We start from the raw sequence: 72089 nt of genomic DNA on the forward strand, positions 1-72089 counted from the left end.
CATGCAGTCTTTGGTTTTCTGTTCCTGCATTAGTTTGCTTAGGCTAATGGCCTCCAGCTCATCCAAGTTGCTGCAAAATACATTATCTCATTTGTTTTATGGCTATGCAGTGTTCCTTGGTGTATATGTACCACATTTTCTTTATCTAGTCTGCCATTGATGGGCATTTACCTTGATTCCATGTTCTTTGCTATTGTGAATATTGCTGTTTGGCCACTGTAGAAAGCAGTTTGGTGATTTCTCAAGGAAATTAGAGCTACCATTTGGCCCAGCAGTCTTGTTATTGGGTATATACCAAAGGAATATAAATCATTATATTATTTTAAAATACCAATTAGAATTTGTAATTACAAGATTTTGGTCAGTCTTTTGGAAAAGAAACTTATGGTTTAACACCATTCAAATATTATAATTTATTGTGTCCAAACTCCTGTGTAGCTACGCTATACTCTATTACAGGCTTAAAGAGAGATTTTAATCTCAGCCATAGCAGAGAATGTGTTTTCTTGTTTCAGCTATAAATTGGACCCAAGCACAATGTTTAAGGGCCAATGTATGTTTTTATAACAACTCCACAAATATAAATTCTGCATGCTAGTGTGTCACACTGGCTTCAAGGGAAATAGTAGCATTCAATAACTTTGGGATATGTTCTTTATAAAAATTGCTCTTCATTGTGAACATTTCTATTAATTTGGCCTCATGTTCATTACATCCAGGGTATTTTTCTCAGACGCTGGCTGCCTAGATGAATTTTGTTAGGCAGATACAGAATCAAAACAGGCTAAACAATACTGCAGGAACTTATGCTACAGGAGATGTTTCTGTACATAGTTACCCAGACTTCAGTCATGGCTCATGTGGGCTCTAGTAATAAAAGTAAGAGTTTTACAAGTGAGCATCTGCTACATACCTCCTGGGTGGGAGTAACTCACACTGTCACAAGGAGTCACATTCGTGACCGTCACTGGCTGGATCTCATGGCATCCTTTGATATTATTGTAGTCTACATTGAGGAAATATTTAAGAACATATTTTGTCTGAATATTAAAACCATTTTGAAACTGGAGGTTTTGTATTAAAGAACCATCCAATATTTTGTTTCATTAGATAGAAAATTATCATCAATGAAATATTCACTAAACTGGAGCTCGAATTCCTACTTGAAACCTGGGACAATTATTATCTAATCTATTATCCTAAGTAATTTCAATTGCAACGTAAATACTAAAAAATAATGATCAACCAGCAACTACCACTAATCAGCACCCATAACTGTACAAGGCAGCCACACCCAGAGAATCTTCACGCAATAACCCTGCCCCCTCACCCTCAAAAATCATCCAACTCTCTATGCTATTAAAAGCAATCGTGATCCCCACTCCATCGTGCTCAATTAATCACAGAACCAGCATCAACTCCATTAACAGTCCTAATAAGAAATCTCCTCAGATGTCAATATTTAACCCTTATGTTTCAGAATACTCCTCAGTTTCCATCGTCATAGTATAGCCAAAAACAACCATCATACCACCCAAATAAACCACACAGACTATCAACCCCATGAAAGCCCCACCAAAATTCAACACAATACCACAACCCACAGCACCACTAGTAATAAGCCCTTGACCTCCATAAATAGGAGAAGGTTTCGAAGAGAAACCTACAAACCCTATAGTCAAAAAGACACTTAATAAAAATATAGTATATGCCATTATTCCCACACGGACTATAACCATGACTAATGACATGAAAAGTCATTTCTGTATTTCAACTATAAGAACCCTAATGGCCAATATCTGCAAAACATACCCGCTAATAAAAATTATTAATTACTCATTTATTGATCTTCCCACACCATTTAACATTTCTATATGATGAAACTTCGGCTCACTTCTTGGTGCTTGCCTAACCCTCCAGATCATCACTGGACTGTTTTTGGCCATGCACTACACATCAGACACCTCAACTTCCTTCTCTTCAGTTGCTCATATTAGCCGAGATGTAAACTACGGCTGAATGGTCTGCTATTTTCATGCTAATGGCGCTTCCATATTTTTCATCTGCCTCTTCTTACACATTGGCTGAGGTTTATACTATGGATCATTTACATTTCTAGAAACCTGAAATATCGGCATTATCCTCCTACTCACAACTATGGCAACAGCATTCATAGGCTACGTGCTCCCATAAGGCCAGATATCTTTCTGAGGCACTACAGTAGTTACAAATCTACTATCAGTGATTTCATATATTGGAACTGACCTTGGGCATTGAATCTGAGGTGGATTCTCAGTTGGCAAAGCCACCCTTACATGATTCTTTGCTTTCCATTTCATCTTACCCTTCATCATTACAGCCCTAGCAGCTGTTCACCTTTTACTCCTACATGAAACAGGATCTAATAACCCTTTAGGGGTTTCATCAGACCCAGGCAAAATTACCTTCCACCCCTACCACACAATCAAAGATATTTTAGGTTTAATTTTTCTCCTCCTCCTTCGAATAACTCTAGTACTATTTTCGCCTGACCTCCTGGGTGACCCAGATAACTACGCTTTAGCCAACCCCCTCAGTACCCAACCCCACATTAAACCAGAGTGGTACTTTTTGTTTGCACAGGCAATCTTACCATCCATCCCTCACAAACTAGGAGGCATACTGGCCCTTGTATTCTCCATTCTCATTCTAACAGTTATTCCCATGCTTCACACGTCTAAACAACAAAGCATAATATTCCGACTGTTGAGTAAATGGCTATTCTGAATCTTAGTGGCCAACCTATTTACACTCACATGAATTGGAGGGCAGCCAGTCAAACACCCTTTTATTGTCGTCGGACAGATGGCATCTATTATGTACTTCTCTACCATTCTCACCCCTATACTACTCACCGGCCTAATTGAAAATAAGCTACTTAAATGAAGGTGCCCTTGTAGTATAATTTAATACTCTGGTCTTATAAACCAGAAGTGGAGACTCCCCTCCCCAGGAAATCTCAGGGAAAATGCGTCCCGCTTCACTGTCAACACTCAAAGCTGAAATTCTAATTAAGCTATTCACTGAATTCTTTCTTGCACATACTTTGACTACCACGTCACTACTAATCAATTAGCACTATTACATTAGTGCTTGTATGTACTTCCTGCATTACTGCTAGTCCCCATAAATAATATATAGTACTATAATTGCTTGATTGTACATAGTACATTCATACATAACAATACATTATAAATCTAGCTCACATACATATAAGCACGTATTAGGAATTTCTTAATCAACTGTCATAAATCTAGTATTACCGACTGTACACCTAAATATAATCCACATGGATATTGACCCGTACTATAAATACTTAATATTACATAGTACATACATTCGTTCATCAGACACAGAACATTTTAGTCAAGACGTCCCTCGTCAACATGGATATCCACTGTCAATTTTTGGTCTCTTAATCTACTAAACTCCAAGAAATCATCATCCCACTCGGGAGTACTACTCTCCTCGCTCCGGGCCCATGACACTTGGGGGTGACTATACTGAAACTATACCTGGCATCTGGTTCTTACTTCAGGGCCATAGAACTAAGATCGCCCACACGTTCCCCTTAAATAAGACATGTCGATGGGCTAATGACTACCACACTATTAACCAGTCACAGGAGCACCATCATGCAGTTGGTATTTATAACTTCGGGGGATGCTATCACAGCATCGCGGACGGCCTGGTCCCTGACCAATCCTCTGTGGACGAATTCGGATTTGATTCCTGCCAAATCAATTGTAGAAGCTGAGCTTGTATTGAATATTCCAGGCTGGCATAATAACCATAAGGTGTTAATTAATTCATGCTTGAAAGACATAAGAATTAATCAATAGATGCTCACACATACAGGCATGCTCAATTTCAAGAACTATTTCCAATTAAATCCGCAAATTCCCCTTTCCCCAATCTGTGACTTTACCGTCAACCTAGGTAAACGTACCCTTGCCAAACCCCAAAAACAAGAGACTAAACAGTAATCCAGTCAGAGCTCAAAAATTATATTTTAACCACAAATACCCCAATAGCTACCCCTCGATTTAGGTAATTTTCTAAAAAATTCTAAGACCCTCCTACCAAATAAATCCTCCTTTGTGTAATAAATATAACTAAATATCTGCCCTAATACTAATATAATATCTTGAGCATATTCCTCTGAAAGCACTGCCCCAATATATCATACCCTAAATAAACCATATTCTAATTATAAGAAATCCTCTCAGCCAAACCTCTGCCAATTCGACTTCAAAGACCCTGAATTCCCAGAACTGTTAATAACTATACTTATTTCTTTCTTTCTTATATTTTAATTTTCCACTTAAGAATTCTATGCAGTTCTTTGGGAGACCGAGGCGGGCAGATCACGAGGTCAGGAGAGCGAGACCATCCTGGCTAACATGGTGAAACCCTGTCTCTACTAAAAATACAAAAAATTAGCTGGGCATGGTGACAGGCGCCTGTAGTCCCAGCTACTCGGGAGGCTGAGGCAGGAGAATGGCGTGAACCCAGGAGGCGGAGGTTGCAGTGAGCCGAGATCGCGCCACAGCACTCCAGCCTGGGCGACAGAGCGAGACTCCGATTAAAAAACAAAACAACAACAACAAAAAACAGACAAACAAAAAAAGAATTCTATGCAGTTAATACAGTTATTCATTCAGAGCAAGGCACTGAAAATGTCTAGATGGGTCCACACAACCCTATAAACAAATAGGTTTGGTCGTGGCCTTTTTATTAACTCGTAGGATTACACATGCATGCATCCCCACCCCAGTGAAAATGTCCTCTAGATCACCCGGATCAAAAGGAGCAGGTATCAAGCACGCACAAATGCAACTCAAAACGCTTTGCTCAACCACACCCCCACAGCAAACAGCAGTGATAAATCTTTAGCAATAAAAGAAAGTTTGACTAAGTCATACTAATATTTAGGGTTGGTTAATTTCATGCCAGCCACCGCAGCCATACAGTTAACACGAGCTAATAAAACTCAGTGTAAAGAGTGTTTAAGGTCTACCCTCAATAAAGCTAAGTTCCATCTAAGTTGTAAAAAACTCCAGCTGAAGTAAAATGTACTACGAAAGTGGCTTTAATATCCTGAAGACACAATAGCTAAGACCCAAACTGGGATTAGATACCCCAGGCTGAGATTCTTTGTACAGATGCAACGAATTAAGTGAGATAAGCTCAAGGGTTAACTTTAAATTAAAATGTGAAATTAGCTAAATTTTTCCAAGCTGACTTTTTAGTGTTGAACTATCACTGGCCCTATGATAATCAGAATGAGTTACTCACAAAGAATTGTCATAAATTATGCAGAAGAAAAATAACCATAATTTTGATTAAAAACAGATGTTTAAACCTTTATAAACAAAGCATATATTTTGTGGTACAGAAAGTCATAATATCTATTCAATATCTTGCTAATAGCTGAACTTAAAAAGAATAATGGCTCAGGCTATTTAATTTTTCCCTATGAAATTCTAACAGTGTCTCTGTAGATATAAAGCCTATTTTGGTTTCTTTTACGTTATAAAAATATTATATGGCATTTTCTTTTTTTCCAGAATTCAGATATTTTGCAACAATTTTGACAAAATGCTTTCCCAGCTAAGGAGAAAAGAAAGCAGGCATAGAAAAAAACAATTACCGAGAGTTTTATCCTGCGGGAGAGAACTGAAGAAAAATATTGAGCTGTATGTTTTTCAGATTTTCAAAGTTTTTCAAAGGTGATAGCACCTCTGTAAACACAGGCCACGAACATTTCACCTGCCGTTGTTCAAAAGGTGAATGTAATGTACAATCATACAGAAAATGATCTCTTTTACTCTTCATCTGAGATCCATAAGGGAGATTGTATTAAAATTACTGAATGTATCTCACATTGAAAAAACAGCTAGTAAGAACCAGTTCTGTCATGGCAAAGTAATGACCTTCCAATATCTACTCCTTCACATAAGCAATAAGAAAACTAGCAAAGATGATTGTAATTGATATGTTCAAATTACTAAAATCAGGAATGAAAGAGGAAACATTACTACTGACTTTCAAATCTTTTTAAAGAAGATTTAAGGCAATATTTTGAATAGTTGTAGGCCAAGAAACTTGATAATAGAGATGAAATGAACAAATTCCTAGAAAGACACTATGGTACACAGATAATTACGCCCAAAGATATGTCCACGTTTTAATATCACCTTATATGGTAAAGTTTATGCAGATATAATTAAGAACTTTAAGATGAGGAGATCATCCTTAATTATCCCAATGCGTACTAAATGCCATGGAAAACGTCTTTATGAGAGGCGGAAAGGGGTCACACACACATAGATTACCAAAGTAGGAGATGTGAAGACAGAAGCAGTGACTGGAGTGATGTGGCCATAAGCCAATGGATGCCAACAGCCACCAATAATTTGGCAAACACTCTGGTAATGCCACAAAAAGTTATACATACAGTTACAGTATAACAGATCAATTCCACTCTCAGTTCTATATACGAGATCATTGAAAACAGCCCATACACAATCTTGTACACAAATTTTCATAGCATTATTCACAATAGTCTAAAAATGGAAACAATCCAAATTATAAACTGATAAACAGATAAGCGAAATATGGTACATACATGCAATAAAACGTTATTCACCCACAAAAAGCAATGAAGTACCTATATATGCGACTACAGGGGTATACCTTTAAAACATTCTGCTAAATAAAAGAAGTCAGACACAGTAGGTCACAGTTTGTATGATTCCCGTTATATAGAATGTCTAGAAAAGGCAATTCTATACAGAAAAAAGCAATTAGTGTTAAGGAGTGGGAGGGAGGGGCAAAGGAAGACTGCCAATGGGTAAGCAGTTTCTTTAAGTGGTAATAAAAATATTCTGAAATTAATGGTGATGGGTGCAAAACCTTGTGAATACATAAACCAGTGATACCCCATATAAACCAGTGATACCAGTGTACCCAATAAGTAATTTTTCAACCCTCATCCTCCCCCAATTTTTCCTTTCTTTTTGGACTTCCCAATGTCTATTATTTCTATCTTTACATCCATGTGTATCCACTGTTTAGCTCCCACTTATACATGGGGACATGCCATATTTGATTTTCTGCTTCTCAATTAGTCCACTTAGGATAATGGCCTCCAGTTCCATCCATGTTGCTGAAAAATATATGATTTCATTCTTTTTTATGAATAGTATATATGGCATAGTGTATATATACCATATTTTCTTTATTCGATTGACCATTAATGGACATATAGGTTGGGTCCATGACTTTGCTATTGTGAATAGTGCTGCAATAAACATAAAAATGTATATTCATTTTTATAGAATGATATTTTCCCTTGTATAGATACCCAGTAGTGCAACTGTTGGGTCCAATGGTAGTTCTATTTTTAATTATTTGAGATATCTCCATACTGCTGTCTATAGAGGTTGGACTGATTTACATTCCTACCAAGAGAGTATAAGTGTTTTCTCTGCACTTATGCCAACATCTGTTGTTTTTTGACATTTTAGTAATAGCCATTCCGACTGATCTAAGATGATATTTCAGTGTTGTTTTAATTTGTATTTCTTTGATGATTATTGATACTGAGCATTTTTTTCACATTTATTGACCACTTGCATTTCTTCTTTTGTATTTCTGTTCATGTCCTTTGACCAGTTTTTAATGGTGTTGTTTTTTATCTTGTTGAGTCATTTGAATTACTTGTAGATTCTGGATTTTAGTCCTTTGTCAGGGGCACAACTTGCAAATATTTTCTCCCATTCTGTAGATTGCCTGTTTATTCTGTTTATTATTTATTTTTCTGTGCAGAAGATTTTATGTTTAATCAAATCTCACTTGCCTATTTTTGTTTTCATAGCATTTGCTTTAGAGGTCTTTTATTATAAATTATGTGTTTAGGCTGATGTTCAGAATAATTTTTCCTAGGTTTTCTTCTAGGATTTTTATAGTTTCAGGTCTTATGTCTAGGTTGTTAATTCATCTCGAGTTCATTTTTGTAGATTGTGAAAGATAGGAATTTAGTCCAGAGGCATCACATTGCCTGACTTCAAATTATACTATAAGGCAATGATAACTGAAACAACATGGTACTCCTACAAAGACAGATAGGTTAATGGAACAGAATAGAGAACTCCAAAATAAAGCCACATACCCACAATCAACCGATCTTCTGTAAAGTAAAAAATAAACAATGGGGAAAGGACACCCTGTTCAATAAAATGTGCTGGGGATATCGGCTGGCTATATGCAGAAGGTTGACACTTCTTTAATTGAAGAAAACCTGTATTCTAGCCATGCTTCACAGTATAGAGTGAGCTGCCAGCTGCTACTGAGAAATTGTTGGAGTAAGAATTTCTTTTAACTTTATACATGTTCATAAAGTAGCTCACATTTTATTTTTGGGGTTTAACATTAAGTGTTGCTTTTTAAATGTTTCCTTTGGCATTTGAAATTTAATTTCCAAAGACAGAAATAAGGAAATTCACCTATACACAATGTGTAACTACAGACTAGGTTAGTGCAGTGTCTGAATGGGTAGTATCTGTGGAGATCTTTCTGGCTAAGTCCAGCTCAGGCACTTCCCAGCTGTGTAACCTTGGGAAAAATCATTTAACCTTTTAGGGATGGTTAATTATATGTGTCAATTTGACTAGGCCAGGTGGCACAGTTGTTTGGTCAAATACCATTCTAGATGTTACTGTGAAGTTATTTTCAGATGTGATTCCTAGACTTTGAGAAAGCGGATTACCCTCTGCAATATGGGTGGGCCTCATCCAATCAGCTGAAGGCCTTAAGAACAAAGGTTGCTGGAAGAAGAAGAAATTCTACCTCAAGACTGCAACATAGAAACTCTGCCTAATTTTCCAGACTGCTGCTCTGCAGATATTAGTCTCAAGACTGGAACATCAACCCTTTTCTGAATTTTCAGGCTGGGAGTGTGCCCTACAAATTTCAGACTTGCCAGCCCCCATAAACATATAAGCCAATTACTTTAATTCTCTCTCTCTCTCTCCCTCTGTGTGTGTGTGTGTGTGTGTGTGTGTGCACGCACATATAATTACTTGGAATAATACCTAGGATATAGTTAACACTAAAAATAAATTAGGATGTAAGCATATCTTTTGGGAGGCCACTATTCAACCTACTATACTCTGAAATTCAATTCGTTGTTTTTGTGTGTGTGCATATGAATGAGTTGAGTTCTCAGTAAAAATATTTGGATTTTTGTCATCTGAAGAGCATGTTTCTAACTTTAGCTTTTATCTACATGTATTTTTTGTTGTTATTCACATTGTCTTAATTTCCCAGATTTAAAAACAATCTGTCTTCTTGGGTAAAAATAGATGAATATCTATAGATTTCATACTCATTCGTTAACACAAGGGCAAATTTTTTCTCATTTAGAAACCCATCCCCTTGACTCCTATTCTGTTCTATAATAAATATATTTCTGAGACTGGCAATTCTCCAGTTCTCTTCCAAAGCTATTTAATTTTTTGGCTAAGGCATACAAAAGAGTTACAATAATTTGTTTATAAATTAGGGAATAAATTGGAAAGACAATAGTATGAGTATCAACTGCTGTGTTCAAGGACACCGGGATAGGGGCTCTATTTTTTCTTGTTAATGAGGATAAACTTTGGGGATCCCAAAAGATACCAATGTTAGCAAACCTTCTTCTAAATGAAGTGCAGGAGTGGTTTCTGGAAGTTCTTCTTCAGTGAAGACTGAAAACCTGAGTCAAAAACCCCCATGCTGCAGTGAGCTTGGAGATTCCCAGATATCCTCAAACCTTCCCCTGCTCCAAGAGTTTCATTGCTGAGTGCATCCCTCAGGGCCTCCAAGACCAGGCATAGCTGCCCTGCAATGTGGCATCTGCTTCTCCTCTCTGTGGCCACCTGATTTGAGACGACATTCTGTAATGCTTGACAATAAATCCATATGTGATCTGGGAAGAGGGAATCTCACTCACCCACTTTGCTTGTTTTAGTGTGATAGTCTCAAGTTAAATACAAGCAGCATGCATATACTTTTATAAAAACACTTGTCACAAAAACAATAGCAGAACAAGCTCAAATTGTTTCATTTTAATACATTGATGATGTTTTAGTCCATTGTACACTGCTACAAAGAAATACCTGAGACTGGGAAATTTATAAAGGAAAGATGTTTCATTGATTCACAGTTCCTCATTGCAGGGGAGGCCTCAGGAAACCTACAATCATGGTGACAGGCAAGGGAGAAGCAGGCACCTTTTTCACAGGGTGGTAGGATGGAGTGAGCGCAGAGTGAAGGGGGAAGCCCCTTATAAAACCATCAGATCTTGGGCCGGGAGCTGTGTCTCACACCTGTAATCCCAGGACTGTGGGAGGTCAAGGTGGGTGGATCACTGGAGGTCAGGAGTTCGAGACCAGACTGACCAACATGGTGAAACCCCATCTCTAGTAAAAATACAAAATTAGCTCAGCATGATGGTGCATGCCTGTAATCCCAGCTACTTGGGAGGCTGAGGCAGGAGAATCGCTTGAACCTGGGAGGCAGAGATTGCAGTGAGCCAAGATCGCGCCATTGCACTCCAGCCTGGGTGACAAGAGTGAAACTCCATTTCAAAACAAAAACAAACAAACAGTAAAACACAAAAAAAACCCATCAGATCTTGTAAGAACTCACTATCATAAGAACAGCATGGGAAAAGCTGCCTCCATAATTCAATTATCTCCACCTGTTCTCTCCCTTGACATGTGGAGATTATGGGGATTACAATTCAAGAGACATTTTGGGTGAGGATACAACAAAACCACATCAGACAAATATAATATTTTAGCAAAAATAAAGAATATCTTCTATAGCTGTGAAAATAATAGCAGTTATTATTGCAGAAATGGTGCATCATATGAAAGCTTTGAAAATTAAAGTGTATTCAAACAGTATCTTTCAAAAAGTGTGGACCATGCCATGCAAGCCAAGAACTTTATTAGAGCATGATTTTTTTGGGTAGATTCCTCAAAGATATTAATAATATTAGGCAATATGTTTCAAATGTTTTCTATTAAATTCCATTGGCTGTTTTCAGGTTAAGTGTGAGCACAAATATAATTTTCTCACAGAACCTGTAAGGTACATGGATGTGCTTTGGTCAAAGAATAGACTGAGGCAGGTATCCAGGTCTGCAGGGCTCAGCGAGTTTAGCGCACAGGCGCATGCTTCCACTTGTTATATAACCTGTTTGTGTAAGTTCATACTTGGCTCTGAGCCATTACTGTCTGTAAAAGGTATAATTGCCCTGCTAACACTGTATAGGGCCTCTTGGGGCTCAGCTTGACTCAACGTGGCTGGACATGTCTCTTGTGCAGGTGCTCTTGCATCCAGAGAAAGAGAGAAAGCCAAATTTGTCCGTCTTTGCAGACAGACAGAGGGGAGCCAGGACACAGCTCAGCTTGCTTGTGCCCAGACAGGTAAAGAGTTAAGCTGCTGACCCTGAAGGCAAGGGGAGCCGGCTGTGCAGCTGTGTGTGGAAGCTGGACTAAGCAGCTGAGACAGGGCAGTGCGAGAAAGCTGTTGATGAGAGCTGCTGCTGCTGAATAAAATCACCTTTCACCTGCCCACGGCTCCCTGGCTGTTCTTTCTGCTCATCCACCCACTCCCTTCGGACCTCAGCATGACATTTGGCATAGTCCTGAAACTGACAGAACCAAAACACATTTAAAAAAAAAATCAAATGTAACATTTTATGTTGACGTTTTCAAAGGGTGAATGTCATCAATGAAACAAATTCAAAATCTCTGTTAACGTGTTTAAAATTTGATTTTAAATAGTGATGAAATTGAAACATGAAGTTTCTACTGTAGGTTCAAAACAGTAAAGAATACTGTGGAACTTAGACTGACTGTTTAAAATATTGAGCACTTAAGCACTGAACATCTAATATTTTTAGAAGGATTCTGTTAAATATTCTGTTAAATTATGAAGCATACAAATCTCAAATCTTAGGCATAATTTGCATTCATGTGATCTCTTATGGATAGCTGATATGAATATAATTCGGCATAAATATATTTAAAGGGTATTTGCAATACACTGGCAATTCCCTGGATTTTCTATATAAAAGTTGAAAATTTATACACTCTATGACCCAGCAATTATATTCATGGAAGTGTAGCTCATCTTTCTAGGAGTTGAGAATATTCAAGTGGCTGTTCATAAGAGCAAACTTGGGACAATTCAGATATCGACAGGATAATGGATTCACACTGTAGAATATTAAACAGTCCTGAAAAGAAATTTGCTACAGCTATAAGCAATGGTGTGAATTAAATGTTGTACCAATATTGAGGAAAGAAAACAGAAATATAGAAAGACTACACATAATAGTCTTGTAATAAAATTAATGATACTGAAACTAAATGATATTCTTTGAGGCATACACCAGGTGACCAAACACAGATTTATCTTATTTTACGTTTAGATTGAGGGGTTGGTGTATTGGTGTGTTCTCACACTGCTATACTAATAAAGAAGACAGAAGAATCAAATAGACGCAATAAAAAATGATAAAGGGGATATCAACACCGATCCCACAGAAATACAAACTACCATCAGAGAATACTATAAACACCACTACGCAAATAAACTGGAAAATCCAGAAGAAATGGATAAATACACACTCCCAAGACTAAACCAGGAAGAAGTTGAATCACTGAATAGATCAATAACAGACTCTGATATTGAGGCAATAATTAATAGCCTAAAAAACAAAAAATGTCCAGGATCAGATGGATTCACAATCGAATTCTACCAGGGGTAAAAAGGGAAGCTGGTACCATTCCTTCTGAAACCATTCCAATAAATAGAAAAAGAGGGAATCCTCCCTAACTCATTTTATGAGGCCAGCATCATCCTCTTACCAAAACCTGGCAGAGACACAACAAAAAAAGAGAATTTTACACCAATATCCCTGATGAACATCGATGCGAAAATCCTCAATAAAATACTGGCAAACCAAATCCAGCAGCACATCAAAAAGCTTATCCACGAAGATCAAGTTGGCTTCATCCCTGGGATGCAAGGCTGGTTCAACACAAGCAAATCAATAAGCGTAATCCATCACATAAACAGAACCAAAGACAAAAACCACATGATTATCTCAATAGATGCAGGAAAGGCTTTGACAAAATTCAACAATCCTTCACACTAAAAACTCTCAATAAACTAGGTATTGATGGAACATATCTCAAAATAATATGAGCTATTTATGATAAACCCACAGCCAGTATCATACTGAACAGGCAAAAACTGGAAGCATTCCCGCTGAAAACTGGCACAAGACAGGGATGCCCTCTCTCACCACTCCTATTCAACATAGTGTTGGAAGTTCTGGCCAGGGCAATCATGCAAGAGAAAGAAATAAAGGGTATTCAGTTAGGAAAACAGGAAGTCAAATTGTCCCTGTTTGCAGAGGACATTATTATATATTTAGAAAACCCCATCGTCTCAGCCCAAAATTTCCTTAAGCTGATAGGCAACTTCAGCAAAGTCTCAGGATACAAAATCAATATGCAAAAATCACAAGCATTCCCATACACCAATAACAGACAAACAGGCAAATCATGAGTGAACTCCAATTCACAATTGCTAAAAAGAGAATAAAATACCTAGGAATCCAACTTACAAGGGATGTGAAGGACCTCTTCAAGGAGAACTACAAACCACTGCTCAATGAAATAAAAGAGGACACAAACAAATGGAAGAAAATTTCATGCTCATCAATAGGATGAATCAATACCATGAAAATGGTCATACTGCCCAAGGTAATTTACAGATTCAATGTCATCCCCATCAAGCTACCAATGACTTTCTTCACAGAATTGGAAAAAACTACTTGAAAGTTCACATAGAACCAAAAAACAGCCCACATTGCCAAGACAATCCTAATCAAAAAGAACAAAGCTGGAGGCATCATGCTACCTGACTTCAAACTATACTACAAGGCAACAGTAACCAACACAGCATGGTACTGGTACCAAAATAGAGATATAGACCAATGGAACAGAACAGAGGCCTCAGAAATAACACCACACATCTACAACCATCTGATCTTTGACAAACCTGACAAAAACAAGAAGTGGGGAAAGGATTCCCTATTTAGTAAATGGTGCTGGGAAAACTGGCTAGTCATATGTAGAAAGCTGAAACTGGATCCCTTCCTTACACCTTATACAAACATTAATTCAGGAGGGATTAAAGACTTAAATGTTAGACCTAAAATCATAAAAACTCTAGAGGAAAACCTAGGCAATACCATTCAGGACATAGGCATGGGCAAGGACTTCATGACTAAAACACCAAAAGCAATGGCAACAGAAGCCAAAATTGACAAATGGGATCTAATTAAACTAAAGAGCTTCTCCACAGCAAAAGAAACTACCATCAGAGTGAAGAGGCAACCTACAGAATGGGAGAAAATTTTTTCGATCTACACATCTGACAAAGGGCTAATATCCAAAATCTACAAAGAATTTAAACAAATTTACAAGAAAAAATCAAACAATCCCATCAAAAAGTGGGCAAAGGATATGAACAGACACTTCTCAAAAGAAGACAGTTATGCAGCCAACAGACACATGAAAAAATGCTCATCATCACTGGTCATCAGATAAATGCAAATCAAAACCACAATGAGATATCATCTCACACCAGTTAGAATGGCGATCATTAAAAAGTCAGGAAACAACAGGTGCTAGAGAGGATGTGGAGAAGTAGGAACGCTTTTACACTGTTGGTGGGAGTGTAAACTAGTTCAGCCATTGTGGAAGACAGTGTGGCAATTCCTCAAGGATCTAGAACTAGAAATACCATTTGGCCCAGCAATCCCATTACTGGGTATATACCCAATGATTTATAAATCATGCTACTACAAAGACACATGCACACGTGTGTTTATTGCAGCACTATTCACAATAGCAAAGACTTGGAACCAACCCAAATGTCCATCAATAATAGACTGGATTAAGAAAATGTGGCACATATACACCATAGAATACTCTGCAGCTATAAAAAAGGATGAGCCATAAAAAAGGTCCCTTTGTAGGGACATGGATGAAGCTGGAAATGATCGTTCTCAGCAAACTGTCGCAAGGACAGAAAACCAAACACCACATGTTCTCAGTCATAGGTGGGAATTGAACAATGAGAACACTTGGACACAGGAAGGGGAACATCACACACTGGGGCCTGTCATGCAGTAGGGGAATGCGGGAGGGATAGCATTAGGAGAAATACCTAATGTAAATGACGAGTTAATGGGTGCAGCAAACCAATACGTCACATGTACACATATGTAACAAACCTGCACATTGTGCACATGTACCCTAGAACTTAATGTATTAAAAAAAAAAAAGAAATACCTGAGAATGGGTACCTTAAAAGGAACATAGGTTTAATTGGCTCAGCGTTCTCCAGGCTGTACAGAAGGCATGACAGCATCTGCTCAGCTACTGGAGAGGCCTCAGGTAACTTTCAATCATAGTTGAAGGAAAAGGGGAAGCAGGCACATCTTACATGGTTGGAGGAGGAGGATGAAGGGGGGTGGGGGATGCATGACACAGGCTTTTAAACAACCAGATCTCATGAGAACTCACTCACTAAACAGCACCAAGGGAGGATGGTGCTAACCCATTCATGAGAACTCTGTCCCCATCATCCAATCACCTCCCACCAGGCCCCACTTCCAACACTAGGGATTACAATTCGACTTGTGACTTGGGCAGGGACACACACCCAAATAATAAATTAGGGGCTATGTTTGCAGTTTTATTATAGGCATATATTGCATGATGCTGAGAGTTAGGCTTCTGTTGATCACGTCACCCAGATAGTGAACACAGTACTCACTAAGAAGTTTTTCAGCCCTCCCCCACTTCCTTCCCCTTCTTCCTTCTTTTGAAGTCCCCAGTGTCTACTGTTTCCATCTTTGTGTCCCTGTATACTCAAGGTTTAGCTCCCACTGGAACATGCAATATTTTGTTGGCGGTTTCTGTGTTAATTCACTTAGGATAATGGCCTCCAGATGTATCCATGTTGCTGAAAAGGGTAAGGGCATGATTTCATTCTTTCTAATGGCTGTGCAGTATTTCATGGTGTATATGTGCCACATTGTCTTTATCCAATCTACCATTGATGAGCACCTAGCTTGATTCCTTCTCTTTGCTATTGTGAATAGTGCTGCAATAAACATATCAGTCGTATCAGTCCACTGGTCTTTTCGGTAGAACTGTTTTTTTTCTTTGAGCATATCCCCTGTAATAGGATTGCTGAGTGAAATGGTGCTTCTATTTTTCCTTCTTTGAGAAAGCTCCAAACTGCTTTCCACATTGGCTGAACTGATTTACATTCCCACCAACTGTGTATAAGCATTTCCTTTTCTTCACAGCCTTGCCAACATCTGTTATTTTTTAACTTTTAAACAAAAGCCATTCTGACTGGAGTGAGATGGTATCTCATTGTGGTTTTGATTTGCGTTTCTCTGATGATTAATGATACTGAACATTTTTTCATATGCTCTTTGGGAACTTACAGGTCTTCTCAGAAGTGTCAGTTCCTGTTCTTTGCCCACTCTTTAATAGAGTTATTTGTTTTATTCTTGTTAAGTTGTTTTAGTGCCTTATAGATTCTGGAAATTAGACCTTTGTTAGATGCATAGTTTGCAAATATTATCTCCCATTCTGTAAGTTGTCTGTTTATTCTGATGATAATTTCTTTATATACAGAGCGTTTGTAGTTTACTCCTGGAAGAAGTGAAATGCTTCTAGTGCCAAAATAATAACCTTTTCTTTCCCAGTGCATCTTTGGTTTAAACCACATGTATGAACTCAGACTTTTGTCATTTAAGAGCCAATAATAGTAGACCTTCTATATGCTTTCCAATAGGTTCTCGTGTAGTCATGTCCCAGTGCCCTATAGTAGTGACTTTGATTATCTACCCATTAAGACTCTCAGCTGTGGTGGATTAGCAGCTGTGGAAGAGGAAGTGTCCTTTTGTAAAGGAATAGCCATGTAAACATGGTAAGGAGAAGATAACAGTCCTGCAAACAATAGCTACTGAAAAAGCCTGCAAAATATCTAAAAGAAATGTTAGCAGGAAATGTTGAAAGATTTTCACTGAAAAGATATTAAGCTTTATAAAAGTTGCCTGCACCCTGAATACATGAGAGATATATGGTCTTCCCATTCGGGCAGATACAACAGCAAAAAGAGAACAATCCTTCCATAATTATAATATAAAAACAAAATATTAAATTATAATTACAATACAACTTTTTTGCAAACAACTTAAAAGAAATACTTTTATAGATCTTGCTAACTTAATTATAAACTTATCTAAAGAAAATTCTCAAGAATAATTAAAGACATGTAAAACGCAGTACAAAAAATTGTCTTACCAAGTAGCAAGGCATATTATAAACCCAGAATAATTAGAATACTATAGGATTGATATTCTAAATAGGCAAGTCAGTCATTGAAACACAATACATGTATTAATACAGATACATAATTTCATATATATGCAGTTTATCATAAACATTGTATTTCAAGTCAATGATGAATAAAGGAGTCACAAAAATAAATTATAGAAACATCAAAATGATAAAGATAAAACAAGGCAAATCTTTAAACATATTATAAGAAAATAAAAGAAATTCATTTAGAACACTGAGATAGAAAAGACCCTTGTAAACAAATTACAAATGAAAGTTTTTCCCTTTATGGTAAAAATCATAAAGGAAACAAATGTTAATTTGATAACAAGAAAACATGCTTGAATAAGACAAAGTCACTATAAAATTGAAATACGTATTAAAACTTTAAAAATATTTGATATGTGTATAAAATAAAGGATTAATATTTAAAGTTTACTTTAAAACCTACAAATACGCATAACCACAAAAATCCAATAGACCTAGGGGCCAAGTGTGGAGATAGGGAATTCAGAGGACAGGAAATCCAAACACTTCCAACACAGAGTCTGACCCACTCCCTGAGAATTGGATGTTTGGAAACTACAACACTGGGACATAATTTTTTACCCACATCATTTGCAAAATTGAAAAATATAAAAATGCACCATCAAATTTTGTTCACAATATAGGGAAACAGGCACTGTCATTTCTTGCATGACAGATTGGTTCAACCTTCAAAGGACAACTTGGTAATATTTGCTGACATGATCAATGTGCTTCTCTTTTTGTCCATCATCTCCACTTCTCGGTATCAAATCTTAAGACATATTCACATGGGAAAAAAACAAGGTAGTCACACGACTTTCTGTTGTATCTTTGTACTTAGAATTACAGTATGGCAGAAAAGTACCTTGACATTCATCTTCAAGGGAATGGTTACACTAACCGTATACCCCTGTTGTGAAGTACTATGCTGCATACTCCCCAGTGACCAGCCCCTCTTAAATTCCAGACTGCTCAAAGGTAACCATGCTGCATTGTGGTGTATGTCTTTCCAGAATTTTAAGTACAGCATTTCCAGAGTTTTCGTTGGAAATTATATATACATATGCATATATCTATGTTTACTTATATGAAAATTTGTGTATATAATATGTACATATGTGTATACATATTTATATATGGAAATGTGTATATATAATACATAATTTTGTTTACATGGGCTTTTCTGAACATAAAATTTTACTAGATATATATTTTTTTACTTTGTAGTTTTTCGTTTTTAATAGGTTTTAGAGAGATCTGTATAATAACTCACAGAGCTTTTCCGAATTTTTATTAAGCTTGGTTTAAAAAACATGAATTGATTATAAGGTACAGGAGAATGACCTATGCATGTGTATGCACATGTGTGTGTCTGTGCATGCATGCATGTGTGCATGTGTGTATGTGAATCTGTTTATGTGTATAAGTAAAAATGTGTACATGTGCATGTGTGTGCATGAATGTATGTGTGCTTATGTATATGTTGATTATTTTTAAATTATTAAACCAAACTTGAATTCCTCGGGTAAACTCAAATTGTCCATGTGCATTTTTACTTTTTGTTTGTCTGTTTTAACTTGCTATGTTTGTTAATATTTGGTTTAAAATATTTGTATTCACATTCAAGGAAGAAATACTGGCCTGTGGCTTTCTTTTTAGCACTTTCCTTCCTGGTATTAGCAGTAATATTTCAAAAACTGTTTTTTAAAAATATTTTCTATCTGGTATAACAGAGGCTTTGCTATGTTTACTTACTATCTAATATGCTTATTTGATCATGCTGCTCATTTGAAAAATAACATTGGTATACTTTTTCATTACATTTTATTAATGATAACAATGGTCCTAGAACCTTTATTTTGTGGAGACGTTACTTATTCATCTTTAACCCTAAGCACAAGTTCTTTATTCTTGTGAATTCATTCATTCTGTGTGGCTTTAATAATCTCTGTGTTAATGGGGTCTCATTGTTGAAACCACACATGCACTACTTTGAATGGTGAGGGGTAAAGGTGGAAAATAATTAGTATCTATTTTAGGTCTCCAGGTCTTTCAGTGACAATAGGAAAAATGGGGAGCAAAACCAGAGTAATGAGGAGAGAACTTTGTCCAGAAGGGATGCTGACTTAATTAATTTACCCAAGCTCATCTGAAGAGTGGAAAATGGACTCAAGGGGCTTCTATTCCCACGCATGTATTTTAATTGCTAAGTATTGTATTGGACATTTTGCTTTTTCCCTGTTAAGAACTAATCTCATTATTTTAATAAAGATGCTTTATAAACCTGAAGTAAAAAAAGAAACAGAATCATATAGTCAGCTTAATCCATCCATTCTTTTATTTAACTAAATGATAAACATTGACAATAAAGACATAAAACATGACATAAAATGAGAAGAAAAACTCGTAAATAGACATTGTTCCAACAACTAAAATATCACTGTGTTTTCCAGGCTCATAGTGATTTTTAATTAAGCTCGTTTTTCATTAGTATTTTTGTAACTTTTTAAAGTAACAGTATTTTCAACGTCATCATACAGTATCATAACCAGAATATGGGCACTCATACAGCCAAATCCAGAAGAATTCCATAATCACGAGGGTCTTCCACGTTGCCCTTTTACTGACACACTCACTTCCTTCTTGCGACCAGCTCCTTCTTAACCTTGCCCACCATTAATCGGTTCTCCACTTCAATAATCTGGTTCCTTTAAGAATGTTATAGAACTGGAATCATACACTATGCAGTTTTTTGGAAACGGCTTTTTTTTTTTCACATGGCATAATTCTTTAGGGACTCATCCAGGTAGTGGTCTGTATCAGTAGTAAATTACTTTTTATCACTGAGCAGTATCCTAGCCTACGGTTGTGCTATATTTTGTTTAATATTTACCCATCAAAGGACAGTCGGGGGAGAGGAGTAACTATGCCACTTCTATCTGTAAAGATGTCCAGTTTATTTGCCATGGAAAGGTAAGTGCAGTCCAGGATGGTCTGCCAGAGCTATTTCTGCCTTCTTCTCCCCCTGTCCGTCTTTGAAACTTAATTTTTGCTATTTTGTATCCCTGTAACAATGCATAAATATTTCTCTAATTTATCATCTGTAACTGGTTTCAACCATCATACACAGTGACTCTGAAATCTATGACGATTTTGGACAAGAATATTAGCACTCTTGCTTTCCCCACTGCCTTTCCTCTCAAGCCACATTAAAAATTTGCTCACATCTGCCCTGATCAAGATTTCTAAGACTTAAATGTGGCTTGAAACCATAATCAAGTCTTCGCTTTTATTTCCCATAGATTAATTCTAGCATTTGAAAACAAAATTGCTTCTACACACATACTATTATGATGAAACAAGTAATGTTTACTGAATACCATTCTCTTCAGCTATGATATCAAAAACCTCATTTTGACAGAATTTACATGATTTGGTTTATACTCCTTGATGAAAATTAAGTCGAGTTTTGGTTTGTAAAATCTCTGGATGTTGTTCCTCTTGTACTCTGTGTGTGGTGGGGAAGGGTGTTTTCCTGCCCTTCCAAATGCATTTTTTCTTATGAAAAAGTAACATTTTTCTTCTTTACTGTATTCCTAGCACTGCCCACTCTACTCTACCCATTTTATCAACTGCATGCACTCCATTCCATTTTTTCCCTTGGAGATTTCCTTCATGAACTCACTAATGTCTTGTTCTAATTTGGGTCAGTTGTTTTCTTGTCCAATCCAGAGTTGTCAATTTGAAGTTTTCTTTCTGATTGGGCCTCTAGATTCTTACATTCTTCTAGAAGATTAACAAAATAGCCTATTTTTAAATGTCTTGAGTCAGAAGACAAAGATTCAGATCCCAAGACTGAAAGTTACTTGTCCTGAATGTATTCCATTGAAGACAATGCTTCAAAACTACCTTATGAAGATTAGCTAATTCCATCTTTCAGCCAAGTCTTTGGAGTATGCACCATTGTTATCACTATTTGACAAATGAGGAAATGTGAGGACCTGAGGTTTAAGTCTATGCCCCAGGCCCCATCATCATTAAATTTTAGAGCTGCATTTGAATGAGTTAGGCAGTTTAACTTCAAATATTACTCTCTTATTGACTGTACTATAGCAAGTTGTAAATAGTACAGTCTATTTTTGAGTCTCATTTCATTTGTAGAAACTATGATCATCATAATTATTGATATTAATGTAGGGTAAAAAGCCACAGGTCAAGAGTTACCAGGGAGCAGATCCTGAACACAGCAGAAACAGCTGAAAGGTTTGTGTTAACACAAACCATATGTGGGCCCCAAGAGAGCTGCATTGAAATTGCCAGGCACAAGCACACTGGAATGGAAGCTTCTTGAAGGAAGGCAATGATGATGCTTTTCATGCTTGAGTCACCAGCACCGTGAGCACTTGGCTTGATGCTGTGCACACAGTAGGTGCTCAGTGTGTATTAGTCATAGGAGTGAGTCAACAGCAGAGTCTGTTCCATACACTTCTATAGCCCATCTTCCTTGCTCTATTCTGCTACTCTAAGGACAGCACTAGTCATATAATAGTGGTGTATTTAAGTAGGTATTTGATCTTTGTGGCAGGAAAATGGTAGTTCCATTATAACTTAACAGTAGAAGTTCCTATATTAGAATGTGTAACCTAGAGCAGAAACAGTGAAAATAAACATTCCTAGTAAGGCACATGGATATGGTAGAACAAGTATAGACTTTGTTGTCAAAGAGTTGCTCGGTTAATACAATTAGTCGAGTGCCTTCTATGTGCCAGGCTTTGCTCTAGATTCTAAAAACAAGATAGACAATAGCAAGCAAGGCACATTCAGCCTGGCCTATCTTATCTCTCTGATGATTGTTTGCTTGTTTTTTAAATTTTGGCTCTGTTAATAGTTGGGTATTTCCATATAAGGAATATTATTCTAAGCCTCAATTTTTGTGTAAAATAGAGATATAAAAATACTTATCTCAAAGGGTTTTTGTGAGCACTACAGAACTTATATATAGATCTATGAGAGAGAATGAGAGAGCACCTGATGCGTGATAAATGTGATTTCTCTTCTTTTTTTTTTTCCTTCACAGCTCATGGACAGCTCATGCTGATCTCTTTTGCTATCTGAGCCCTAGCTTTCTTTGAAGACGACTCTCTGTTTAATAACTTGTGCTGGGATAACTGGCTAGCCATATGCAGAATAAAATTGGACCCTTACCTTTAACCATGTACACAAATAAGTTCAAGAAGGATTAATGATATAATGTAGGGCCTCAAACTATAAACATCCTAGAGTAAAACTCTTCTCTAGATTGCCCTGGCAAATAATTTTTGGCTAAATCCCCAAAAGCAATTGAAACAAGAACAAAAAATGGCCAGTGGGACCTAATTAAACTAAAAATCATCTGCACAGGAAAAGAAACTATTATAAACAGACAACTTACAGAATGGGAGAAAATATTTGCAAACTAGGCATCTGACAAAGCTATTCAGAATCTATAAGGAACCGAAATCAACAAGAATAAAACAAATAACCCCATTTAAAAATGGGCAAAGGACATGAGCAAACACTTCATAAAAGAAGACATACTTGGCCTGGTGCAGTAGCTCACGGCTGTAATCCCAGCACTTCGGGAGGCCAAGGCGGGCAGATCACTTGAGGTCAGGAGTTCGAAAAGAAGACATACAAGTGGCCCAAAAATATGAAAAAATGTTCATTACTAATCACAGAGAAATGCAAGTCAAAACCATAATGAAACACCATCTCACACCAGTCAGAATGGATATTACTAAAAAGTCAAAAACCAAAGATGCTTGCGAGGCTGCAGAGAAAAAGGAATACTTATATGCTGTTGGCAGGAATGTAAATTAGTTCAGCCAATGTGGAAAGCAGGTTGGAGATTTCTCAAAGAACTTAAAATAGAGCTACCATTTGACCCAGCAATCCCATTAGTGGGTATACACTCAAAGGAAAATAAACCATTATAACAAATTGACACATGTCCTCATCTGTTCACCGTGGCACTGTTCACAATAGCAAAGACATGGAATCAACCTAGGCGCCCATCAACTTTGGACTGAATAAATAAAATGTGGTACATATACACCACAAAATACTATGCAGCCATAAAACAGAATGAAATCATGTCCTTTGCAGCAACATAAATTGAGCTGGAGGCCAAAATTCTAAAGGAACTAATGCAGAAACAGAAAACCAAATACTGCATGTTCTCACTCCTAAGTGGAGCATACATGGACATAAAAATGGGCATAATAGACATCAGGGACTACTAGAGGAGGGAGGAGGGATACTATGTACGGGGGAGTACTAGGCTCATTACTTAGGGAAGTATATCCACGTAAAAAGGCTGCACTTGTACCCCCATATTTAAAATCCAAGTTGAGATAAAAAAAAATAAAGATCACTCAATGTACAGCATCAAATTTTGGACCACGATGTGGCCATCTGTGTTCCTAAAGGCCTGTAAATGACTTCTAAGCTTTCTGATCATCTTCATTGCTAGTGATCTCCTAGCCCTACAGGAAAGTACCTGGTGTCACGTTCAAGGCTCAATGCCCACTGGGCTGACCCAAGAGTGATTTTTGTGTTAGTTTCTCCCTACTTCCCTGTGCCATTCTGGATAGTTTCTTCAGATGGTAATTATTCTCACCTCCAGCTGTGGCCCCATTAAAAACAGAATGCTAGAGATGAAAACTCCTGGATCACACTGGCAGACTCTACTTCAGACATGAACTCTGGAACTTGATGGCTATGATGGGTCTGTTCATGTTGCTTCCACAGGCTTAATGATGTCTTTAACATCTCCTACCTGAAGGCACCACCCATCATGCCACTGAGATGCACGGCCATATTTCAGTTAATTTAGTTAACTTGCTAGTTTGTAAAGAAACACAGTTCATACAATAAGTTGTGCATCTCTTATTTTTTGGCAGGTCAGTTTTGATTGATGTGCCCTAAATAACAAGAGAAAAACAGTTCATGTTGAACCACCCATATGCTGAGGTGATAAACATATGTTCCAATTCGGAACCAAGAGAAAAACAAAAAAACACAGTTTAAGCAAATCTTAGCTCTTGACAAACACTCACAGGGTATTTCAGTGAAGACATATGCACATAGCTCAGGAAATTAAGAAATTGTGTAGCTCAGTGTGGAAATGACACCTTTATACTCAGAGTTTCATGACCATTGTGATCTCATTCCTTCGGTGATCAGGGTTGAGTCTTGAACTTTTCCTGTGGATTTTCCCATCCGTAGACTGATGCTGCTTATCCACATAGGCAAGCACTACGAGGACAGAATGGGCTTCCTTATTACTTTACATCACACTAGAGCCACCATCTGGAGGTGATCACGTGGGAGAATTTGCTTCAGTAAGTGGAGTGTAATGGGACAGGGCTGTTGATTGCCATCTGTCCCGTTAATAGGAAGTGTGGGCTCAAAAAGTAGAAGAGGAAGTTGGCCCCCATGCTGCTTGACTTATTTTACACCCATCATTCTTTAACTGTGGCCACACTATGGGCAATTTATTATTATTATTTTTTATTCCTAATCCTAGGTACACAATACTTACTGTTTCATGAAGATAAGCTTGGCTTTGCACTGCAATTTATAGAAATTACATTTTTGTAAGGATTATCTAATGACTGAGTCAGTCTCTGTGTTTTTAAGGTCCTCAGGTGATTCCTGTGCTCAGTAGAGTTGAGAATCACTGGAGAATGGGGAGGAGCCACATGATCACCACCCCCAATGTCATCTGTTGCCCAGAAGATGAGACCTCCAGAGGCTGCCACTTTGCAGAAGGGCATGGGGACATCCTCTTTTTGTCATGCTCTGCTTCATCCACAGCTGGCCTCTTGCTCAGTAACCCACCCTATGGTGCTGCCTTGACTTGACCAAATAGCCTCAGGTGTGGCCTTGGCACCTGCTGGCCATTCTGGAGTCACCGTTCCTCCACATGCAGCCACCTTCCTGCCATACTGGCTTTCCTCCCCTCTGAGGCCGCCTCTGTACTCCCCACTGTGTGGGCCAGGCACACTCTGCCTCTCTCTTCTAAGGCCTACACCCTCTGAGACTCCAGGGATTTTATGAAGCCTCCTTGTCTTGTCTGCAGCTGCCAGGGGACCCGTGAAAGAGACTTGCCTTCTTGGACCTCTTGCAGGCTGCGTTCTCTACTCCTAGTCCTGGATTTTAAATAACCACTTCCTGGTCCTGGATCTTAAAGAAGCTTCCAGAACGTCTTCCCTGGGGGCTAAGCCATAGCAGACATAGCCCCCCAAGCAAGCATAGATCTAGCTGGCAAACTCCTTTGTTTCCAACCTGTAATTCTGTTCACAGAATTTTTAATGGCTTCCATTAAATGGCTTCCATTTAAAAATCGCAATGACGGGCCAGGTGCAGTGGCTCACACCTGTAATCCCAGAACTTTGGGAGGCCAAGGCAGGCAGATCACAAGGTCAGGAGATCAAGACCATCCTGGCCAACATGGTGAAACCCTGTTGTCTACTAAAAATACAAAAAATTAGCTGGGTGTGGTGGTACGTGCCTGTAATCCCAGCTACGGGGGAGGCTGAGGCAGGAGAATTGCTTGAACCAGGGAGTCAGAGGTTGCAGTGAGCCAAGATCATGCCTGGCTACAGAGTGAGACTCTGTCAAAAAGAAAAAAGAAAAAAACAGCAAAAAAAAGAAAAGAAAAAAAAAATTCACAGTGAGGGCTGGGTACAGTGGCTCATGCCTGTAATCCCAGCATTTTGGGAGGCTGAGGCAGGAGAATCACTTGAACCTGGGAGGCGGAGCTTTCAGTGAGCTGAGATCGTACCCCTGCACTCTAGCCTGGGTGACAGAGTGAGACTTTGTCTCAAAAAACAAAAAAAAATCACAGTGGGGTATGTCAATCATTATTCTAACTAATAATGTAACTAAACTTTTTAACTATACCAGGCATGTGATTTCACCCCCATAACATTCCATAAACATATTTTCTTGCATAACATTCAGCATAGAATCTGACTCCTCATCTTTGGTGACAGGTGGAAAGTTAATGTTTACTCTGAACCACAAGTAGAACTGGATAAACTGATCCTCTGCAGCGGCCCCAGGCAATGTCCTTGAGGACATTCTCTCTGAAGACCCTCCGCTCCCTGCCCTGCCCCCAGTGTGCTTTGTAAGTCTTTCTTCTGTCTTTACATGGCTGCCTTCACTTGTCTCCTGCCTTTGCTGTAAATCTACTTTGTGCAGTACAGCTAAATTATTTATCACTGTCTTCTGAGTAAAGTTTGCATAAACCAAATTTGCTAGAATGACCTTCCAGTCTACCACCTGGCCCTCCAGATCATCCCAGTTTAAAGGCCTGGACAAGCTTCCCAGAAAATCTAACACAATTCTCCAGGTATGCTCCCTGAAAAAAAATGAGTGAAAAAAAAATATCTCTACGGAAAATTGGTATTTAAAGAGAATATGATGCACAGTTGTGTTTCTCATCGAATCCCCAGAAAAAAAACTGACTCTGGTGATCTGTAACCTTTGTTTCATGGGCAGGAGACCTGTTCCCATAGTGGCAAAGTGCTCAGAGGATCATGAGGGCATAAATGCTTGCTGGTCTCTAAATGAGCTACTGCTGAAAAGAATCTGTGCATTTGAAAATAACAAAAGTTGATGGTTAACCAGCAGCCTTGGAGTGTTTATCATTATCCCAGTAAAACCAATCTTTGTGAAATTGAGCCACGAAGATTGCTTTTAAATCATTAAAAAAGCTGTCACCTCTTAGATTACAGCAAGAGCAAAGCTTGTAGAAAAACACTTTTGTTTGTAAAAATGACTGGAAATTCTGCATGTAAAAAATGAACTTCAACTTCTCATGTTGTATTTCAAATATATTCTACCTTGCTTCATGCTATCTGAAGTGTAAAAGAGACTTTGTATATGTATTTCTGTATTTCTTACATTTAATATAGGTGAGGGTTCTAAAAAGGAAATTCTAATAAAGACAGTTTTGTGGAGTCTTTATATGCCAGTTTAGGATAGACAAATCTATATACCTAAACTGCTTTCCTTTAGGGCTGTGTCTTAATTTCAGCTATTTTGTAGGATGTTTTTAAGGCTGCATAATATATTGATATTTTTATTTGATTGTAGTATTATTGTCTCCAAGTTACATTCATAAATTACCTTGATTTCAGAATGGTTCCCTTGTCATGCATTAAAATGGTAATATTAATGGATAGTCTTAATAGAACAATAGTCTTAATAGAAACTGGTAATTGAGAAGTAGAAATGAACTGCAATGCAATCCATCTGGGATTGAAGTTTGTATAGGTGATTATAATAGCAGGTCCATGGATGAAGCTGGAAACCATCATTCTGAGCAAACTATCACAAGGACAGAAAACCAGCACCGCATGTTCTCACTCACAGGTGGGAATTGAACGGTGAGAACACTTGGACACAGGGTGGCGAACATCACACATACCCCTGTTGTGGGGTGGGGGGAGGGGGGAGGGATAGCATTAGGAGATATACCTAATGCAAATGACGAATTAATGGGTACAGCAAACCAACATGGCACATGTATACATACGTAACAAACCTGCACGTTGTGCACATGTACCCTAGAACTTAAAGTATAATTTAAAAAAAAGAAAGAAAAAAATAATAGTAGGTCCTGTGAAAGAAATAAAAGCATCAGGGAAAAATTATTACATACCATTGGCAGTAATAAATCAATGAAATTAATTCATTTAATAAAATGTATTTGGGTTTCAACTCTGCCTTAGCTCCTGTGCCCACTGCTGGGGGTTAAACTTTGGAGGCCACAATCTGCGTTAACAAGGAACACTTAATACAGTACAGAGTTACTCCAACTCAGCACTATTGGTATTTTGGGCTAGAAAAGTATTTGTTATGATGGAGAGCTGCCTGTGCACTGAGGAGTGATTAGCTGCATCCCTGGCCTCTGCCCACTCTATACTGCTGGAATCTCCTCTGTGGTTGTTACAACCAATCATGTCTCCAGAGTTTTCCAAATGTCCCCTGAAACACAAAATCACAGTTGAGAAGTCCTGACCTAACAGGACAGGGAGATTGTTGGAGTCAATGAGGTAAGGTGAGTGCTGAGATGCTCAGGGCATCTGAGAAAAGCTGTGAACAGAGAAATTCTGTGTCACGGCCAGGAGAGGCAGAGAGGCTGAAATGCCTTGTTTCAACATTAGTTCATTCAGTTGAAATAGGCTAAAAATTTTAACTTAATCTAGTAGAAAATAAGATACCTCTAATGCAACCTTCCCAGTGAATAGATAAATAACATTTTCATTATCAACCAATTATTATGTTTTAGAATTTGCAGCTTGTTTATGATTTTAGGATGGGGAAGATTTCTTTAAAATACTGTCCTATATTTTTCCACTAATGTTTCAAAGTTTTGCCTTTTATGTTCCAGAACTATAATCTATCTAGAAGATTTTCTAACAAGTTTAAACTGAGGTACTGATCTAATTGTATTTTTTCTACCTGGTGAGCAAGTTTTTCCAACCTGGTGGTTTAGATTCATAGTCTAGGCTCTAAACAACTGTGCTTTGCAATCTAGACTCCTTCTATTCTTCCATATTGGTCCATTTATCTGTATCTTTAAGAGTGCCTGCCTGTGACTATGTAATATTATCATCTATATGGTAGAATATCTCCACCTGTTCTTTGTCAGAATTGGTTTATAAATCTAGAGAGTTTTGTACTGTCATATAAATTTTGCAAAATTATCAATTGCCCCAAATCTTTTAGTTTTCTATTGGAATCACATTAAATATTTTGTTTAATTTGGGAGGGATGGTTATATTAACAATATTTAGTTTGTGTGCCATTTATTTACTCTTTTATTTGACTTTATTGGCTTTTAAAATTTACTCTCTAAAGAAGTAACATTCCTAAGGTAATTCCTGAATATGTGATAGTCTAATGTTTATGCAAATGGTATTTTATTGCATTTTCTAATGACATTTTCTGAATTACAATAGATTTGTGTTTATATCTTTACAGCCACTTTGTACTCACATTTTATCACTAGTCTTTCTGTTGATTCTTCTGTTTTATATGAATATCTATATGAATATCCCCTGCAGAAAAAGACAATGTTTGTTTTTTTCTCATAATCCTTATGCTGCTTAATTATTTTTTCTTTTTGGAATGATGTTGAGAAAAATGCCTAAAATGGAAATCTTTGTAGATTTAGCTACATTATAATTGAAAAAAAAAAATACTAGACATGAGAGACAAGTGATCAACCAGGAATTTATACTAGGTTGTATATTTTTACCAGTGACTATTATCTAAAATATCCTAGTAACTCCTAAAATCAACATGGATAAAGCAATATGATCCAGTGATAAATTGCCAATGAATCTGAAAAGGCAGCTCATAGTCAAAAAATCTAAATGCCCAATGTGTTTGAGATCCCTTCATATGCTTATTAATAATGAAAAGATAGTATATTGAAAATTGAAATGCCACTCTGTGTTTTCCTATTGCTGAAGATTAGAAAGTTAGATACAAAATTCATTGTCAAGGGAATTTGGAAACAGAAAATTTTGGTGGGAGCTTGGACCAATGTAGTAATTTTGAAGACAAAGTCAAGTCTTTAATAAATTGGACTATATGTTTAACTTCAAACCCAGTGATTCCATTCCTAAGGAATACGTTCAAAAGGAATCTCCATGAGCAATTAATCATAGATAGTAGAATATGAAAGGGTGCTAAAAGTAATATCTGATTTACAGTAGGCATAAGCCATGACTGCCCCCACTCAGACCTGAATATCTTGTCACCATCACATGGAAATCTTATGCAAGTTCAAAATGACATCTAAAGAATACTCATTTCATTATTGTTTGAAATAATGAAAAATCAAAGAGCCTAGATCTATCAATAAAATAATTAGATATCATGGAACAATCCTAAATAGCATATACTATCTACCTATTAACATAGATTTCCCTCAAAAACAAATTTGGAATAAAAAATAATATTTAATATATGGATTTATATATGCATATGAAATATATAATTCGAAAATTTTTTAAAAAATTGCTCGCTATTTTTTCTTAAATAGATGTAGTGTCTTAGTCTGTTCCAGCTGCCATAACAAAATATCATGGACTGGCTGGCTTAAACAACATAAATTTATTTCTCACAGTTCTGAAACTTGAAAGTTTAAGGTCATTGTGGGCTCTGGAGACAACTTTCTTCTTGGCTTCTGGACACTCATATTCTCACTGAGCCCTTACGTGGCCTTGCCTTGGTATGTATGCATAGAGAGCGGGATCTGTGTATCTTTCTCTTCTTATAAAGCTACCAATCCTATTGAATTAGGACCCTGAGTTTATGACCTTACTTAACCTTAATTGTCTCCTAAAAGCCCTACCTACAAATAAGGACACACTGGGAGTTAGGGCTTTAATATATGAATTGAAGGGGAGCACAGTTCAGTCCATAGCACATAGTAAACTAATAGATTTATGTTTATTTATTATTAGTTTAGTTTAAAAGAGTTTTGTGTAAACATTTATTTATTTAAATAAATACTAGTTGTTTACATATATGCTTTTAGCAGTTGGGAGCCAGGTTAGGATTAATTGCATCCATGTGGAAAATATTATAAAACAAAGATTCAGATAAAAAGGAAAAATATAAGATTGTTCATGCATTGATGAATGAAAAGATATTTCATACTGAAAAATATAACTGATGGTATAAATTCAACTCTATACCAATGTGGACAAGCAGATTATACTATGTAAATTTAAAAATCTCAATATGAAAAATGAATTGTGTATGAATATAGGTAGAGGGAACCTAAATAAGAGCAAGGATAAAATGAAGCTATTATAAATAATTAGCAAGATTGAATTTCACGAGAACTTAAAATTTCGCTCAACAAAAATAAGATCATATTTTAGATGTTAAGCAGTAGAAGTAATATCTCGTGAAGGCTAAGACACACGCAAGATGCTGGCCCATTTAGATGGGGCAAATCCAGTATTTGTGAATTTTGTAGCAATTAATTACTAGATGAAATTTTGGTAGATAAATGAAGAACCCCACTTTAGATGTGGTATATTTGATGCCAGTTATGAATGAAATAACATTTTCACTTACAAGATCACCAGAGGCACATGCTTTTTTCAATCTAGGACAACTCTGGTCATATTTCAAATGTTCTCTATGTTGTCAAATCCAGTGGTTACTTCCCTGTCCTCATCTTATTTATTTTTGACACAGCAGATCTTTATCTTTCTTTCTTTTTTTTTTTTTTTTTCTTGAGAGGGAGTCTCCCTCTATTACCCAGGCTGGAGTGCAGTGGTGTGATCTCCGCCCACTGCAAGTTCCGCCTTCCGGGTTCACGCCATCCTCCTGCTTCGGCCTCCCGAGTAGCTGGGACTACAGGTGCCCACCACCACGCCCGGCTAATTTTTTTGTATTTTTAGTAGAGACGGGGTTTCACCGTGTTAGCCAGGATGGTCTCGATCTCCTGACCTCGTGATCCGCCCGCCTCAGCCTCCCAAAGTGCTGGGATTACAGGCGTGAGCCACAGCGCCTGGTCAATTTTTTGTATTTTCAGTAGAGACGGGGTTTCACCGTGTTAGCCAGGATGGTTGCGATCTCCTGACCTCGTGATCTGCCCGCCTCGGTCTCCCAAAGTGCTGGGATTACAGGTGTGGGACACTGCGCCCAGTCGGATCTTTTTCTTGAAATAAATTTCCTTTCTTGGGATGCGCCACATAACACTCTCCTGTTTTCTTTTTATCTCCTTCACGCTTTCTTCAATTTCACTTACTGGCTTTTTTTTTCCCCCTAAATCTGCCTGGGACATCTCTTATTCGTTGTTGTTGTTGTTGTTGTTGTTGTTGTTTTCCCCTTCTCCATTGGCATACGTTCTCCAGGTGAGGTCTTCAGTGCCCTGGTTTAAATCCATTACATGCCGACGACTCACAAATCGGTATCTGCAGTCCTCACTTTCTCTGGAGCTCTGGCCTTCTACAAATAACTTCATACCTGATTTCTCCCCCTTGGATGTCAGATAAATGTATCACATCCAATATATCCCATATGTAACTTGAAGTCATCTCCCAACGTATTCCTCTGATTTCTTCATTGTAAGAAATAACACTATAATCTACTCACTTGTTCAAACCCCAAACTTGCCACATCTAACCTCTCAGCATGCCCATGGGTTAGGCCTTGAATTACTCATCTCTCTGGCTTCTCACTACTCGCAGTGTATCTGTGGTCTCTTACCCAGACCTCTGCCTGGGAATGGCCCCTGCTTTCATTCTTGTCTCCCCTGTAGTCTCTTCCCCACATGGTAGCCAGAATAACCTTTGGTAAACGTGAATCAGACTACATTGTTCTGCAGTTGACAAGCCTCCATTGGCTTCTGATCTTACTGGAATTAACCACAATCTTACCACGACGATTATGAATCTGTATTAGTTGATCACTGTCTGGTGTTCTCACCTCATCTGCTTTGCTCTCTGCTGACACCATCTGTTTCTGGCACAAGGGCATTCTTCATGCATTTGAATGCACTGCTGTGTGGCACTTACGGCTTTCGTTCCTTCTGCCTGGAATTCTTTTCCCTTGGAGCTATACACAGCTGATTCTTTCCTGCTGATTCAGTGCTCAGGCCAAATGTTGCCTTGAAGAGAGATCTTTCTAAATAATCCGATCTCAGGTAGACCTTCATTGCCCCATTTTCCATATCTAGGTTGCTATCATGTGACCTAGATGTATTTTTTTATATTGTTTTCCTTTTTTTTTTTCAATAATTACCTTGGTTACTTTTTCAAGTTGTAATCTTTTATCCACTAGTTACATTTCATGGAGGCAAGGTCTCTATCTCTTTTGTTTTCTAAATACATTTCTGTTGCCTGGAATGGCTCCTGGTACATAGAGAAATGGAAGAGCTGATATTTTTGAATACTTTATTATGAATCAGAGATGGCTCAAAGACTGCTATGTTAAATCATTTACTGTTCCAAACTAGTCTGCACAGCAGATACGATTGTTTTTCTGTTTTAAAGAGGAAGGATTTGAGAGCAGACAGGTCAACTGGCTTGCCTAGGTTGTATTGCTTACAACAAGCAAAGGTAGGATTTAAATCCAGCACATCTCTGTCCAGAACCCACAATAATAAATAAATAAATAAATAAAAATAAATAAACAAAAACATGCTTACTGTAGTTCAGCACAATTACTTACGTTGAAAGAAAGATCAAACAGAAAACATTGATTTGTGTTGTCATATATTGTGCTGTTTTTTATTCTAAGGCTTAATGAAGATTACCTAGTATTTTCAATATTGGAATTTCAACGTAGGTCAAATGTTAGAAATGTTGGAGATGGAAACAATAAAAATTACACAAACAAAGCAACTCAAACCACAAAACTCACTGATGAAGTACTGTGAACACTAATTTCCTCCTGAATAACTGGAAACCTTGGGAGCAATGCTTTATAACCACTACTTCTGAACTTCTCAGCTATAATATGAGGGGCCTGAGATCGCTTGCTGCATCCTCTTCCTTTAGAAACATTGTCTTGAAAGTAGATTTTCCTTACAGGTAATTATTCTATCTCTTATGGAGATAAATCTTCCATGCTTTTCCTCAGAGTTTCAGTGGGTCACTGTGCCTGGGCTAGGTGGTGAACCCAGCTGTAGCTTATTCTTATTTCCACAGTAGTCCAGTGTCCACAATGTGAAACTTGTTTAGTCTAATCATTGTCCCATGTAACCCACCTGCCATTACTGTTAATAGTCATTAATGAAAAATACCAATAGAAGGATCCACGAATATAAACCTGTATCTTGTAGTTCATGATTTATGCCTTTCATATTAAAATACATATTATGTGGATCACCTGTGCAAATTCTACTTTCTTTCATGATTATGTTTGCATATTTGCATAATGGCAAGAATATCAGACAAAACAGCATCTCTGCTAACTACTAAACTGTGGTAAGCTCCTGTAGAACAGTTTATTAGTAGGCAGTTTATAGTATATTACATCATGGTAAGACACCTTTACAGAACCTAGATGTACCAAGGCATAAGGCTTCACCTTTGGCTACTGAGGTAAAATTTTTCATCACAAAATTTCTGGGAATAGAAAGCTAAATGTAAAAAGTTTTTATATGATTATACAGAAAAGGGATTCTTTTGTTGTTTGTGTTTTTTCTTTTAAAAAATTCAACTTTTATTTTTACAGGGTACATGCGAAGGTTTGTTAAATGAGAATATTGCTGAGGTTTTGGGCATGGAAAAGGGATTCTAATGGGAACAAATCTATCTCTACAGATGCATTTGCTTTTACTGAGTCTTGCCTTATTTCAGAGTATATATCAATCCTTACAACAGAGTCTATGGTTCCTTTGCTATGGTGGACTATTTATGAAGGATGTCTTTAAATCTAGATAAAGCTGATGAGAAAAAAATATCATCTATAACAGCTGAAATAGGGAAGGGACATAACCTGATGTCAATAATATTATATATAAATATATGAGACATATTACACATAAAATATACATAAAACTTACGTTTTATATATAAAGTATATATAAAATATTATATGCATGTTGGGGGGGGGGAGCCAGGGGTGCAGAGAAATTCTAGAGGCAAGAGATAGCTACAATATGGCTTTTGCCTAACCTGAGCCTCATTTATGTCACAGACATGCTCTTTGAGATGATTAAATATCAGTAGTGATCACTAATACATTAGGCTCATAAATAATCAAACGAAGCTTCATACTTAACCTTTTCCTCTTTTGAATGGGGACAAGTGGGTAAAATTAAGGAAAGTGGACAAGAAGACTGCTTCTCTTTGCATGATCTGAGACTCCACTGCTCCATGATTAATTGAAAACTGACCTGAAACATTCGGGTGTTGCCCATTGGAATATCCACACACACATGCACACCACACACTCACTCATAAACATAGTACAGTATATGATAATGACCCTGATTTAGACTATTGAACAAACTTAAAGAAGAGTACAGAGGTCAAGTAACCTAAATAAAGAGGATATGACCTCTGTGGGGCTCCCTAGGGTCCAGCACCCCAGTCATTCCCTCAGGCTATATAAAAGTGCACTGCAGTTCTAGAGTGAAAATCAACTTCTACACAATACGATGGGAAGAGAGTCATGAAATTAGCTTACCTCAAGAGAACTAATAGGTGGACTGCCCATATTTCAGTGTCACGACCAAGACGGAATGCCGAGTACACACATGTAGGACAGGGGAAAAAATAGGCATCGTAGGTGAAAGGAGAGAACAGAACCAACTATACAGAACTATACAATGTCCTCATTGTATAGATTTTACTATTATGTATATATTTATATAGTTTCAAGTGTGTTAATTAAAGGCACTTTTCATAGGCAAGTCAGAAATATCTCAGGAAAGTCTAGAAGCCCTTGGAGGAAAAAAAAAATTACTTAACAAATTCTTCTACTTAGGGATGAAAAATAATAAATATTTTGGAGATTGAGAAAAGAAAATGTTGAGTAATAAATTCATTTAGAAATGGCACTAAAATATTTCATGTAATATCTAAAAGCTAGACAAATAAAATTAGAATTAATACTAAATTTTTATAATATTTTAAAAGCCAGAGAAATTACACCTATGGAATGTTCTATAAATATTGTAGATCATTTCAACAATTGATTAAATTACATAAAGAAAAATTATTTCTAAATATTTGGATTATAAGTAGATTTTTAGACTTTTATTTATTCTTTTAAATTTTTAAGAATAAAAATGTAGAATTAATTTGGTCATGAGTAGGTAATGTTCTCATTATAAAAAACTGGTGTTAAGGAAGAACCTTAGTAGGCCAGTGTAAAAGTTAGGTTAATGAATGTACAGAATCTCTCACTTATAGTAAAAAACAAATAACAGTGGTGGAATGGCTAATGATGATTTCACAGAAATTGAAAATCACAAATATCTAAATTACATGGATAAGTGACCTTAAATATAGTATTTTCTCACTTCATGCAGATGTTAATAATATGGTTCTATACAGAATATGGCGAAGAAGCCAAGTTTTATCAACTTTGTCACTAGCCAGGTAAATTTGCCTGATTGGTCTGGGATGAGCCTTCGGTCTTTATCTTGTTTCATACTTTACTTTGTCACTAGCCAGGCAAATTTGCCTGATTGGTCTGGGATGAGCCTTCGGTCTTTATCTTGTTTCATACTTTCTATTGAGTTCTTATGTCTTATTTTTCAGGGTAGCCCCAGTGCTTTGAAGGTTTTGAAGAATACACAGGGTCCTGGTTTTCCCCAAATGACTTTATCCTGTAGCCAAATACTCCTACTCTCAGGTTCACCTATTGCTTGGGCAATCATGGAAGTGACAATATTTCCAGGAGCCCACAGTAAATACCATCTTTAATGGATCACTTATATATTAGCCTGCATTCATTATTTTATTAATAGGGGTACATTTGTAATCCTGAAATATGAAACTTGTTTTAAAATGTTGGTGCCTCAGAAGATAATTCAAAACCAAATTAAGGGACCCATAATAGAATTGGCCTCCATTAAGAGCCAGCATCTGGCCGCAAAGCCATCAGTGTCTGCCCAGTCCTCCTGTGGGCAAAAGTGGAGGATCATCCCACAATCATCCCCAACACTACTGCTCTCCTCTGTACATTTAGAATTAACTAGTTTCAGTTTTGTTTGAGGTATTTATGTTTCAGTCTTTTGGAAAAAAAAAAAATATATATATATATATATATACACATCATTAAGAAAAAAAGTGCTTTGTTTCCCTTCTGAATTGCACATGAAAAGTGATCATGGAGATGGAGAGTTGAGGACTTGCAGGGTTTTTCTCTACTTTCTACCAATTTGAAAGAGTCTTCACACAGTTGCCTATTTTTAAATATTGTTGGAAGTACTCAATAAAAACACACACAAGTTATTTTGAGTAACCGTATTTCCTGTCCTCCTATCTCATTTCTAGCTCCCTCCAAGGATCATGTACCCAGGCTCCAGGCCGAGGTTGGGACCCCCTTTTGGCCTTTGCTTCAGTTACTACGGCACCCCGTGTACCATAATACGTGAAAATGTACTGGCCACTCTCAGAAATTTCAGTCAAACATTAAAAATGGAAGATTATTCTCCCCCAAAAACCTTTGTTTCTGGTCCAGCCTCAATCATCTCCCTGTTTATAGATTTCTAGAAAATTTATAGTCATCCCAAAGTAACCTACCCTCCGGGTTATATGCTATTTTTTAGGTTCTACTATTTCTAGTGAGCCATCTATGACTTGTGTGTCTGAGTAGCTGAAACGTATCTAGAAGAGGGCAGAGCCAGCGGGTCTGTGCCTCTTGGGTAACTACATCCCTGAACACAGATGTGGAGACCTTCTGTGAACTAGCCTGTCTTCACTGCACAATATCATTGCCAGAGAATTGTGAGCAAGAATTTTCCATCTAGTAGGAAAGCCTAAAAAGGCTCTCATCAGAACTGATGAGATAAAGTAACAACAGAACCTAAATAAAGCCACCAAATAGGTACACTCGTTTTAAGTAACATGTTACTGATTCCAGTCTTGGTTCACAAATCTGTAGCTTAAAATAACTACCCAAGTGTTTCTAATAAAGCATTCTGATTTAATAATTTTTTATTACATTTAAAGGCAGATATATCTTTTCTCTGTTAAAATCCAGTATTCAGCAAGAATGCTTTTTAATATTTGGGCATTTATAGATCCTTGGCATGGTTTATGAAAAACGTAAGAGAGAGGAAGTGTCAGAAAATACAAACAATTCCCCTTGGACAGGAAAGCAAAACAGAAGGAAACCCTGGGGTAACATGGCTTATGTGTCACCATAATGTTAGCTGTCTGCTGTCTACAGTAAAGAGATGCTAAAATTCACAAAGTTTGTAAATGATGGGTCTTTTCTCTTATTAATCTAAGTTTTTTCCCTCAGGGAAATTTAATTTCATAGATTTCAATGGAACACATATTTCAGAATAACAAAGGACACCTTTTATCTATCTCAGAAAAGCTGTACCACAACTTTCTGCAAAGGCAAAAATACTTATGTTAGTGCACATTTAAATTGAGAAGTTGTAAAAGTTAACTTTTTAAAAATATGCTATTTTAAATTTTTTAATGCTATTCTTCTTAATTCATTCTCAAGAAAATACTCTTTAAGCCATGTGAACAGTGAAAATTAGAGCTTTCTAAAACCTTGAAAGTTTTTATTTCTGTGTGTGTGTGTTTTAAATCATACATATTTGAGAGTCTAGGAACTGATAGAACATATGTAATCAACAGCAGCATTTTGCTAGGTACCTACCATGTGCCAAGTAGTGTATTGGATGTGGGGACACGTTAGTGAACAAGACTTTTCCATCTTTCTATGAAATGATGAAACCCTAGTCACCATAAAGCCCAATCATGTTACAATGGGGGAAGCCCAGGGCACGGAGGAATGCAAGCAGAGCAGGCCTGCCTGGTCAAGAGGTCAGAGAAGGGATCCCTAATAAAGGGATATTTAAGCTGAGAACAGACCATGGGTGAAGGATGAGGGCAGGGGAAGACTGTGCTGGGCAGAGGACATGGCACAGGCCTGCAGGTGAGACACATCATTGGTGCCCTTGGGACAAATGACTGCCATCAGCAAGTGTGGACCCTGGAGGAAGAGTGCTGAGAATGAGGAAGTGGGGCCAAATCTGGAGGCCTTGAAAGCCTGAAGGTTTGTTCATCTACGATCAGTGTGGAGGGGCGTATTTAAGAGTTTAAAAAACATAATCGTGTTTATAAACGTCACTCCAACTATAGAGACTGGAGGCATAACACAGGAGGCAGGAGACAAGTCAGAGATCTGAATCCACAGTCCAGGAAAAAGATGATCACAGGCTCTACTAGGAACTGAATGATAAAAATAAATATATGCAAGAGATATTCCAGAAGCAAAGCTAAATATATTTGGTGACTGTTCAAATGTTGGTGGTGAAGGAGGAGAAGACCAGTGCACCTCACATAGCTGTGCAGGTTGTACACTGAGCAACCCAGGAGTGCCATGGCCATCACGTCTACATGGAAGTCTCGTGAAGAAGTTGTACAAAGTGGCAGAACCTGAAAGCCCAATGATGAAAGAATGTGTCCAGACTTCTATGTTGGGCAAATGGCAATAATTGATTTTATTTACTGTAAGTTAGAAGGAAATCAGGGCTTACTATATAGGTGAAGAGTGTGAGCAGCGGTAACGAAAGGAAATGATGAGGTGAGTACCAAACAGTTTGAGTTTGAATGGAGATGAGAAGAGAGAAATTGATATGTATCTGTCTGGATACTGGCCTGACAATGCACATTTGAGAAACCTCAGTGTTCAGGTGATGATTAAAGCAAGACAGTTGCCTGAGATTAGACAATAACAGTGTTTGGGGACTGAAGAAACTTTGAAATTTCAAAACCTTTGGAATGTGCCAATTATCAGTGATGGAGAAGCAAAAGATGGAGATGTGGAGGAGGCACCCGAGAGACCAGGAAGGGAGGCACAGGGTCCAGGAAGAGAGTGAGAAAGGGGCAAAGTAGCTGGTGATGAAAAAGTGACAGTGTCCACAGGGCCTGTGACACATGGGTGGCCATGATTAGAGTGATATCCCATTGGGAGGAGGGGCAGAATCCAGATTATAATCATTTGAGGATGGAATTGAAAAGTAGAAATAGAGGCAGGAGCTGCAGACAGCTTTTTTATTCAGTTTAGCTGTGGACATGAGGGCAAGAACAGTAGCAGAGGGAAAGTTAAAGGGAGTATTGAAAATACAAAGGAGAATATTTTTTAGAAAGTTAAGCAAAGTTGAAGCAATTAGCTCCTGTAGAAGTAGGTACATGCCATTTATTGTAATACAAGAGTGTGCTATCCCAAATACTCATACATTTTTGTTTCACTTGAGCTGGCTCAAATCAAAAAGACATAAACTGATACAGAAAGATGTTCAGAGGAGAAATTTTCAAGAACCATCTTGAAAATGTATATGGTCTCTAATACAATTACTATTTTATCACTTTCTGGAGCAGTTCTCTTTCTCTTTTCAATTTACCTGTTCGGTGGCTCACAAAATTATAATGCTAGTGGTACAGGAAACTCTAATAGTGACAGATATGGAGAAGGAAAAGAACATCAATCTCATACTAAAGAAATTATAGAAATTGTGAAGCTGATTTTAGAAGCAGTAGATGGATTCCTGGAAAAAGGACCCTCTTCTGTCTGCATCCTGGTAACCAGCTGACCAAGAGGGAATTATTAATGTGTATATATCATCCAAGTAAATGAATTGTTTGAAAATCGCTTGAATTACACAGAAAATTTAGGATTAATAAATAGCCCATGACTTTGAGAGTTTTCTTTTGAATAAATTTTCAGGATATTCTTTGAAGGTGAATTAAACCTTTTGTTTGGCTAAATACATAATTATATCAACGTCAGCAAATGCAATGTAGTCTTAAGGTAATTAGGTATTTATCATATTTATACTAGAACTAAAATGCTTGTATTTATTAGGTATTCATTATTTTCAATAATATTTTTAAGGTATTTTAGGATTAAACTTACCAATTTTCTTGAATTTATTGTTATTACTGATTTTAATTTTTTTCTTCTTTAATTACTGAGATAAACTGAATTGGGTCTCCTCAAAATTTATGTGTTGAAGCCCTAACTTCCAATATAATGTTGGATGGAGATGGGGCCTGTGGGCAGTGATTAAGTTTAGATGAGGTCATGAGGATACGACCTTCATGATGGAATTAGTGTCCTTGTAGGAAGAGACACTTGGTCTTTTTCTCTGCCATGTAATTATACAGTGAGAAGACAGCTATATAGAAGCAGGAAAGAGAACTCTTACCAGAAACCAACCATGCTAGCACCCTGATCTAGAGCTTCCAATTTTCAGAACTAGGAGAAAATAAATTTCTGTCATCACCCAGTCTATGGTACTATGTTAAGTCAGCCTGAGCAGAATAATGCAATTACTATCTGGATCATCTGGATCCTAAATGAGGCTAAGAAGACATGCTATGGATAATCATCCTAGGTCAGGGCTTGTCATTTTCAGCACTATTGGCATACTGGTTCAGATAATTCTTTGCTGTGAGGGGCTGACCTCTGCGTTGTAGCGTATCCCACCATTCCTGGCTTGTACCCAGTAGATGCCACTAGCATCTCCTGTCCCTGTTGAAAGTCACTGTTTTAGGTAGTGTTTAAAGCAAAAAATATATATTTAGCATGAGCATTATTATTCTCTTCACACCTCTATTCTCAAGTCCACAAGCTTTTGTTAGAACCAACAGTAAACACATGTTATTTTACCTCAAAATATAATATGTGAGCACTTTCCAGTGGAGGGAGACACTGGAATTTTGATTAAATTCTCAAATGAGTCAAAGATGGACATTAAAAAAAAAAAGCAAAAACAAAAACAAAATCAAAACAAGTGGAAACTGAGCTAAATACAAATTTAAGCTTAGCCACTAAATTTATCTTTAATATCCTATTTGCTTATGCTTTTTCCTGCTACTTATTCTATATGCAAAAGTCATTGGTAGAGGATGTTTTGAATTGCTGTAAGGAATAACTAAAGCACATCAGATGTTCTTATTTTTGAGGAAAAGAGATCTTGGTGTATTTATTTCTCCATCCCATTGGCTAACAATGACTGATTGGCCAGCACGTGCCCAGTGCTGTGCTAAAGACAAGGAAGCAGGTGTTTCAATCAAACATGATGCTGCTTTTCCCAGTTCAGGAATAGCAAATAGAAGGTACGTGTGTGTCCACAGCAACATCACTAATAACACAGTCTTCTGCCAATACCAGAAGGGCTGCTGCTTCATCCCAGTCAGACCCACAGATGCCCTTCATCCTAGGTAGATTCATCAGGAATATGAAACCTATCTGCCTAGTCAGTGACTGCATTTTTCTCAGACCTGATTTCCCTGCGGTCCCTCCACATCTTTTAACACAGAAACTTACTGATAACGTTCTCCACCCCAAACTGTTCCATTCTTCTGAGGATGAGGACCCAAATCTTTAACCTAACCAGAAGGCCCTGGAAAATTCTAGATTTTTTTTCTCTCTCTCTCTGCCTGTCCTATACTCAGCTGTATAGTCAGTGGTCTTCTCTCAGTTCTTGAACCAAACTTTATTTCTTACCACTCAAGTGATTTTCAAGTGCTATTATTTTTTTCTCTGTGGAATAGACTTTGCTTAATTAATTCCACACATCGTTTACAACCAGCACAAATGTCACTTTCTTAGGAGATACTTTCTGACTTTCTCTCTCTCTCTCTTACTTTCTCTCTCTTCCCACTTTCTCTCCACTTTTTGCTCTTACCTTCATGAGGGCAGAGGAAGTGTCTATGTCTTGTTTTCTGTATATGTTACAGTGACTGGCACATAACATATGCTCAGTAAACAATTAATTCTCAGTTTATTTCTATTTTTAAAGGCAAGACTCTGTCTTCTAGCCGAACAGAAAACTCAGTTTAGGGCTAAGCAATTACTAATTTCCCTGAGTCTGGATGATCACCCATATATAATTCTATTCTGTGAAACCAAGCCCTGGTTCCTTCTAGTTGTAAGTTTATGAGGACTTACAGCAGATGTCAACATTTAAAGCAAATAAGAAAGTTGAATCACATAAACACTGCTGGTAACACAAGCAACTTGAATGGATCTTAAATGCGTTATGCTGAGAGTGGGATAGAGGCCAACATCAATGGTTTACATATTGTGAGTTTCTATTTACGCATCATCCTTAAAGTGAGAAAATTATAAAGATGGATAGCAGAACAGAGGTTGCCAGGGGATGAGGCTGAAGGGAGTCTCTTTAATATAAGTCTGTATCTTAATTATGTTGAGGAGTACTCAAACATATACAAATGCCAAAATCTCAGAGAGCTAGACACCTTCCACCAACCCCTACAAAATGAGGACATACAAAAGCTGGTATAATTTTAATAAGGTCTGAACTGAGGTAGATAGTATTATACCAACATTGATTTTATGGCTTTGACATCGTTCTGTGGCTGAGTAAGATTATCACTGCAGAGAGCTGGATGGATGATACCCAGGAACTGTCTGTATCATCTTTGTAAACTGTATGGGTCTTAAACTATTTCAAAATAAAATGTTACTAAAATGTTTCAGAACATTTTTGTAATGTCATTGAAATCTAATAACATGTAGTTATTGATCTCAGTATTATAATAGTGGAGACTTTTTCTTATATGAGAAAAGGGTAAACATGAGTTATAAATAAAATCAAACAATTTCGGTGATTAGAAATTAAGATTTGGGTGCCAACAAGTATGAAAAGGAAGAGATAATAGAAATATTCTATTTATCTTTTCCAGAAATTATCCAGGGAAAGATTGTTTTCAAGGCAATGCAGTTGAGTGGGCTTTACAAATGGCTTCATGAAAAAAAAAATACATGCAATACTTTAGAATATAGTAATTTTAAATAACCAGTGACTGACCCTGTTGAAATAATGTGTAAGAAATATTTATGTTAGAATTGGAGAAACTTTATCTAATTCATTATCCGTCACATGTCCTAAAGCAGTAAATTCAAATAACTAAATACTATTAGATTACATTTTGGTTTTTTAAGCAATATTATTCCTCTTAAAGATTATGCAATATTTTGTTCTTTCTCAAATGCATGCCTTCATATTTTCAACCATGCTGCTGTATTAAATCAGCCCAGGGAATCTGAGTTCTTCTTTGTGGGGCAATTTCAATGTGTGTGTATCGGGGTATCCCACCTGATGGCCGATTAGCTGGGCAGCATCCAGCCTGTCTATGCTTGACAATTTAGTCACCTGGAGCACCACCTGTCCACAATGGCATGCTCCTATATAACAAGAAAACTACAGAGTTCTACACTTTCTTATGTGAGTTTACTGATTCTTCTTGAGAATAAGTTTCTTTAGCTGATGTGAAAGACCCTTACAAAACACCACAGTTTGTGAGTGATGGAAGAATAAAATCTGTGATAGTTAATTTTGGGTGTCAACTTGACTGGATTAAGGCATACTAGAGAACTAGCAAAGCATTACTTTAGGGTGTGTCTGTGAAGGTGTTTCCAGAGGAGATTGCTGTGTGAGTCTGAGTGTCTAAGTGCTAAATCCACCCTCAGTGTGGGTGGGCACCATCGAATCTGCTGGGGTCCCAGACAGAACTAAAACAGAGGAGAGAGAAATTGGTCTCTCTCTTTCTCTTCTGGAGCTGTGAAACATTCTTCTTCTCCTTGGATATCAAAACTCCAGGCTCTCCAGGCTTTGGCTTTTGGACTCCAGGACTTATACCAGCAGCCCCCTGGGTTCTTAGGCCGTCAGACTTGGATTGATCCATGCTACTGGTATCCCGGGTCTCAACCCACAGATGGTCTTTCATGGGACTTCTCAGCCTTTATACATGTATGAACCAATTCCTCTAAAAAAAATCCCCATATATATTTATCCTATTGGTTCTGTTTCTCTGGACAATCTTGACTAATACTTTGGTACTAGTAGTGGTCGTAGAGGAAGAAAATTTTAAGAATGAAGTTTCTTTATTGGTTTTGGGGTTTCAATTCTCTAATCTGATTAGACATAAAAATACCTAAGACTATGTGTCTAATAGTACAGACAACACTGATAATCTGTGGAATGAACTGTTTATAGAGATACACAACCATATTTGATACTCCTAATTTACCACTTACAGGAGGCAGGGAACTTGGTGACTGCGATGGTTAATATTAGGTGTCAACTTGATTGGATTGAGGGATGCATAGATGGCTGATGAAGCATTGTTTCTGGTGTGTCTGTAAGGATGTTGCCAGAGAAGATTGACATTTACGCTAGTGGGCTGGAAGAAGAAGACCCACCCTCAGTGTGGGTGGGCACATTCCATTCGGCTGCCAGCCCAGCTAGAAAGAAGCAGGCAGAAGAAGAGGGTAGGCAGCTTGCTGAAAATCCTTTCTCTCTGTCTTCCCATGCCAGATGTTTGCTTCCTCTTCTCTTGCCCTTGGATATCAGACTCCAGGTTCTTTGGATTTTGAACTCTGACGCTTGCACTCCCAGAGGCTCTTGGGCCTTCAGCCATTGACTAAGGCCCTCACTGTAGGCTTCCCTAGTTTTGAGGCTTTTGAAATTAGTCAAGTTACCAGCTTCTCTCCTTCTCTGGCTCACAGGTGGCCTATTGTGGGAACTCGCCTTATAATCATGTAAGCCAATTCTCCCTAATAAACTCCTTTTTATATATCCACATATCCTATTGCTTATGCTCCTCTGGAAAATCCTAATACAGTGACTCCAAATATGCTATAGTCTGCTTGTTGGTCCCTTCCTAATATCATGTTAATATATGATCTCCAATGTTGGAAGTGAGGCCTAATGGAGGTGTTTGGGTCATGAGGGGAGATCCATTAAGAACAGATCGACGATCTCCCCGGTTGGGGGAACATTCTTGCTCTATTTATTCCCACAAGACTTGGTTATTAAAAAGAGACTGGTAACTCCCCTCTCTCTTGTTTCCTCTCTCATCACGTGACCTCTCCACAGGCTAGCTCCGCTTCCCCTTCTGCCAGGAGTGGTAGCAACCTGAGGCCCTCTCCAGAAGCAGATGCTAGCACCATGCTTCTTGTACTGGCTGCAGAGCCATAAGCCAAATAAATCGACTTTCTTTATAAATTACATAGCTGCAGATATTTCTTTAGGGCAAGACACACAAACTAAGACAGTATGATACTTCCAAATATTTGCAGAAAACTAAGGAATATAATGATGATGGTTGGTTGCATCTAATGTTGTTGGAAAAGGTAATGAATGAAAAAGATGAGCTCGGGGATGTGATTTCCTGGCTGCAGCTCTGTATAAATAGCCTAAGAACTTCTCAGTGCTACCTGAGTCAGAATCTTCTCTCCTGTAACCACAGGGCTGAAACTGCTGAAAGTCAGATGCAATCCCCCCATCATATGTTTGACTGAATTACAACAAAAGTTGAATTTTCAGTCTCACATGGTGTGTACCGTGGAAGTGAGGGCATTGTTTAGGAAGAATAGGATCCTGTATGTTGGAATGGGATGTGTGGGAGGACCCTGATGAGGCTGGGGACATCGAGCTCCTAAATTTTGAAGGGTCTTGTTTCCCAGTGGAAGTGGTCTCCCCACTGCTTCTTCACCTTGTTTGAAAAGATTAACTCCGCATTGCCTGAGAAAATGGTAATGGCTACTCTTGAAACCCCCATGACACAGGTTCGCCTATGTAACAAGCCTGCACATGTACTCCTGAACTTAAAATAAAAATTAAACTTTTCTAACTTATACAAATGGAAATCTGGGGAACATGTGTGGGAACAGATACTAAAGGTATGGGATAATGGTGAAATAAACAAAAATTTGGATCAGGCCAAATTTATTAATATGGAGCCACTAAGCAGAGATTCTGTATTTAATGTTGAAGCTCAGGGATTTAGGAAACGTGCTAATTAGTTGATTGGTTTGTTGGCTAAAACACGAATTAAATGATGGCCCACTGTGTGTGAGTTAAAGATGTCTGATATCCCTTAGGTTATGTAGGCGAAGAGATTCAAAAGCCTAGGGAGACTAGAATGTTGGAGTAAATTCATTGCTTTAAACCTACCCACCCCATCTGGGAGGGTCCAGAAGACATGTCTTCCACCAATAAAACTTTGAGAAATATATTTGTAAGGGAGGCTCAGCCTCCCTGAAGAGATCTGTGATTGGTGTTCTCTGTAGACCAGACCCAACAATAGGGACTGCTGTCACTCAATTGGAAAACTTAAATGAAATGGGAATAAGTGGATCCTGGGGAGGCAGGGGTCAAGTAGCAGCACTCACAATTAAAGGCAAAGTGGACAAGGTGGATATGGCAACAATCAGAATAGCCATGTGGATCCCTGGCACTAGCTAGTTAATCATTTTGCTCCTAGAAGTGAAACAGACAGGAAGACTACTAAGTTCTTACATCATCCAACATGAATCAAAAAACAAGAAAACATGGACCCTTGGTCCATTCCTAGACTTAAGCAAGTTTACAGATCCCTTGAATGAAGGGGTGGCTGGGTCTTCTCCAGGAAGGATGCTGATGTACTACCAAAAATTTATACCGTTCAACTTTCTCCCATACTTCCCCAAAGAGACTTACAGCCTTTTGCCAGAGTAATTGTGCATTAGGTAAAAGAAAATAATCAGACCTTTTGGGGACTCCTGGACACTGACTCTGAACTGATACTGAGTCCAGGAGAACTGAAATGTCACTGTGACCCTCCAGTTACAGTAGGGGTTTATGGTGGTCAGGAGATCCATGGAGTTTCAACTTAGCTCACAATAGGTCTAGTGGGTTCCCAAACCCAACCTGTGGTTATTTCCCCAGCTCCAGATGCATACTCAGAATAGACACTGGAAGCTGGCAGAGTTCCCTGTTCCCTGACCTGTGAAATGGGGACTATTATGGTGGGAAAGGCCAAAAGGAAGCCATTAGCACTGCCTCTACCTAAGAAAATAGCAAATGCAAAACAACACAGCATTTTCCTGGAAATATTGCACAGAATGGTGCCATCATTAAAGACTTGAAAGACGCAGGGTTGATGATTCTCATAACAGCCCCAAGCAACAGAAAAGAGTTGCTTGGCATAGAGCATATTATTTTCACCCACACTCCAGGCACAATGATCTACTCTTATCATTTAAGAGAAGTTTTATATCAGTGTAGGAAATTCCTTATAATATAGCCAAGTTCCCAGATGCCAGCCAGAACCAAGCTTGCAAACAGGTCTTTGTAAGAATACAGTCTTACTGAGCTCAAGGTAAGGATGACAAATCTGAGTGTGAATATCCAGCAATGGAGGCACAACTTTGGTGAGTGAAATGAATGAGCATAGAATTTAAGACTAGCCAGAACATGGTGAGAAAGCTTCAGGGATGCATGCTGGTTTGAATAAAGGCAATGTTCTCATTTGTTTACATTTTGTTTTTAATATGCTTCAAGTATACCAATGATTGTTTTGATGTTCTTGTTTTAATTATGTGACTGGTGACAATTATCTAAGAAACGGATTCATTTTTTGAAATATCTAGAAACTTTGAGGCTTTAGGCAAAGTTACAGGCTATGAAAAGAAATAAAATCAGATGTACACTAGTGAATTATTCAGTTTCTTCCTACGTATAAGGAGATATATTAAGTGCATTAGTATCCACAAGATTAAAAAGATATTTTGGTTTTGTATTCCATTTACCATTGAATTAGAACTATAAGACACATGTAAGATAAGTAGCTATAGAATGCAATCAATACTTTATGCTTCCTTAAGAACATCAAAGGCCTTATGAAGAATTAAATCCAGGAGAGTTGGATCTACTTTGAGACTTCTTACTTCTTACTCCTTACTCAGAAAATGCTTCTGAAAGAATGAAGTTTGAGAACTGAGTTTATGAAAATTTTTCTTTGAAGCAAATAGGCAGAATATGCTGGAGGACTGGCAGAATTCAGCCCCCATTCAGGAAAAATAGTTTGCTTTTGATTCATCAGCAGATGCAGCTGATGTAAGTAATCACTAGGATCTTTTTTTTCTTGTTTTTTAAATTATACTTTAAGTTCTAGGGTACATGTGCACAACATTCAGGTTTGATACATAGGTATACGTGTTCCGGTTAGAAGTGAACTTTGAAGATACAAGAGGATGGGCTCACTGCTTTTTATTACGGATAATTTGTCCAAATGAGTGGCTGGGTTGACCAAGTTGCTATATTCTGTGCTGGGTATTCTTCCTGCGAAATCCAGGACCAGTTTCATGGGTGTGCCACCTGTGCAACTGGGCACGCTTTAGCCTGCAGAAGAGCCCCACACTTGGTTTGATGCTATACTATTGCAGTCTCGAAATTCTTAATAATTTTATGTTTGTGCTTATGTTTTGTAACTACAGTTTGATGAGACAATGAAGAACATGACTGAGCCAAGGAGAATGGGCAAGGTGCCTGCTCGAAGTTCCTTACCATCACATTTGCATAGAGCCTTCTCAGTGGTCAGTGAGCACAGAATGCCAGTGGACCCATGATGCTGGTAGCTCAGCTAGATTCAAAGTGAATGCAAGGTAAGCACATTAAACCTATGGCTAGTAACCAGTGCACCGACAGCCTGAGAGGTGATGCCTTCCATTAGAACCACAACTAGAACTTGCTTTGAACACAGAAAGATGACAGTGTTTTAAGAAACATTTGATCAAGGAAACTTGTCCCAACTTATTTTTGACTCATGTTATTTTCCTTTATTCATTAATTACGTATGCTGAAAATGATGACATAAAAGATGAGGGAAATAAAGATGGAAGCATCTACAGTTTCATTCCCTTTTGATCCTTCCTTACTCATCAGTAAGCCAACAGCAGACAACGTTGATAAAAAGTACACGTATAAATAAGTAAAAACAAACAAAAAACAGCTAAGTTTAGTCTTGGGCAGTGTTTCCACAGTTCTGATAAGTACAAAATATAGATGTATATACTTATGACCTGCCAAATATGAATTGGGTAATATGAGTTGACTGTGAAAATTAATTAAATGCATTTATTTAATTTATTCACATTTAAAACTGGCATTGAATAATATGAAAATGAATGGTAAAATTCCTGCTAACAATTTTAAATTTTAATTTTTGTTACTTAAAATGACATTAAATAACAAATAGAAAATCTGCCATAACAAATAGAGAAAGTTGCTGCACAAGAAAGGATAAGTAAAAACATTTTCTATTTTAGTATTTATAGCTATGCATTTTTTCCTTCTTTTTTAACCAGATACCAACTCACCTATTGGCCTATGCAGAAGACAGATGGATCTTAGAGAACAACAGTGGTTTATTGTAAGCTTAACCAAGTGATGACTCCAATTACAGTTTCTGTACCAGATGTCATTTGATTGCTTGAGCAAAGTAACCTGATAATTTGCTGGCATTTTTTAAATACCTGTCCATAAGGCCCACCAGAAGCAGTTCACTTGCAGCTGGCAAGGCCAGCCATATCCCTCCACCATCCTCAGAATATGTCAAACCTCAGAAATATATCAATTCTCCAGCTCTATGTCACAATCTAGTTCAAGATTAAAGGATCTTGAGCATCTTTTTCTTCCACAGTATATCGCATGGGTCCGTTGCACAGAGTGATGACATTACATTTACTGGACCTAGTGAATGTGAAGTAGCAACTACTCTGAACTTATTGGTAAAATATTTGCAGTGATTGGTCAGGACTACCTTGGGGAAACTGGACTACTGCTCCACAATGGAGATAAGAAAAAGAATGTCTTAAATACAAGAAATCCCTTAGGGTGTCTCTTAGTATTGCCATGCTCTGTGATTAAGGTCAATGGGAAATTACAACCACCCAATGCAAACAAGAATATAAATAGCCTAGACCTTTCAGGAATGAAGGTTGGGTCACCCTGCCAAATAGAGAACCATGGTCTTTTGAGATGCTTGTTGAAGGTAAAAGGATACAGAATGGGTAGTGGAAGAACAACATAGTCATAATGACCAGCTATGACTATGTGCCCACTTACAGAAATGAGAAACTATAATTGTACTGAGTATTTCCTCCCTATTTCATTAAAAATATGTTTGTGCGTGTGTGATGCTTTTTTATTGCCTAATTATTAGGAACATTTCTCATCTTGATCGTTTTGCATTCTAACATTTTAAATGATTTTTTGGTAATTCTAACTATTAGTCTCTAGATATAAAACTTCTCTTAAATGATAAGAGTAGATCATTGTGCCTGGAGTGTGGGTGAAAACAATATGCTCTATGCCAAGCAATTCTTTTCTGTCTGGGAGTCTGGAGTTTTGTACATGTTAGGCAGAGAATGTCTACATTACCAGCCTCTAGTAGAAATTCGAGGCCCTGAGTTTCTACAGAGCTTCACTGATGGACAACACATCTCACACATTGCTCAACTAATTGCTGGAGAAATTAGGTGCGTCCTGTGCAGCTTCACCGAATGACTCTTGGAAGCTTGAGCCTGATTCCTCCAGGGTTAGCATCCTGGGCCTTTCCCTTGCTGATTTTGTTTTATTTCCTTTTTGCTGTACTATGTCTTAGCCATGAATGCAACTAACTCTGTGTGAAGTCTTCCTAGCAAACAAGTGAGCCTGGAGCAGTCTTGGAGACCACCTGCACACTTGCCCTCTAGTCATTTTATCTCACTGTTTCCCACTATTTCCATTCTTTATATACTGACTTTATCTCATGAATATTTCTGTTTTGGTAACCAAAGTCCTAGCATTCCTCCACAACTCTAGTGTTTCTAGCCCCACGATAACTCTAATGATTATTCTATTATTTAATGTAGCTCACTTTTATCACCACTATTGTATTCCTGTGGAAACAGCATGGTCACTAATTTTCTGTGGGTTATTGCAGGAGTCTCCACCTTCAACTATCTGGTTCTACTATTGCACGTAATCAATCCTCCATCTTTTTTCCTAAAGTAATCCTTGTAGGACATAAATACAATCATGACTTCCCCTACTCAGAGCGCTGGAGAAGCTCTCTGACTGATAGCCCCCTGATATTACACAGGAGGTCCCACTTCTCCAGCCTTTCTGCTTATTGAGATCGACCTTGCTTCTATGACCCACCCACAGGCACCAGTCATAACAAACTCTTCCTTTTTTTTTTTCTAAACACACTTGAGAGTGTAGTGCTTCGGGTCTTTGTGAAAAATGTTCTCTCTTACAGGAATTGTTCCATGCAGCAGCTACCAAATTTTCAGGACTCGAGTTTCCTTCTCCATGAACCCTACTTGGTTTCTTATGATACTCAGGAAGAATTGACCACTGTTTGTGTGCTGTACACCACTGCCTGTCATTACATCCTTCTGTGATAAGGCTTGTGTGTATGTGCACATCTGTGTGCACACGCACATATATTCTTTCTCACAAGTAGACCTGATGGCTCACATCATATTCTTTTGGGGCTACCTATGTCAGCCCAGTTACTATTGACCAAATGATTATGCACACTCCCTTTATTGGGCAGATTTATTACTACTCAAGAAAAAGGAGCGTAAGTCATCAATTTCCAGCATAAATGCAAAATAAAAACAAAGCTTTGAAATAAAACATATGCAACATAGTATGGACAGGGTTTTGTTTTGATTCCTTTTTGATATGGATATATTTAACCAAATATTGTGGAATAATTCTCAATAGTCAGATAAATAAAAAAGATGAATGATTCATGTTTGGTTCAGATGAAACTGTTTATGATAATGTTCCTGTATTTTCTTTCATTGTTCAAAGCAGGATGCCATAATATGTATAATAATTTATTTCTGTGGTTTAGTTGGAGTAAATCTACAGTATATTGCTATCGAGAGTAATAAAAATCAATAAGCTCGTGAGTGTTCCTGACATTTTCACTTGTGTGATCTCATACACATTTCATAAAGTAAAATATTTTTATTTAACTTTACAAAAAAAACAAGGAAGTCACAATTTTGAGCCCATAGGTAAAAACATACCAGAAATGACAAAGTGGAATTTTTAGCCATGCAGATATGAAATAATGGAATAATAAATAATTACAGAGATTTTGAATTTTGTTAAGCAAACATGATAAAAGGCTGAAAATTTTATTCAGCAACCTCCTGGCAAAAGAAAAGTGGGTGAGTGGATGGTGTTTTGAGTGTAACTCTTCAAGTTTCTCTATTACCTTAGGTGATAACTACTGTCCCAGCAGCTACCAGAGGCCCAGACAGAAGAGCACAGCAGGGGATCCAGCTGCATGGGTGGCTTCAGGAGGCACAGCTTCAATGACACAACCACAATGTGCAAGTGTAACAGTTTTGATTACTCACAGGTCCTCAAGTCAGGCAGGGCAACAAGAGCGGGCACACAGCAGTCCCCACTCCAGGTCTCATTTAGCAACAGCAACCACAGGCACGTAGCAGCAGCCTTACCCTATTTAATGGTCACCTGGGTGGGTGTCCTACTGTGCCGAGTAACTTTCTATTGCTTATGGCAAACAATTCTAATGATAAAGGCAGTTCAGCAATTTGGGGGCAAAGCTGGGGTTAAAACAGGGCTCTGCGGAGGAATTTCTTATCTGTGTTGATCAGCCTTGGCCAGGCCTAGGCAGCAGCAAAGTCTGACTTCGCCATCACTCCTGACACACGTGGTGAACATTGAATTTAATGCATGTTATCAAGTAGCATATGAGTTTTCCTCCCCAAGTCAAATGGTGGCAAATGCAGGTAAATAATGAAGAGCTGAACAATCATTTAGTTCAGAAAGTAAGTATCTAAAAGAGCTCTTACTTTGAAAATATAGTAAAATATGACAGCTGTGAGGCTCCAGAAATATTACAGTTACAATAGATAGTCAAAAAAAGGATTACTACTCACAGGACCTACCAAATATTCTTTAATATACAAAGAATACTTGTGTTATAATTATTGCTTTAGATTTAGATCTGTGAATTAATAGTAACAAGGCACCTTAGTCCGTGGGCCTCTTCTAAAGTATGGGGGTAAGGCTTGCCAGTAAGTTCCTCCTGGAGCAGCCTATGTGATCAGTTCGTTGTGAGTTCTTGTATTGCTGAATAGGATTCTGATTTTCCATTCAGGATCAGTGAGAGATGTGGCTATTAATTAGCCATTAGAATATGAGACAGGCTGGAAACTGCTAAGGACTGAGTATTTGTCATCTGTGCTTCAGGATTGAGCAGTCTTCAAAGATGAACTTCATTCACCTTTGTCTTACACAGCATATAAAATAAAGATTTGTATAGCAAACCTTTGTAGAATGATGAGTGAAATAATAAACAGAAAATAAAAATTAACTTTATACTGAGTGGTATTTTCTGGCTATATATGGATCCTCTGATAACCATTAAATAAATGGAAGGTTCCTGAACAATGGATCACAGCCAGCTCATAAAATTCTCCTATAAAGTTTTGACCAAAATAACCTGAGAATGTTTATCTTAATATCCTAGACTTCCATGTATCTCAGTAAGTTTTTAAAACTATACTATTACTCTATAATAAATCCAGAAAAAAAGTGTATACATTGGGCTTAATTTTCTATTAATATATCATTTAATATATATTCTAATAGAATATTCAAAAAGAATATTAGAATATCAGTTCTATGAAGGCAATCTACTATTTAACAGAGATTTAAAGTGAAATTATCATATGAGAACTTTTTGTAATATTTGGAATCTATCTTCATTTTAAAGTGAAATATATATATATTATACATGTAATATATAACATATATAATAGAGTTTAAAGACTAAAAAGAAGTTAGTTTAGTGAATACTAGAAACAAGCAGATGAAATGGGATCTTACAGCCATGAATTTTGCCTCCAATCTGAGCAAAATGCAGACAATGGAGGATTTTTCAGGATGTCATCTATGTCTTTGGAGCATCATTCTTGCTGCTGAGTTGAAAAGAGATGCTTGGAGGGGCAAGTTTGGAAACAAAAAAGTCATTAAGTGTTATAGAAACTATTTCTGTAATTTATGTATAAAATTGTAGTGTCTTGCACCTAAATGATAGTAGGGAAGATGCTCAGAGGTGGTCAAATCAAGGACGTATTTCAAAGGTAGAGCTACCTAACAATGTTTCCCAACAGGTGAGATGTGTCGCACTAGAGAAAGAGGTGGGTCAATGACGAATACCAGGAATTTCACCTGAGAAAATGGAAAGATGGATAAATGGGGAAAAGAAGGCAGCTATGAGGAAAGATCTAGTGCTGTTTTGACACAGTAAAGGTAAAACGTGTATTAGATGTTTTCAGGGGGCTACTGAGCAGGACATCACTCATATAATTCTAGGAGTTTGAGAGAGGGATGTGACCTAGTGATACAGGTTGGACATCATCAGCACATAATAGATGGCATTTAAAGTTATGAAAATGAGAAAACCAAGGGAGGAGCTATTGAAAGAGAAGCAAAGAGAACAAAAGACTAAGCCTCAAGTTACTCCAAAATTAAACATTGAAAAGAAAAGGAGAAACCATCGACATAAACTTAACAAGGAAACCAGGAGTATTACGTCTTCAAGGCTGTATTAATTCGTTGTCACACTGCTATAAAGAACTGCCTGAGATGGCATGATTTATAAAGAAAAGAAGTTTAACTGATTCACAGTTCACCTGGCTGGGGAGGCCTCAGGGAACTTACAATCATGGCAGAAGGGGAAGCAGGCACTTTCTTCACAAAGTGGCAGGAAAAAAAAGAAGTAGGAACTTCCAAACACTTATAAAACCATCTGTTCTCATGAGAACTCACTCACTATCACAAGAACAGCATGGGGGAAACCAATCCCATGATCCAATTACCTCCCATCAGGCCCCTCTTTCAACACCTGGGAACTACAATTTGGATTGCAATTTAAGATCACATTTTGGTCAGGCCACAGAGCCAAACCACAGCAAAGGCCAAGTGAAAAAAGAGTACTAAGGATGAGGCAGTGATCATCTATGTCAAATGCTGCCAAATAGTGTAAGGATTGAGAATTGATTCTCAGATTTCATGGTGTGAAGGTTATCCTGAACTTGAGAGCAGTCCTGGCACAGGGTTAGGGCAAGGCCTTTATGGAGAGGGTTTAAAAGTCAATAGGAACATATGAATTCAATGAAGCAAGTGCAGAAAAGTATATGGAGAAATTTTGTTATAGTGGGAAACAAAGCAAAGGGACAATAGTTGGTGGGAAGGTAGAATAAAGAAAGGATTATTATTTAAGATGGGAGATAGAACGTGACTTTTGTTGAATAATGTGAATAATCCAGTAGAAAAAGAAATGTTGCTGATATAAGAAAGGAAGGGGAGAGAGTTGGTTAAGCTTTGCCCTGGAATAGAAAACAGGGAATGAGGACAAATGCAGCAGTGGAGATACCTGCATTAGAGTATCTCAAAGTAGCTGCAAAGTTCATATTTTCTAGTGGAAAGTCAGAGTGTGTGGGTGCAGATGCCAGTTGATGGGTGATATGGTTTGGCTGTGACCCACCCAAATTCCCCTTGAATTGTAATAATCCCCACATGTCAAGGGTGGGGCCAGGTGGAGATAATTGAATTATGGGGACAGTTTCCCCCATACTGCTCTTATGATAGTGAATATGTCATGACATCTGATGGTTTTATAAAGGGGAATTCCACTGCAGAAGCTCTGTTTTGCCTGCCACCATGTAAGATGTGACTTGCTCCTCCTTGCCTTCCACCATGATTGTATGGCCTTCCAGCCATGTAGAACTGTGAGTCCATTAAATTTCTTTCCTTTGTAATTACCCAGTGTTGAGTATGTCTTTACTGGCAGTGAGAGAAGAGACTAATACAATGAGCATCACTGCTAGTGGGTGTCTGTGAAAGTTCTCTTTTTATTAATGAGGGAAGAATGGTTGCCTTTTGAGAGTTAGCATGAGAAAAGAAAAACGTGTTTGAGAGTGTAAGGTATGAAATTGTCACACAGGAGAGTAGGAAAGTAATCAGAGAAAGGATGTGTAGTATGATTGCCAGGTAGCATGGCAGGCCCACGTGACATTAGTGATCATGTGTTAGATGTGACATCAGCCAAGCTGGTGTTGCATTTTTATCTAGCCCTTGTCAGTTATACAGATGCAGTGCACAGCAGGCAGAAATTTGCCCAGAAAGCATAAAGCAAAGCAAAAGCTGGGCACAAATTTCAAAAATATAAAATGTAACAAGAATATGATTCCACTTTCTTAGTTTACAATTCTATTTTTAATTCCGTTTCTAATTTTTTTGTCTACTTTCCCATCTTTTGGTCTTTGCAGAGTGGCATATGTTCTTTTAAAAATACCAAACAGCTCTTAAAAACTTCTGTCCTCTTTAAGAGTTTATTTTCAGGGATATTATCTTTTTGTTGGTCTCAGTACTTTCTCAGAAACTTATGTTTCTTCATTTTCTTTAATTATTCTAAAACAAGATATGATATGTCTGACCAGTCTTGGTATGTGTTATCAGAAGGTACTCTGTATATGTTACTAGGGTATGGCTGATAGCTAGATCATCTTCCCCACTCACAGCTAGAGACAGGCCAGTGGATACTACAAACGCCCATCTTATTCCCAATATTTCCATATATGTTCACGGTAGTGGTTATTATATTTAATGTCTGTTAACAGGTGCTTTTGATATTGTTTTTAAATTACTATTCTCATTTCCAGAAGTTAAACAAAACCCGGCAGCTAAGAGTGGTGAATCCACACATACCTGATCATAAAGCTTCTGTGTTACTGAAGTGAGATTTAAACTTTTATTGTTGTTCTGTTGACAATAAGATTCTCTTTACAACCATTTTATAGTGTAATATGTTTGCCTAGAGTTAAACTGATAGTACCAGGACTTTAAGTTGGTACTGTCCTTTGCAATCTATGCTTGTTGACCACAGGCCAACCCTTCAGCTCTTGGCCAGAGATACTGCACGTGGCAAGACATCCTACTGTTGCTTTTTTGGTACTCTTTTATTCTAACCTGCATTCATTAAACACATGCTCATTTATCACTCTTTCCCAAATATTGAATAATGTTTTTCCATTATATTAAATGCCAATATCATTTTTCAACCTAGGAATCACTCTTTTCAACTTTGTTGCCTTGAGTGAGAATATTTATTATATTTTTTGTTTCTGCTGTCAATTTAAGAAGTCACAGAATATAATGATAACAACTATTTCTATCCAAGTCTTTTTGACATCATTTGATCATTTGACTAAGCCATGCATGGTTGTTCATTGTGTAGCATAATTTTGCAATAAATTGAGGATGTTTTTGGCAGTATTATTATGAAAGGACCAACAGGATTTTGAGGTTTATTTAAGTGCCATTTGCTTCAAGTTTTAGTACACTATTTTTAAATTTTGAGAATGATGAATGCTTAATTGACACATTATAACCAAGCACAATGAATATATTGAAGTTATAATTGGAAAATTAGAACAGAAGTGATCATTAATCTCATTATGATTAATAGAGAAAAGGAGTCTGAACGTTTCTTTCAATGTTCTCTTGTGTGAAATTTAAAACTATTCTCCAAGTTCTAACTATAAAAATGTAGTTGTTCCAAATCCCATGTAAACTTCAGGATCATAATGAACTTTCCGCTTTTTAAAAAGGAATTTCATAGATTTTTTTGTTATTGTTGCTTCTTTCTTCACTCTGACTTATTTTTGTTACTGTCAGTTACAGTTCTTGTGTTCAGAAATTTTATCTTCGAGGCTCTGACTCTCCTGAGCATGGCTGTTTGAAGTGAAAACTAAGCATAATTTATGACCTCAATACTTTATGCATGATTCTGAAAAAGTTAAGGTCAAAGGTTTAATCTTCATAAATTCAGGATGATGCCAGACAAATTAAGATAAAACAAAATGATATGTACTACTCAAAGTAAAATTGCATAGCTCAATGTAATCCTTCATATCTACCAAAAATAAATATGTAAATAAACAAACATACACGTCTGCATTGCAATAGTGCGGTAGTGTGCTTACAGATGAATGTATCACAGTAATTTACAATAGTGAAAATTAGGTCCTATTTAATCTACTTGCTCTTCTAATTAGCTTTCCTATATAATAAACAACCCCAAATTTTGCTGCATAAAATACTAATTTGATATTCTCGGGTATTGCAGGGCTCAGGAACTCAGGAAGTCCACAGCAGATGACACTTCTCTGTCCCATGACATCTCAGATGTCCGTGACTGGGAAATGGAACACCTGGACTGGGACAATCTGAAGGCTGATGCAACTAAAGTTTTTATCCAAGTATCCAGTTGTTGTCTGTCAGCATGGTTTGGGCTTGTAACAGCATAAGAGCATGTTGAAAGGGGACCTCTGGGAAGAAAGCTTTTCAATATCACCAAGTAGAGGCTCCATGACTTTTTCTGACTTAATCCACGAGTCAAGGCATTGATTGCATCATACTCTATTTGTCTCAGGAAACCAAAGCCCACACAGTTTCAAAGGAAAGTGACATGATTCAACCTTTTACTGGATGGAGGGACAAAGTCATACGGTAGATGTGGAAATTATGTTAATGCTGCTCCCACTTTTGGAAAATATAATTTACAATCCTTGAGTACTTAACAATTTTGCTTCTGTATCTGAGTGTGTACAGTCACATGGATACAGAGCATACTCAAATACTACATGTAAAATCACATTTATGCAAATAACACAAATATGCTGAAATCTGCCTCTGTGCTGCTACCTGGAACTCAGCTTATACTTCAAATATTTTTATGAATTATTAATAAGGAAAATCTGTATTAGTTATATTATGATAACAGTTCTTTTAGCATATGAATAACAAGTTTCCATCAAAATTATAGTATTGAAGATGAAATTCGGAGTCAACTTTTTTTCCATACATTAAGTGGTGAAATAGCTTAAAATGAAATGGAAAAAAGTTAAAAGACTTGTACCATCATGCTAGAATAAGACTTTTCTATTTTTATTTTATTTTATCAGATTCAGGGGGTACCAGTGCAGTTTTGTTGCAAGCATGTATTACATAGTGTTGAAGTCTTGGCTTTTGGTGTACCATCACCCGAATAGTGAACACTGTACACTATAGATAATTTGTCAACGCTCATCCTGCCTTCCCATCCTCCCCTATTTTGGAGTCCATAGTATCTGTTGTTCTTCTCTGTATGTCCCTGTGTACCCATTGTTTAGCTTAAACTTATATGTGAGAACAAGTGGTCTTTGATTTTCTGCTTCCCAGTTATTTCACTTAGAATAATGGCCTCAGCTCCATCCATCTTGCTGCAAAAGATGTGATTTCATTCTTTTTATGGTTGTGTAGTGTTCCATCATAAACACACACACACTATATATATATATGTTATATATTATATGTATATAAAATTATATTTTTTATCCAATCAACCATTAATGGGCACAAGTTGATTCCATGGCTTTACTATCGTGAATAGTGCCATGATAAGCATACAAATGCAAGTGTCTTTTTGATATAACGATTTATTTTCCTTGGGGTGAGAATGCTGGATCAAATGGTAGTCCTACTTTTAGTCCTTTGAGGGTTTTTTATAGTGGCTGTAATAATGTACATTTCTACCAACAATGTAAGCATTCCCTTTTCTCTGCATCATTGCCAATATCTGTTGTTTTTTGAATTTTTCTTTATAGCTATTCTGATTTGTGTAAGTTGGTGTCTCATTGTGGTTTTAAATTGTATTTCTCTGATGATTAGTGATATTGAGAATTTTTCCACGTTTGCTGGCTACTTGTATGCCTGAAAATGAGAAATGTCTGTTCATGTCCTTTGCTTGCTTTTTAATGAAGGTATTTGTTTTTTCTTTGTTGAGTTGTTTGAGTTTCTCATAGATTCTGGATATTAGTCCTGTTTTGGATGCATAGTTTGCAAATACTTTTTCCCATCCATTCTGTAAGCTGTCTTTTAACTCTGTTGATTCTTTTCCAATGCAAAAAGTTTTTAGTTGAATTAAGCCTCATTTGTCTATTTTTGTTTTGTTGCATTTGCTTTAAGGTCTTAGTCACAAACTATTTGCCTAGGCCAATGTCCAGAAGAGTAAAAAGCTGGAGGCATCATATTGTCTGACTCAAATTATACTACAGAACCATAGTCACTAAAACAGCATGGTATTGGTATAAAAACAGAAACATAGATCAAAGGAATAGAATAAAGAACTCAGAAATAAAACCACATATCTACAACGAATTGATTTTCAACGAAGTTGATTAAAAAATACACTGGGGAAAGGATGCCCTTTTCAATAAACGATATTGAGAAAATTGGATAACCATATTTAGAAGAATGAAACTAGACAAATATCTCTAATCATAGGCATAAATTAACTCATGATGGATTACAGACTTAAATGTAAGACCTAAAACTACAGAATAAGATGGTTTTCTTTAAAAGTTTTAAGATGAAATTCAGTCAAGTATAAAAAGTTTTTGTAATATTGTCTTCTATATGCACTATGAGCTGATGTGATATCAGAAAAGTAATCTATCCAAAGAAAAATATTAACAACAGTTTACTACAAAATGTATTTTTGACACTCTGTCTATAATCATAAAGATTTTCTTTGGTAATCACAGGGCAGCTGTACTGAGAGTAATTTGTTTTCTTAGCCTGTTTTTTTTTTTTAATTTACTGCTTAGTATTTTTTACATAAAATATAACATATATGAAATGTATGGAAACATAGACTCCCACCATGCTGTCACGTTTCCTTTTACTAGATGAAAATCTCTTTTCCTTTAGCAAAATTTCCATTTAAAACTTACAGATCAAGTGAATATCTGTATTTAATTATATGGATTTCCAAAAATATAACTTATTTGATAAAACATTTAACTAAAATAGATCTGTTAAGACTAAAATAACTTTGTAGATTATTATTAACATCTAAGTTTATGCTTTATTCATTATTCAGATAGATGAAATTGTTCAGCAATGATCATCAACTGCTGTTGGATAATTACAAATAGAAAAAGTAAAGGTCATTTCAACAAGGCTAATGGTAACCTTATTTTAATGGAATTTCCAGATAATAAAAACCAGTAGGTTAAAAGATTAATGAGATAGAGAAAAAAAAGACAGTGAGCATATTCAAGATCTTCATTGTCCAGTTGAGAAGAGATTTAACTGCAGTTTGAAGCAAGCATGGAGCCAATAGAAGGTATTGATTTTTCATTTTCTTATTTTTAAGATGACAGATACTAGAATATTTTAAATTCTTTGTGGAAAAACCCAGTGGAGAAAGGAGCTAATAATACCAGACATTTTACAGAAAGAAAAGCGATCAAGGTTCCTAAGTAATGGAGAATAAGTTTATGAAAAAGGATTTGCTTAGACACAAAGAAAAGGGCAGCTCTTTTTTGTTTTGAGATAAAATACTATTAAATGCTAAAAAGAATATTAAACTTACATTGCCTAAATATGAATCCTAAAGTTTTGACATAATAAAAGGTGTTACAGAGTAATCTAGAAAAAACAGTGCTTCATTGAAGGACTTGTACTAGGATACAAAGGAGTATAAATTTCATAAAAAGAAAGAAAAGGAAAAACTTCCCATCTCCAGCTCTTCCAAAGAGGTCTAAGGAACTGCTTGTCTTTAAGGAGAACATCCTCCAAAGCTAACCAGGACATATTCTGGCAGAAACATCTATCAGATACCTTCTTCCTTCTCTTCCCAAAAGACATAGAAAGGTTATTTTGATATCTTCAAAGAATTTAAATTCCTCAATTTTAATAATATATTATCTTTTTGATAATATCTTATATTTTTGACATTTATATTCTAAATATTTTAGAAATTCCTATCTAAATATAAAATTCCATAGCACAGTATAGAAAACAGATACAGATAAATCTTCTTAACATGGTAATATTTTCAAATACCTTTCTGTCAAGGCATACATAAAGTAGTCACAGAAATTTTTTTTACTTTATATCATTTATTCTATAAGTACAGAATATACAGTCTGTGTATATACCCATCTAGGAATAAAAACAAAATAAATTATACGTATAACATTTTCACTTATATTCTATTCCTCTGACAACTAAAGCCAATGGGGTAGTTTAAAAATCTGAAAGAAAGGTTGTGGAGAGTAAAGAAATGCAATAATATAGTGAGTTTTCCATGTAGCTTCTACTGCATGTGAGTGTTCCTGCAGTGGTATAGCCATTTATTCCCTAAACAGATTTGCCTCATCTTAAGAATATCATGGGACATATGGGGCTCAAGAAGATCTTTCTGTCTTTGCTCTGAGTATATATCGTGTTACAAGAAGAAAACTTCCAGCTCCAACATAAAAGCAAAATTGAGAAAAAACACTGAACTCTTACGAGGCTCTAATGTGGAGATATTCTTCAATTTTATCACTTACATTGTGTCATATGAAATAGCTCTCCTCCCTATCAAACATCATTTGGACACTCATAGGGAGTTCTTATCATTGTTTTTGAGGCATACACTAAATAACTTGAGTAATTTTCCCTGATTGACTTTATCATTATTAAATTGTATTTCTTAATATTATTCTGAGTTTCATTGATGGGAGTCTGATGAAGACCTAGGCCCTAGCCAATACCCTAAAACTTACAACTATAGGAACTTTGTGAAAATATCACTTTGGTTATCAGCATTTACCTATCAACAGTTGACTCCCCCGACTCCCCTGTGTTCAATATACATGAAATAAAACAACATGCATAAAACCATATAACAAGAAAAGAACTCAGAAACTATGAGGTAGTATCAGAAGCTCAAGATTCCCAGGAGATACACATGGTTTAGTAAAGGCAACATAAAAGAACATCAGAACAAGTCTAGTGGCTGTTATTTAAGAAGTAAGGACTAATGCCTGTGGGGGTGAAGGTGGCCAGTCTGACTACTGGAGCAGGACAGACAATGCTTACCTGCCTTTAGAAAATGACATTATTAGAATAGCTTGTGACAATCAGCAAATCATTCAACCCCTAAAGTCCAGCTTCATTTGTAGAGTGCCAGGAGCTGATTAAATGTTTTAGAAATTCCTATCTAAATATAAAGTTCCATAGCACAGGATAGACAAGTACATGGAGAATGAACACTAGAGACAGAAATTCTGCCTTGCATGCTTCTTCCTAAACATCACTTGGATCTAGTATTCTTTATACGGCTGTGTGTGTCTATGTATATGTATTATACACGTATATAATATATAATATACACGCAACAGATATTTTTCTGCTTAATTTGGCTTAATTTGATATTCTTTTTCTTGTATCTTAAGGTAGAAGCTAAAGTCATAGATTTTATACCTTTTTTTGCTAACAGTTTATTAGTGTATAATTTCCTACATATAATGCTTTAGATGTAGCTCACAAATTTTGATAGCTTGTGTATTCATTCTTCTTCAGTATAAATAATTTCTAATTTCCCTTTTGATTTGTTTATTTTTGGCCCCATGTGTTACTCACAAATTCTTTAGTTAGTTTCCAAATGTTTGAGGATATTTTTCAGATATTTTCCTGTTAGTGCTTTACAATTTTATTTCATCCAGGTCATAAAACATATCTTGCATCACTGAAATCCTTACAAATTTATTGAGGCTTGTTATATAATTTACAACATGGTCTGTATTGGTGAATGTTCTTTTTTCGCTAGGACTGTGTATTGGTAATGTTGTGTGGAGTGCTCTGGAAATGTCAATTAGATCAAACTTGATAGTTGTTGATTTGATGAAGTATTTTCTTTCTTTACTGATTTTCTGTCTACCTGTTCCATCAATTTTTGGGGACAGGTATTAACACGTCTCTAAGTATAATTATGAGTATTTCTACTTTTCCCTCCTAAAGCTCTTTAATTAGGTATATAAATGTTTAGATCAGTGTGTCATCTTGTTGATTTCATGCCTGAGGGTAAGCAGGAAAAGCGAACAAAAATCTATTATCTCGTTTGTCCTAGAATAAAGTTGAGTATATTGAAAAAGAAGTTTCTTTCTAGTTAAGACATAAATAAGTTTATGTCAGCAAATTGATGACTTAAAGCTTGAAATATGGAGAAGCAATTTAAGTTCCTGGGGGAAAGCACAGAGAGAAGATGGAGAAATCAGCATATGGGAGGAGGGCTTGGTGAGAGACAGGACTAGAAGGATACCCAACGGTAAGGGTAATCAAAATGGTACCCTGCAAAGCTGAAATGATTAAGACAGGACTGGTCTTTTCTGTAGGATATATGACATAAACTTTTCCTGTAAATGACCCATAATATATTTATTCAAGTATGCTGTTATACTTCTATTTTTTTTATTCAAGTAGAATCTTTTGCCCAAATTAGAAAAGTTCTTGAATCTCAAGTCTTAGTTACCTTTGTGAGGCCTGGAGATCTGGAGATGGCAAAAATGCAAGAACACTTAGTCAATTTTGACCATTAAAATGGAAGTTTCTGAGAGTTTAAAGGAGTTTAGGAACCTTTGGACTTTCTCAAACTAGAATTTAGGGGTGGAGGGATTATATTTTTCCTAGCTGGAAGGTGAAATTGACCAAAATAAAGATTTTATTATTATTAAATATACTGAAGTTACCTTTTGCAGAAGTGGATATAGTAGAAAGAAGTCCTAAATCCTAATTTTTGTACATATATATATTATGGTTTCTTATACTTAACCGTAGGGAATGACAATGGTGAGACACAGTATTAGTAAATTTGAATAATTTGCCATTTGTCTATGGTCAGATGTTATTCTAGTTATAGTTTTTAGAATTAAAACATGTAAACTTATACATTATTGACAGAGAGTTCATACATCTGCTTATAATGAGTTACAGGGTCATTAAAGGGAAATTTACTTTTATCTGAGGAAGGTTATAGAGTCTTTACTTATGCTGTTTGAGTTGTGTTTACAGCTGTCCATATGGCCAAACTTTAACAATCTTTCACACAGATAAAAAATTCATTTGCAATCACTCAAATATACTTAAGCATAAAGAACATATACCCAGAAATGTCTGCAGATAATTAAAAGGAAAACCAGCAATTTTGAGGATATGGCGTATGATTTAAAGTATGCTATCTACTTTAAGTTTTTTAGAGGAACAGATGGGCCCTTTTCTTAAAAAGGCAATAGCTTCCACTGAGCTGCAGGGCCTTTGAGTGGCTCAGTGCAGCAGGTGCTGTGGTGCAATGAGGATATGGTAGTGGGCGTGCTGCCAGCAGAAAAACCTCCTCCACCCCCAATGGAATATCCTCAGAATAAATGATAAAAAGTGAAGTAAGAGCTACTAATAAGTTCTTTTAGAAGGATATTGAAAAGTTCTAAAATTCAAAACCCATGCCTCATTCAACCTGTGGAATCAGGACTGGTTCTGAAGTATAAACTTTCCTATATTTGACACTTCCAGTGAAGTTTAAAAACAGGTCAGACAAACATCCATAAGCATACTGTGAGGTGGTTGAAAATAATGGATAAAGCACTGGCTTCACATCTTGCTGCAACATGACCTCCCTATGTGGTGTTGGGCATGTTATTTAAAATCTCTGGGCATTGATTCATCATCTAGAAGACATAAATGATAACGGCAACTACCTGACTGGGTTGTTGTGAGAGTAAATGACATGGAACGTGTGTAAAACTACACAGAACTATTCACTGCATGTAGTCATTGTTTAATAAATGTTTGCTCATATTGTGAGCAAATTTCCTTACCAAAGAATGTCCATTTAGTACCTTTCTCCTACAGGCCATATTACATGCTACATCTTGGGGAGGTATACTTAAAGACTTCCATAAATAGGTTTATGAACCACTATATTATAAAAGCCATTTCATTGATATCTGAGCTTTCCAAAAGCATTAAAAAAAAAGGTGAGCATCTAGAAAATGGCTCCTTATTCTTAAGAAATACAAACAAAAGGCTCAGTCAAAACTTGATTTATTGTTTGGGGGAGAAAATGATCTTTGCCTTACGCCATCAACCTATATTATCATGTTAGTTCAAAAGCCTCTTAATTGAACAATTTCTTTATTACATAGTATCTACAGAATGAAAATCCAAAGACATTCATTTTATGAATTATCACTAATTATAATAATAAAATAAATGATTAACTTTATACTTATTTTTTTATAGAGAAAACAGGTTTATTTCACTCATAGTTCTGCAGGCTATACAGGAAGTATGGTGGGGGCATCTGTTTCTGGAGAGGGCCTCAATACATCTATTAAGAATTATAAAGTCAGCCGGGTGCGGTGGCTCACGCCTGTACTCCCAGCACTTTGACAGGCTGAGGAGGGTAGATCACTTGAGGTCAGGAGTTTGAGACCAGCCTGGCCAGCATGGTGAAACCCCTTCTCTACTAAAAATACAAAAATTATCTGGGCATGGTGTCAGGCATCTGAAATCCTAGCTACTCAGGAAGCTGAGGCTGGAGAATCATTTGAACCCGAGAGGTGGAAGTTGCAGTGAGCTGAGATTGCATCACTACACTCTAGCCTGGGCGACAGAGTGAAACTCCATCTCAGATAATAATAATAATAAATTCAAGCTTTATAATTCTTAATAAATTTATTGAGAATGGTCTAATTTGTAAGACTGCATTACTGCTATAGGGATCATGTTAAAATATTTGGCCTTTAAATTTAATAAAATTCTGTCAGCAATATGTGAGAACCAAAATATTCAATTGTGCAAATGCAGATTGTGTTTTATGAGATTAAATATAGATAGATGATAGATGACAGATAGATAGATAGATAGATAGATAGATAGATAGATAGATAGATATTCTGTTAATATTTGTTGTCAGGAAAAGCTCAAAAGGAAAGACAGTGAAACAAACAGCAGTGGCTTCCTCTGAACTGAGAAAATCCAAAAAATCAGGCTGCAGTCACTTCTTTACCTGAAAATAAGAGCTGAGCCCAACCACATTTGACAACTAGGGATAAAGGAACACAGAAGCTGGTAGTTTATTTTTTTACATCAGCATTTGTCTTTTTGTAGATTTTACTGTAAGTTTAAATACATCCCTTCACCTGGAAAGATATGCACAAACACAAAGCCGACTGCATTGGTATGGAACATGCATTTCTCTGGCAAGGCCTCATTTTCTCTTATCAATGGGAAAACTAAATCGTGTGGGTGAACTCCCATTCTCATGTGGGAGTGAATTATCAGCAAGAGCTACAGTTCATTTAACTAACTCAGTTCTGAGTTGATATTCATGCCCCAAAGTGCCCCAGCCTTCAGGAAGAGGTGGATCCCAAAAGCCACCCTGGACTCCTGCCTCCTAAAAGGGTCTCTGTGATCTTGGTAGAGCAAGTTCTGCTCCAATGCTAAACCAAGGTTGACATCTGGTGGGCAGTTTCATCCTCTGTGAGCCCAGGTGACTTCCACAAACTCCATCCTGGGTACTCGAAGTAGTTGTGTGCAGCCTGGTCTAGGCTTTAGGACCTCCTGTGAGACCAAGGGTAACTTGGGGTGCAAATCACATTCCTCTTCTCTCATTTGTTCGCACAGGACTAGGTGAGTCTACAGGAGAGGGGAGTACCAGCCCCATGTCCAGAAACACTGCTCACATGCACAGGGGATGTATTTTTAAAACTGGCCGGTGTGGTGGCTCACGCCTGTAATCCCAGCACTGTGGGAGGCTGAGGTGGGTGGATCACGAGGTCAAGAGATCGAGACCAGTCTGGCCAACAGGTCAGTAGAGATTTAGTAGATGTTTAGTAGAGACAGGTGAAACCCTGTCTCTACTAAAAATATAAAAATTAGCCGGGCATGGTGGTGTGCACCTGTAGGTCCCAGCTACTCAGAAGGCTGAGGCAGGAGAATCCCTTGAACCCAGGAGACGGAGGTTACAGGGAGTGGAGATCTCGCCGCTGCACCCCAGCCTGGCAACAGAGTGAGACTCCATCTCAAAACGAAACAAAACAAAACATCCTTGCTTCTCTCAGCCAAGATAGCATTTTTCCAATTAATATGTGTGTGTATGTATATATGAAAGGACTATAAAATAATAGGAGCGGGAATATTTAGATTATTTGAAATTGTTATCATCCTAAATTCCAATACATAAATAAATAAACAGATAAATCCACATCTCTCTCTTTGCAAACAGGTCTCTGTCCAAAAATCACCTCTCTAGTGAGGAATCTACTGTTCACCTATTTAAAAATGAGATTCCTATGACTATTTTAAAAAAGGACATTTTCTTTTCTTCGACATACTTTTCTCCAGTGGTTAATGTTTTAATTTAAAGTTTTCTATCTTTCCCACTGGAATGTTAGCCATATAAAGGCAGTGACTAAGTTTCTCTGCTCCACTGCCACATTTCCAGAACTCTGCTCACAATGCCTGGCACAAAGAACAAGCTCAAAAATAGTAGCTGACTGAATCCCTGGAGAAATGAATGATGTAATTTGAGCAGAAGCCTAATGATGAATCTGATGCTTCCATTTTCCCATTAGAATGCACTGCTTTCAGAATACAATGGTGATAAAGACAGAATCCCCGCTATCAAACAATTAACTTTCTGTGGTTATATTTAAGCTATGATTTTTAACAACTTTATTGAGTTCTAATTCACATGCCAAAACTCTACCCAGTGAAAATGTGTCATCCAAGGATTTTTAGAAAATTTATATAATCATATCATCATCACCACAATTAAGTTTTAGAGCAGGTCCTTCAACCCAAAAATATTTCTTCTGCCTATTTTGTAGTGAATCTCCATGTCTAATCTTCACTCCAGGCAACTGTGAATCTTGTTTCTGTCTCTATATATGTTTTTATGCTTTTTCTAGACATTTCATATAAATGAACCCATACAGTAAGTAGTTTGTGTGTGCCTTCTTTCATTAAGCATTGTTTTCTTGATGCTTCTTCAAGTCATTGCATTTATCAGGAGTGTATTTATTAACGGGTAACATTTCAATATATGGGTATACCTATTGTTTATCCATTTACCAGTGGATAAACATGTTTTGGCTATTATAAATAAGACTGTTAAGAACATTCATGCACAAACCTTTGTGTAGACATAAGTTTTCATTTCTATTGGGTAGACATCTACAGAACTGTTGAGTCACCTGTTAAGTGTATGTTTCATGTCTTGAGAAGGTATAAAATTATTTCCAAAGTGCCATTTTATATCCCCACCAGCCAAATCTGGTGTTTCTACATTCTCACCAATTCTTGCTATTGTCCATCATTTTGATTATGGACACTCCATTGTGTATGTGTTAAATGGTATCTTATTATGTTTTTAATTTGCATTTACCTAATGACTAATGATATTGAATATCTTTTTATGGATGTATTAGTTATTCTACTGTCTTCTTTAATGAAACATATTTGTAATCTTTTGTCCATTTTTAAATTTACTGTTATTTTATTTGTTGAGTTGTCACCATTCTTTATGATTTACAAATATTTTCTCCCAATTTAATGAAGTCAAATTTATCAGTGTTGTCTTATGGTTTATGCTTGTGGTACATCTAAGAAACTCTTGCTTGCCCTGAGATAAAATCAATTATCTCCTGTTTTCTTCTAGAAGCTTGAGAGTTTTAATTAGCTAATTAGCTAATTTGTAGCAACCGGTTGCCTATTTACCTTTCATCTTTTCTCCCATGTAGCTTTTTTTTTCTTCTTCAGGTATTTGCAACCCAGGAATGAAGAAGCTCCCTCTCCTAATTTTGAACAGAGTGTAAAAATTTCTCTGATGCAATGGTGACCTGCATGTGTAACAGTCAGCCTACCCCACGGGCCATGGAACAGAAGGGCCACTGGTTACAGGAAGCAAAGTGAAACACATGGTACACTAAATGAATTTTAAACATGCAGCAAGATGCAAGAGGCAGGAGAAGCAAGGGGGAAGAGATTAGGACAAAACTGGGGGTCAGGAGCTCAGCTGGGCTGCAAGAGAGCCCAGCCACCAGCTGTCAGAGAAGCCAGTTAAAGCAATAAGCCAAAAAGGAAAGGGTGAAGCCTTTAGTCACTTACTGTGATGGTAAAGCAAAAGTCTAAAACCAAGACAGCACCGATTCCTATGTTCCATCTCTCCTCATGTCCAGGATCAGGCAAGACACCACAGATGTGGGGTCATTTTACTTTTGAGGAAGCCCTGAACAAAAGGCTTTAGTGGTTTCATGGTCCCTGAAGTCTGAGGTCAGGAAGAAGGTCAGAAAGAGAGAAAGAGCCCTCAAGGAAGGAGGCCCCAGCAGAGGCCCTTGAAGACCACCTCTGCAGACGGCCTCGGGTAAAGAGACCTAGCAATGAAGCACTGAAGCTCAGAAAGAAACTTATGAGACAGCGTGACTGGCCGGAGGGGCCTGAGCCCTTGACTGTAGCTCCCTTCAGAGGATGCATGCTTGGCTGTGGTGCACCAGCTCTGGCGTAGAGAAAGCACTTTCCCCTTGCCAGGTGGAGCCTTTTTCATTGCCTACAGTGAGGCCTTAGGAATCACAATAGGTTTTTAACCTAAAGCTGGACTCATCTCATGGAAGGGCCACATGTCTTGACTCCTGTGTTATGCAATGTTCCCAGGATGTATCTTCCTCCTTCCCAAATCTACCTTAGTTGCTGATGTTCTTGTGGATCTTGTGGATCAACGTGGCAGAAGGAAGTCACCTTGAACCAACACTCCATTTTTCTATCACAGAGATGCTGGGGCAAAAACCCCAGACTCACCAATAACCAACTGAGAAACCACAGTTTTTATCTGAGTACGTCAGGCACTGGACACATGGAGTCAGATGAATCCTACTAGGGGGTGGCCAATTTAAGGATGGCATAGGTTTCAAGATGGAGGCAACAAGATCAGCGCCTTATGCAGAAACGCAATTTACTTGATCCATCTATTCCTTTCCACTGAAATTCAGCACAGAGCTAACATATGAGCAAACTGCTTCTATTTTTTTAGCAGA

At 37.2% G+C, this 72089-nt stretch overlaps 2 pseudogenes, besides 1 other annotated feature; one reads left to right on the top strand and one right to left on the bottom strand.

The window, feature by feature from the left end:
• MTND6P2 (MT-ND6 pseudogene 2) lies at positions 1192-1715 on the bottom strand (annotated as a pseudogene).
• MTCYBP37 (MT-CYB pseudogene 37) lies at positions 1789-2921 on the top strand (annotated as a pseudogene).
• Positions 9852-10025: a silencer, noted in NCBI's record as "fragment chr5:8627353-8627526 (GRCh37/hg19 assembly coordinates)". NCBI's record gives its function as "represses an EF-1alpha promoter that drives an FKBP-Casp9 reporter gene in an ReSE screen in phorbol 12-myristate 13-acetate-treated (for megakaryocytic differentiation) K562 erythroleukemia cells {active_cell/tissue: K562(+PMA)}" and the evidence as "EXISTENCE:reporter gene assay evidence [ECO:0000049][PMID:32094911]".

The sequence above is a fragment of the Homo sapiens genome, chromosome 5 (genome assembly GCF_000001405.40).
Source record: "Homo sapiens chromosome 5, GRCh38.p14 Primary Assembly".
NCBI lineage: Eukaryota > Metazoa > Chordata > Mammalia > Primates > Hominidae > Homo > Homo sapiens.